This window comes from Miscanthus floridulus, chromosome 7, assembly GCF_019320115.1.
Source record: "Miscanthus floridulus cultivar M001 chromosome 7, ASM1932011v1, whole genome shotgun sequence".
In the NCBI taxonomy this organism is placed as follows: domain Eukaryota; kingdom Viridiplantae; phylum Streptophyta; class Magnoliopsida; order Poales; family Poaceae; genus Miscanthus; species Miscanthus floridulus.
In genome coordinates this window covers 119,480,375-119,552,463 of record NC_089586.1, presented here as the reverse complement: position 1 = coordinate 119,552,463, position 72,089 = coordinate 119,480,375, and the positions used below count along the sequence as shown (strand labels likewise).

The 72,089-nt window shown below is 43.0% G+C and overlaps 1 protein-coding gene and 2 pseudogenes across 1 annotated transcript; 1 reads left to right on the top strand and 2 right to left on the bottom strand.

Annotated features, from left to right (window-relative positions):
* The first annotated feature begins 26,422 nt into the window (after nucleotides 1-26,422).
* On the top strand, nucleotides 26,423-34,816 carry LOC136464477 (kinesin-like protein KIN-4C; annotated as a pseudogene).
* A 154-nt stretch (nucleotides 34,817-34,970) lies between these two features.
* Nucleotides 34,971-38,583, bottom strand: LOC136464476 (uncharacterized; annotated as a pseudogene).
* Nucleotides 38,584-44,084: 5,501 nt separating this feature from the next.
* Nucleotides 44,085-48,469, bottom strand: LOC136464475 (carbamoyl phosphate synthase small chain, chloroplastic-like). The gene is given in 10 exon segments (XM_066463423.1): nucleotides 44,085-44,650; nucleotides 44,750-44,915; nucleotides 45,544-45,728; nucleotides 45,731-45,800; nucleotides 45,872-45,978; nucleotides 46,566-46,694; nucleotides 46,818-46,885; nucleotides 46,976-47,036; nucleotides 47,114-47,202; nucleotides 48,209-48,469. Coding segments are annotated over 10 exon segments (960 nt in total). The 5' UTR covers nucleotides 48,250-48,469; the 3' UTR covers nucleotides 44,085-44,606.
* Nucleotides 48,470-72,089: the final 23,620 nt, after the last annotated feature.

Below are 72,089 nucleotides of genomic sequence, written 5' to 3'. Positions count from 1 at the left end.
GTAAAGAGACACAAGGTTTATACTAGTTCAGGCAATGGGTGCCCTACGTCTAGTCTGAGATATCGATCTTGTATTCCTTGCACCGAAATGCTCGTAGTAGGGGGTTACAAGCAAGGCGAGAGAGGGAGTTAGTCCCAGGTCTTTGCGTGGAGCGGTGTGAGTTGTTTGAGATGCTGATCTCAGGCAGCAGGTAAATGTGCGTGTTACAGAGCGTTGCTTATGCGTAAGTGAGTGAGTTTGTCCGTCTGCCTATTCGTGTCCCCTAAAAATGGCCCTGGTCCCTCCCTTTTATAGTTGAAGGGGGGTCAGGGGTGATACATGCGTTCGCTATGCTGTGTCCTATGAGTGGAGGTGGCATTTCCGAGCCCTGTAGCTTGTTACTGTGGCGGTATGGTCGATAGAGCGGTCCTATCCTTGATGCACTGGAGCAACACGTCGGCCACGTCCGATCCTATGCGACGTGGGAGCTCTAGTGATAGCCTGATGCAGGGCATGGCGGACGACGTGCCGGTTGCTATGTGCTGATAGTGTAAAGAGCCGAGGCTCAGTTGGTGCCGAGGCCGAGCCGTCATGGAGGGCTCGGTGGGCATGAATCCCGAGGTTACCGAGACCCTGAAGTTGACTGCCGAGGCGTGGAGGGAGCAGTTGGTCTTGTACACTGATTCCGAGGCTATAGTAACTCGTACCTGACTCCGCATGCCGTGTTGTCCCTGGAGCAGGAGTGTGGCAGAACCTCCTAAGTTATAGGGCCCACATGCACCTGTCACTGTCCGACGACCTTTGACATTTATGCATATGTTTCCATTAACTTAAAAAGACTGTCGGGTGTCCTCAGGGAACCCCGAATCATCCATGATTTCAGAGCAGGATCACGTTACAGAGTCATTGCAGTATTACAACATTTATTCAAATATCAAAACCAGGGTAAAAATAGCGGAAGTCTTACGATAACATAGCTTACAAACCAGTTGTTTCAAACCTTACAAACTAAGTTCGATGATTATTACAACCCATAGTAGTAGTGGAGTGGCATAATTAATATAGACATATCACCAAAATAAACATCTTGCCCAAGGATCACACATTTACATCTCATCGTCAGAACGAACGATAGTCATGCAGCACGATCCAAAACAGATCTGCTCATGAGGCTCACCTGCAACAAGGGGTCAACGAACCCTGAGTACAAAAGTACTCAACAAGACTTATCCGAAATATTAACTGATAAACTCAGTAATGCAGGCTCAGGGATTCAAGGTATAGCTTTAACAATGATCAAAGTTCTTTTGCGTAAAAGCTCTTTTAACAACATTCTTTATATAGAAAACTTCTCAAGAATTATATACAAAGCTGACACGATCCGCACTGAGATCATGAAACTTCATATCCAACACCTTCACAAGCCTTATTCAAGTTCCGGTTATTAATTCTACGATGATGAACAGTGAGTTGAGTCTCCTTAACCGAGGAGCAACGACGATTCGAACCGATTAAACCCAGCTGGGAATTCCAGACCACACGACATATGCAGGTCCCTGACCTACATATACCAACCTATCCTCGGATCCCCTAAAACAAGAACGGGTTCGCGCCACCCGAGAACACAGTACTCCACCATTCCAGCCCATGGCCACGTGGGTACACGCTATTCCCGCCATCTCTCCACTCCCAGTGCGCGAGTAGCCATTCTCGTAATAGAATTGCCAAGTTCAGGCTTACCGGAGTATGTGGTTAGTACTACAAATTCTCACCTCATGCAATTCAACAACGGACGTGCCTTAATCGACACAGGCGGAAAGAACCCGCTCACAAGACCTCCATGTCTTGTGGCTCACACACACCGAGTCCGCCCGGTCTAGATTTATTACTCCACATTCCCATATCACATGCTAACATAGTTAACCAATGTTCCGTTTAAACTTGCAGGTGGCAGGTAGTCACCCGACTTTCCTCGTTCTACGCATAGCTAAGCAAAGGCTAGGCATATACGAGTTTAAAATTGGTAATATGGTAAATATGGAATAACAAGGGTGGTAATGCACCAATTAGGCTCTTACTTAACTCCTAATCACTTAATGCAGTAACAGAAAGCAAAAGCGAAATTAATTTATAAAACACAAGGTAGGGTTGTATGCATCCGGGGCTTGCCTTCGTTGACGGAAAAGTCCGGTTCCTGCGACGTTACACAAGTATTCGATCCGACCTCAACAGACGGATTAACCTCTTCAACAGCTTGATTAACTACCACGTTTCTCACCTTCGTTCACTACACGTAATAACAATGCCATGTTTAACATGATGCGGAATTCGAAACATGATGCTCGATGATGGATGCAAAATTAATAATTTGAATACAACTTTCCTTCGCGGTACAGTTGCAAGTCAAACAAACTAAATCTTTTTCGTAACACATACATCAACTGCCAAGGATCATTAACAACAAATGACCCAAGGTCATCACTCAATCCAAAATTCCAAACAAAAACCTAAATCATTAAAGGTTACTATTCGCTTTTATGAATTAATTATTTAATTCAAAATTATGAAATAAATCAACTTATTCCAATTGAGCTCAAAATTTTAGTACATGTTCATTACATGTTAACTAAGTGGCAAAACAAATTTCATAATTTTTGGATAAATAAATAAGCCTAGAAAAATCCTGGAAATCCATTTATGAATAAATTGAGCAATTTTTATCACATTTAAAAATTACTGAAAAACACTATTTCATATTTTTCTTAAATACTATACATCTCAGAGAAGTCACACAAAAATTTTCATAATTTTTGGAGCTCTAAATAAATCTACACAAAAATAACAAAAACAGACACTATTCATTCAAATCTGAAAATAGAAAAATCCATTTGAACGCTGAGTCACTGACATCGGACCCCACATGTCATCACCTACCTCCCGCGTGTTGACTACGACGACGACGGCGCTGACCGGCGCAAACTCACCGACGGTGAGTCCAAAGGCGACGGTCAAGGTACCAAAATGACCACATCATCACGGCGCATCGACTGAAGGCACTAGCTAGACGAATTACTACGAGTTACGAGCTTGGCGTCGGCCATGGCGGACGCGGTGGCTCGGCGACGTTACGCCGGCGACAGGAGTACGGTAGCAGTTAATCAAAGGGCACAGGAAGCATTAGGAGCTCACCACGAACACTACAGAGCAGAAAGCAAGGCTGGAGAAGCAGCGTAGACGCGGGTCGACGTGAACAGCAACGGCGGCGGAGCAAGGATCGTCGGTGACGGTGTGCCGGCGACTGCAGTGGATAAAACGGCCAATCAACAGTGAAATGAGCACTACGGCATCGAGACGAAGCTAAAGGTACACCAATCAAGGGCAACGGCTCACCGACGGGCTCTGGCCACGGAGATGCGCATGCGACGGTGAGGTTACCGTCCGCGAGGAAGAAGGCGATGAAACTCGAGTTCCCGGTGAAGACAAGCCAAATTGGTGGGTCAGATGGACGCGCAAGGTTCAGGCGGAGCTGGGACTAGCTTATCAGCGACGGTGGAGCACGACAACGACGGCACGGGCTCGCCGGAGATGGAGCAGCGGCGACGGGAAAAACAGAGAACGAAGAAAGAAGAACGGCGGCGGCTCCAGAGCTTTATAGGGCAGCCAAGGAAGCGCAAGGAAGCCACGACGAAGCCTTCAGCGCGCCAACGCGACGCCCAGACGGCCACGCGCGCGACTGGAAGCAAGCCGAAGCTCGCCGGCGGTGTAGCGCAAGCGGTGAACACTGTTCACAGTAATTACAAGTTTGCCATTCGCCAAATTTCACAAATTACTCTCAAATTTTCATAACAACTCAAAAATCTCCAAAAACAAAAGTTGTTCAAAATCAAAAGTTCTACAACTTTGCTTCTATAACCATCTCCTAATTCGGTCTAGATTTTGAAATGAACTTTTGAACTTGAATAGGGGATATTTAACGAATTACGCCTTTTTGAATTACTCAAAATTTTCCTAAACAACTTGAAAAACTCCAAAGATAAACTTTGCTTAACTAGTCAAGCCCTACACTTTTGCTTTAAGGCTCAACCCCAAAATATGCCTAGATTTAGAAATGGATTTTCAGGGTAGGATCTAAATGTCGAAAAGCGGGGTTTTCTGGAAAAATTCAAAATCCATACAAATATTGAACTTGAGTCAAACAATACAATTAACATTCATTACACAATTGTAAACTTGTTTTAGTAAATATACATCAAAGTTTTCACCAAATGCCAGATGCTTTGCAATGCATATGATGACATGTCAGATTTTAATATTTAAACACCCGAGGTGTTACAATCCTTCCCCCTAAAAGAAATCTCGTCCCGAGATTCAAAGCCATAGGGTAAGTAATGGAAAAGGAAATGTGTCAGTCGAGAACACATACAAACTCTGTCCATAAAACAGCTGAGGTTCCTTTACAAAACACAACTTGTACTACCGAGCTCAACTAACATTACTCTATTCTATATTGACGCTAGAAACTCTGGAAACTTTTCTAACAAGTAATCTTCTGATTCCCAAGTAGCTTCCTCTTCTGAATGTTGATTCCATTGTATTTTATAGAACTTGATTGTCCGTCTTCGAGTAACACGATCTTTCTGATCTAACACTCGGATAGGATATTCGGAATAAGTTAAATCCGGTTCTAGTTCCACTCCTTCAACTTCAACATTCTGTTCAGGCACTCGGAGACATTTCTTCAATTGAGAAACATGGAACACATCATGCACAGCTGTGAGATGTTCAGGTAATTGCAAGCGATATGCCACCTTTCCATACCTTTCCAAAATTTGATATGGTCCAATATATCGAGGTGCCAACTTTCCTTTAACACCAAAACGGGTAACTCCCTTCATTGGTGATACTTTAGATATACAAAATCTCCTTTGTTAAATACCAATGGTCTCCGTCTTCTATCCGCATAACTCTTTTGATCGGGATTGAGCTATCTTCAAATTATTCTGTATTTGCCTAACCTTGTCTTCTGTTTCATTCACAAGGTCAACTCCAAAGAACCTTCTTTCTCCAGGCTCAGACCAACTCAATGATGTTCTGCATCTACGACCATAGAGTGCTTCAAATGGAGCCATTCTAATGCTTTCTTGATAACTATTGTTGTATGAGAACTCGGCCAAAGGTAAGCATTCATCCCACTTATTGGAATAGTTAAGGACACAACACCTTAACATATCTTCAAGCACTTGATTAACTCTTTCAGTCTGTCCATCAGTCTGTGGATGATAAGCTGTACTATACAGAAGTTTGGTACCCAACGAAGAATGCAATTGTTTCCAAAAGTTGGAGACAAACTGTGTACCCCTATCTGACACAATAGTCTTGGGTATTCCATGGAGACTCATGATTCTTGCTAAGTACATTTTGGCATATTGGATCGTAGGATATATTGTCTTGACTGGAAGAAAATGCGCTGACTTAGTGAGTCGATCTACAATAACCCAAACTGAGTCAAATCCCTTTGATGTCTTGGGTAGACCAACAATAAAGTCCATACTTATGTCCTCCCACTTCCAAGATGGAATAGGTAATGGTTGTAATTCACCAGCAGATCTCAAATGTATAGCTTTCACCTTTTGACAAGTGTCACACTTTGCTATGTATCTAGCAATCTCTATTTTCATTTTAGTCCACCAGAATCTTTGCTTCAAGTCATGGTACATCTTGTTACTTCCCGGATGGATTGATAACCTAGTAGCATGTGCCTCATCTAGAATTGACTGCCGCAACTCAGGAACTTTTGGTACCACCAGGCGATCCTTGAACCACAACACATCTTCATTGTCAATACTAAAGCATTCCGCTTTTCCATTCTTGACTCTTTCCTTGATATGGGCTATACCCTTGTTTTCCTTCTGAGCAGCAATAACTTGATCTCGAATAGTGGCTTCAACAATTATGTTGGTCAAACTTCCTTGTTGAACTACTTCTACATTCAACCTTTCCATTTCTTGACATAAATTCAAACCCATTGTTCTCACTGTCAGACAATTACAATAACTTTTGCGACTGAGGGCATCTGCAACCACATTTGCTTTTCTAGGGTGATAATGTACTTCCAAATCATAATCCTTAATCAGTTCTAACCATCTTCTTTGTCGCATGTTCAACTCTGACTGAGTAAAGATATACTTTAGGCTTTTGTGGTCTGTATACATATGACACGTATTACCAAGTAGGTAATGCCGCCAAATCTTTAGAGCATGAACCACAGCTGCTAACTCCAAGTCATGTGTCGGATAATGTTCTTCATGTTGCTTAAGTTGCCTAGATGCATAGGCAATGACTCGGCCTTCTTGCATCAACACACATCCAATACCAATACCTGAAGCATCACAATAAACATCAAACGGCTTCTCGATATCAGGTTGGGCTAATACTGGTGCCGTGGTTAACAGTCTCTTCAAAGTCTGGAAAGCCTCTTCACAATCTGATGACCAGACAAACTTAACTTGGTTCTTCAACAATTCAGTTATGGACTTTGATATCTTTGAGAAATCTGGAATAAACCGACGGTAATATCCCGCCAAACCCAGAAAACTCCGAACTTGATGAACTGTGGTTGGCGGTTTCCAATCAAGCACATCCTTCACTTTGCTTGGATCAACTGCAACTCCTTCGGCTGACAAGACATGTCCAAGAAATTGCACTTCCTTAAGCCAAAAATCACACTTGCTGAACTTGGCATATAGTTGATGTTCTCTTAAACGGGTCAGAACAATTCTGAGATGTTCCGCATGTTCTTTCTTATTCTTGGAATATACTAAAATGTCATCAATAAACACTACTACAAACTTGTCTAGTTCAGGCATGAATACTGAGTTCATTAGATACATGAAATGAGCTGGAGCATTTGTCAAACCAAAAGACATTACCAAGTATTCATATAATCCATATCTTGTGGTAAATGCCGTTTTGGGAATATCCTCAGGTTTTATCTTGATTTGATGATATCCTGATCTCAAATCTATCTTGGAGAAAACTTTGGCTCCGGCCAGTTGATCAAAAAGCAGATCTATCTGAGGTAATGGATACTTATTCTTGATGGTCACTTCATTCAATGGACGATAGTCAACACATAACCTCAGGGTCTCATCTTTCTTTTTCACAAAAATTGCCGGACATCCCCAAGGTGAAGAACTAGGTTGGATAAACCCTTTCTCAATCAATTCTTGTAACTGAGTTTTCAACTCAGGCCAATTCCTTAGGTGGCATCCTATAAGCTCTCTGAGAAATCGGAGCTGTTCCAGGTTGTAATTCTATATTGAACTGTACATCCCTATCAGGTGGTAGACCGGGTAAATCTTCAGGAAACACATCCGGAAATTCACACACTACCGGAATATCTCTAATCTCTTTGACAACAGTTGCACAAATCTTGCTCACTGATCTTCTTAGGGTTGGAAGTTGGATAAGAAGTTGAGAATTACTATCAGGCAATTTCACTCGTAAGGTCCTATTCAAAGCATCTATAACAGCCTTATGCTGATACATCCAATTCATTCCCAAAATTACATCTATATCCTGATCCTTAAGGATAATCATGGTAGTGGGAAAAATATGCCCACCCAGGTTTACGGGTACCTGGTATACCATTTCCTTAGTACACAGACGTCCCCCGGGCGACTGTATAAAGAAACTTTCCTTTGTTGCCCCAATTGAAATTTCATGCTTCACGACAAATGTTCTATTGATGAATGAATGCGATGCGCCGGAATCAAAAAGTATAACTGTAGGGTGATTGGCAACAAGGAAACATACCCATCATCACTGGCTCCCCTTCCGGAATTTCCCCAGCTTGAATATAGAACACCCGTCCTGTCTTCCTCTCATCTTTGCCCTTCTGAGCATTCTGATTGGGGTTCTTGTTTGGTGCCTGACCCTGTTGTTGATTGGCAGGAGCCTTCTGATAATTTTGATTAGCCTGCCTAGGATATGGACATTCCCTGGAGAAATGACCAGTCCTTCCACAATTGTAACACGGATAGTTGTGACCCTAGGATGTTGGAGCATTGCCACCAGGAGCATTGGTTGACTGTGAACTCGGATAGGTTATAGCAGGACGGACATTTGACTGTTGCCCGAGCTTGGAACGGCGGCGGACTGATAAGGAGGACGATTATGATGTACTGGATGATAAATCACCCTCTGCCTCTTCTGATTTCCCCCAAAAGATCCAGACGGTACACTCTTTTTCTTTTTGAGCTCCTTATGCTGCTGATACTTTGATTCTGAAGCAATTGCAATATTTACTGCCTCATGGTAAGTGACATTGGTGCAAGTGGTCATCATAGTCTGCAACTTGGTATTAAGGCCTCTCATAAACCACCTCTTCTTCTTGGCATCAGTATTGACATGTTCGGATGCATATTGGGACAGATGATTAAATCTTCCCACATACTGCATCACGCTTTGATCTCCTTGTTTCAAAGCAAGGAATTCATCTAGCTTCATAGCCATCACTCCTTCGGGAATATAATGGGCTCTGAAGGCTGTACGGAACTCAGCCCAAGTTATTGGAATGCCAGCTGGTTGCATAGCCACTAAGTTTGCCCACCAAGCACTTGCTGCTCCTCTAAGTTGTTGGGCGGCAAACGTAGGTTTCTGATACTCCGTGCATGGGATAAGGTCAAATTTCTGCTCCATGGTTCGAAGCCAGTCATCAGCCTCCAATGGTTCATCTGCCTTGGTGAACACCGGGGGTCTTGTGTCTGTAAAATCAACATATGTAGCCTCCTATCGGTTATGGTGGCGTCCACGGTTTCCGTACATCTGATTCTGATTACTCTGAGCCATCTCATGAAGCAAACGAGAATTTTCAGCCATCACATTGACAAGTGCAGTTATAGCATCAGCTAAATTGGTTGGAACTGGTGGCGGATCTGGAATACCGTCCTCATCTTGTGAAGTTCCCGGAATAAACGAACCCCGTGTACGACGCATCTGCTCATAACAAACCAAACTTTATTCACATGTCTTTATTGAATTGTACCAAAGCTTACTCTAGACACCTTACATAGAGTTTACTAATGTACAAACAAACCCACGAGTATGAAAACAGAACTACATAGCTTAACTAGAGCTACTATTATACAACTCTACTCTTCTCCTCAATTTCTTCAAACTTCAGGCTCGGTATCCATTCCGGAATTATTACCGCCTTCATCATCACTTTCATCGATCATTACTAATTCTTCAGGATCTTCTTCTTCTTCCTCTCCCGATTCATCATCATCGGCAAGGATGACACCGGGGTCTATGGCATCAGCTTGAGGCTCATGATTCGGATTTAATAGATTGCTAAGCCTATGAACTTCCTCATGTAGATATGTATTATGTTCTTCTAAATCTTCTACATAGAATTCTAGCTCATGAGTTCTAGCTCTAGCTACATTTTCCCTGTGCCAAGCTTCATTTCTTCCTTCCACCGTACGAACTAACATACTTTCGCAGTTCCTATGCGCGGTGGTGAGCTGTCCTCAATTGACCCTATAATTCTCCTATTTGTATAACATCCAAAGCCCTATCTCTAGTAGATTGTGCTAACTCCATAGAAACCCTCAGTATCTCTGCCTGGGGATCAGGCCTAGAGCTGCTACTGCTAGCACCATCATTTCTCGGGGCAAGTTGGTGACGAGGAACTCCTTTGGGTCCGGTGGACTTACGGGGCGTCATCTTGGCACGAGCCATACTGTAGGAAGCCAGTTTAATCCAAGTAAGCCCATTTGATCAAAATCCAAAGAGTAGCTAAGATGGATTACATTCCTCCAACCAGACTCACTACTTAATTCCAGACTTAAGAGGTGAAGGAAGTAATAAGTGAATTATTCCTGATGCATGAATCGTTCTTACGAACAAAAACATCAAAGTTTATAATGCACATAAACAACATTTATTTTTATATAGGGCATAGTAAGATTACTACTCCACCACACGAAAACCTTTTAATCAAATATGGAATGGTGAGAAAGAAATAAGATAAGTCAGAAGCAATTTGGACCAAACTATCAAGTTAAATTTAGTCATCCCAAATCATTTTGAAGTTTTTGTAAAACAATACAACAAAAACCTTGTAATGATCGCTCTGATACCATTCTGTGGCAGAACCTCCTAAGTTATAGGGCCCACATGTACCTGTCACTGTCCGACGACCTTTGACATTTATGCATATGTTTCCATTAACTTAAAAAGATTGTCGGGTGTCCTCGGGGAACCCCGAATCATCCACGATTTCCGAGCAGGATCACGTTACAGAGTCATTGCAGTATTACAACATTTATTCAAATATCAAAACCAGAGGTAAAAATAGCGGAAGTCTTACGATAACATAGCTTACAAACCAGTTGTTTCAAACCTTACAAACTAAGTTCGATGATTATTACAACCCATAGTAGTAGTGGAGTGGCATAATTAATATAGACATATCACCAAAATAAACATCTTGCCCAAGGATCACACATTTACATCTCATCCTCAGAACGAACGATAGTCATGCAGCACGATCCAAAACAGATCTGCTCATGAGGCTCACCTGCAACAAGGGGTCAACGAACCCTGAGTACAAAAGTACTCAACAAGACTTATCCGAAATATTAACTGATAAACTCAGTAATGTAGGCTCAGGGATTCAAGGTATAGCTTTAACAATGATCAAAGTTCTTTTGCGTAAAAGCTCTTTTAACAACATTCTTTATATAGAAAACTTCTCAAGAATTATATACAAAGCTGACACGATCTGCACTGAGATCATGAAACTTCATATCCAACACCTTCACAAGCCTTATTCAAGTTTCGGTTATTAATTCTACGATGATGAACAGTGAGTTGAGTCTCCTTAACCGAGGAGCAACGACGATTCGAACCGATTAAACCCAGCTGGGAATTCCAGACCACACGACATATGTAGGTCCCTGACCTACATATACCAACCTATCCTCGGATCCCCTAAAACAAGAACGGGTTCGCACCACCCGAGAACATAGTACTCCACCATTCCAGCCCATGGCCACGTGGGTACACGCTATTCCCGCCATCTCTCCACTCCCAGTGCGCGAGTAGCCATTCTTGTAATAGAATTGCCAAGTTCAGGCTTACCGGAGTATGTGGTTAGTACTACAAATTCTCACCTCATGCAATTCAACAACGGACGTGCCTTAATCGACACAGGCGGAAAGAACCCGCTCACAAGACCTCCATGTCTTGTGGCTCACACACACCGAGTCCGCCCGGTCTAGATTTATTACTCCACATTCCCATATCACATGCTAACATAGTTAACCAATGTTCCGTTTAAACTTGCAGGTGGCAGGTAGTCACCCGACTTTCATCGTTCTACGCATAGCTAAGCAAAACTAGGCATATACGAGTTTAAAACTGGTAATATGGTAAATATGGAATAACTAGGGTGGTAATGCACCAATTAGGCTTTTACTTAACTCCTAATCACTTAATGTAGTAACAGAAAGCAAAAGCGAAATTAATTTATAAAACACAAGGTAGGGTTGTATGCATCCGGGGCTTGCCTTCGTTGACGGAAAAGTCCGGTTCCTGCGACGTTACACAAGTATTCGATCCGACCTCAACAGACGGATTAACCTCTTCAACAGCTTGATTAACTACCACGTTTTCACCTTCGTTCACTACACGTAATAACAATGCCATGTTTAACATGATGCGGAATTCGAAACATGATGCTCGATGATGGATGCAAAATTAATAATTTGAATACAACTTTCCTTCGCGGTACAGTTGCAAGTCAAACAAACTAAATCTTTTTCGTAACACATACATCAACTGCCAAGGATCATTAACAACAAATGACCCAAGGTCATCACTCAATCCAAAATTCCAAACAAAAACCTAAATCATTAAAGGTTACTATTCGCTTTTATGAATTAATTATTTAATTCAAAATTATGAAATAAATCAACTTATTCCAATTGAGCTCAAAATTTTAGTACATGTTCATTACATGTTAACTAAGTGGCAAAACAAATTTCATAATTTTTGGATAAATAAATAAGCCTAGAAAAATCCTGGAAATCCATTTATGAATAAATTGAGTAATTTTTTATCACATTTAAAAACTACTGAAAAACACTATTTCATATTTTTCTTAAATACTATACATCTCAGAGAAGCCACACAAAAATTTTCATAATTTTTTGGAGCTCTAAATAAATCTACACAAAAATAACAAAAACAGACACTATTCATTCAAATCTGAAAATAGAAAAATCCATTTGAACGCTGAGTCACTGACATCGGACCCCACATGTCATCACCTACCTCCCGCGTTTTGACTATGACGACGACGGCGCTGACCGGTGCAAACTCATCGACGGTGAGTCCAAAGGCGACAGTCAAGGTACCAAAATGACCACATCATCATGGCGCATCGACTGAAGGCACTAGCTAGACGAATTACTACGAGTTACGAGCTTGGCGTCGGCCATGGCGGACGCGGTGGCTCGGCGACGTTACGCCGGCGATAGGAGTACGGTAGCAGTTAATCAAAGGGCACAGGAAGCATTAGGAGCTCACCACGAACACTACAGAGCAGAAAGCAAGGCTGGAGAAGCAGCGTAGACACGGGTCGACGTGAACAGCAACGGCGGCGGAGCAAGGATCGTCGGTGACGGTGTGCCGGCGGCTGCAGTGGATAAAACGGCCAATCAACAGTGAAATGAGCACTATGGCATCAAGACGAAGCTAAAGGTACACCAATCAAGGGCAACAGCTCACCGACGGGCTCTAGCCACGGAGATGCGCATGCGACGGTGAGGTTACCATCCGCGAGGAAGAAGGCGATGAAACTTGAGTTCCCGGTGAAGACAAGCCAAATTGGTGGGTCAGATGGACGCGCAAGGTTCAGGCGGAGCTAGGACTAGCTTATCAGCAATGGTGGAGCATGACAACGACGGCACGGGCTCGCCGGAGATGGAGCAGCGGCGACGGGAAAAATAGAGAACGAAGAAAGAAGAACGGCGGCGGCTCCAGAGCTTTATAGGGCAGCCAAGGAAGCGCAAGGAAGCCACGACGAAGCCTTCAGCGCGCCAACGCGACGCCCAGACGGCCACGCGCGTGACTGGAAGCAAGCCGAAGCTCGCCGGCGGTGTAGCGCAAGCGGTGAACACTGTTCACAGTAATTACAAGTTTGCCATTCGCCAAATTTCACAAATTACTCTCAAATTTTCATAACAACTCAAAAATCTCCAAAAACAAAAGTTGTTCAAAATCAAAAGTTCTACAACTTTGCTTCTATAACCATCTCCTAATTCGGTCTAGATTTTGAAATGAACTTTTGAACTTGAATAGGGGATATTTAACGAATTACGCCTTTTTGAATTACTCAAAATTTTCCTAAATAACTTGAAAAACTCCAAAGATAAACTTTGCTTAACTAGTCAAGCCCTACACTTTTGCTTTAAGGCTCAACCCCAAAATATGCCTAGATTTAGAAATGGATTTTCAGGGTAGGATCTAAATGTCGAAAAGCGGGGTTTTCTGGAAAAATTCAAAATCCATACAAATATTGAACTTGAGTCAAACAATACAATTAAGCATTCATTACACAATTGTAAACTTGTTTTAGTAAATATACATCAAAGTTTTCACCAAATGCCAGATGCTTTGCAATGCATATGATGACATGTCAGATTTTAATATTTAAACACCCGAGGTGTTACAAGGAGTTAGGTAGCACGGCGTAGTACGGGCGCCGGTCGTGGGCACAGCACCGAGCACAGTGCCGGTTACCCCCACCCTATCCTATCCTGGATGGCATGGATTCAATGTGACTGGCGTCCAGTCGGCCACGCCACTGTGTCGAGCCGTCGTTCGGCTGATATCGCGGGAGCGGTCGAACATGCTGGGCGGACGTGACATATTGTCCGAGAAGTTGGTCAAGGCGGAGGCGGTGGGGTTGTCTTGCCGAGCCGGCCTTGAGCATGGTGGAGAATCGGCGTCTCATCCGAGGCTGTACGCGCGGGGCCTCGGGCGAGACGGAGAATCGGTTCCCCGGCTGAGGCCTTTCGCGTAAGGCCTCGAGCAAGGCGAAAAATCGGTAGGCCATCCAAGGCCTTCCGTGCGAGGCCTCTAGCGAGGCGAAGAGTAGGTGACTTCGGACATGGCCAGGGTTTAGCCAATAGTTGTCCCTTGGCTTTGATTTTGACGGGGTCTAAGCGATTTTTTCAATTGTTGCTTAGGGGACCCCTTCTCGTGGTACCCGACAAATGTCATCCGAGCATGATCCATCATCATCACCATCAAGGTGCATGGAGTAGCATCATCATCGGCATCACTTGAGGCATCATCATCAATCTTGTCAAGTGAACTTATAGTGGATCGATCATCATCATCACTTGACCATGAGGTGGAGCAATCTTCCACAATCACCAAATTGTGGTCATGCTTGACACACTCATGCACCTTCTCCTTGGGCTCATCCTCCTTGAACTTGCCATCATCCCACGTAGAGGAATCATCGGAGGTGTGCTGGATTGATTCACATATCTCACGAGCGGTTTCCATGTAGTTTATCTTTTTCATCAAATCAAAGCTCAAAGCATCCATTAGATAACAACAAGCATGTGCATCAAGTTCATAGAGAACTCTTTGAGCTTTGGTGAGATTTCTATGGTCCAAGACATGAGTGAGACCACTAGTGACAACCCACCGAAACTTAGGTCCCTTTGCACGAAAATAATCAAGCATGTGATTTTTTCAAAGTACAAAGTTTGTGCCATCAAAAATGTGTGTCTCACAATCAACTATCCCACTAGACGCCATCCTCTTGGGTCGATGAAGACCACAAATGAGAGACCAAGCTCTGATACCACGTGTAGGGTCGAGATGGCGGACTAGAGGTGGGTGAATAGTCATTTCTAAAACTATCGCGCTGGCTAACCGATACAAGTGCAGAATTAAAACTATCAGTCTAGCCAAGACTACACCCCTCTATCTAAGTTATCAAACACCTTGAAAAGATCCTAAACAAGCAACTAAGGTGCCGGGCTAGCTAGAGCTCACCTAACCAATCTAGCTTGCAAGGTCACACAAACCTATGCAACTAGTACTTCACACAACCGAGGGAGCTCCTACACAATCTAGTAAGCAAAAGCACAAAGCCACCTAAGCTTACTAGCAATGCTCAATAACAAGGCTACACAAGCCAAATTAGAGAGCGCAAATTACTTTGCTATACAAACTAAGCAATGTGACTAACAAGGTTACTAAAACCAAATTAGCCACTCAAGGGAGCTACTTCTTAAGCTACACAAGAAGGAAGGCAACTAGCAAGCTACTAAAGCTAAACTAGTCACAAGAGCAACTACACAAGCACAATGTATATGAAAGTAATACACGCTTGTGTTTCGCAGAATGCAAACCACCAAGAAGATAATGAAGACAATGTTGACATGGTGATTTTCTCCTAAGGTTCCCTTGGTTGCCACCAAGCTACGTCCCCATTATGTCAACCACTCACTTGGTGGTTTGGCGGCTAATTGGCATCACCCACCAAGCCCACACGACGGGCACCGCACGAACCTACATCGAAAGTGAGGGTAGCTCAATGACACGCTCAACTAGAGTTGCTCTTTGTGATCCCCGCGGGGTGAGCACAATCCCCCTCACAAATCCTCCTCTAGAGCACCGCACAATCTTGGACATTTTGGAAAGCTTATTCAGAGGGCTACATAACCCACTTGCATATTTGATCCAAAGCATAATGGATCAATGCAGAATTCCAAATCATGAGCCATCCTATAGTTCAGAGTATACCAAAAAATCTCTCTCTTCTCCAAGTTGATCCAATTCAACTCCAACAACTTCTCCTTTGCAAATATGCCAACAGCACCAAGTGTACACCACCAAGTGCAAGTATGTCAGCATTTTCACAAACATTTTTCAAAGGATTAGTCACTCAATTCACCATGCCACTCGATCCTAGCAACATCGCAAAGTTAGATCACTTAAGTGGCACTAGATGACCGATATGCAAACAAGTTTACCCCTCTTGATAGTTCAACCATCCATCCTAAACCCGGTCATCAACTTCTCTACACACCTATGATATGTGAAATGAAATGCTCTAGGTTATACCTTTGCCTTGTGCATTCCATTCTATCTCCTCCATTGTTGATGCAACACATGCACCAACCAATCACCAAATAATATGATCCACTTCATATCATCACATGACCGTATTGGTTCATCAATCTTGACTTCACTTGCTCTTCACTGTTGCTTCGGTCTATCGGCGCCAAGTCATCACTCAACTTGCCCTTCACACTTGCAACCAGTCCATCGAGCCAAGTCTTGTCTTTATCTTCTCCACCTTGATCACATTACTCTATGTCATGTCTCATATGCAATGAGCTCCTTCATCACATGTGTGAACTTTGCAACATCTCCAAGCTAATTTACCTCCATGGCAAAGTTTGCTCACACATGATGTATCTATGGACTAGTCACCTGTGTATCTCACATTAAACACAATTAGTCCACCTAGGTTGTCACTCAATTAACAAAACTAAGTAAGAACCTTTTAGCTCTAGGTGGGCGATATAGCACCTGCTTCCTCCTGCAACATTGCGATAGCACAAGCAGTATCCAAGTCGAGTGGCCGCATAACAAGCACAATGGACTTGATATCTGGGTAGAGACCATCTATGAACTGCATAGTGAAATACATGGGGTCGGGATTGGAAGAATAAGCAGTGAGTTGATCAACCAATTTGGTGAATTGGGTGATATATTCAGCCACTGTGGAAGTTTGGTGAACAGAAAAGAGTTGGTAGATCAGGAGCTCTTTCTGATCGTGGCTAAAGCAGTCATGCAATAGACAACAGAAGGATGGCCAATTGAGGGTAGGGAGCTACGGCGTAAGGGATTGGAACCATAGAGCGGCTGGGCCATCAAGGTGCATCTCGGTGACCAAGAGCCAGAGCGACTCAGCGACTGCAAACATGGTGAAGTACTTCTCACTACGAGATTGCTAGAGGTGTGGGTTCTCACTGTTGAAATGAGGAAAATTGAGTTTAGGCATGTGGCCCGTGGTGGTGGGGTAAGCGGCAATGGCAGCAGGAGCGGGTAATGTGACAACGGTAGTAGGAGTGGGTAGTACGGCGACGACGGCAGTGAGCGGTGGAGGACAACGTTGAAGCATAGGAGGTAGGTGAGGTTGTAGCGTAGGGGGTGGGCGAGGATGGAATGGGTGTGGCATAGGGAAAAACTAAGGTGGTCCAGTGGCTTACCATTGGCCAGGACTAGAACCAAGGGCATGACCGACCCTTGGCCACTATCCCATGTAATCGATGCAGAGTCGTGCCCCATGGGCCCATCAGCGTTGAGCCTGGCAGGTATGCGCATGAGCGCCGATGAAGGAGAACTCATAATGCCGGGTTGGTGTTGCTACATAGTGTCGAACACCGCATGGTCCCGTGTGCGAGTCTAGCTTCTTTACCTTGAGGCGTAGGTCATCGATGACTCCCTCGGTCTCCTGATGCCATGTGGTGAACTCGGGGATGACAGCCTCCCGCTTGGACATGCGCTCGTTGTGCTCGTAGTGGATCTGGTCAAGGTGGAGCAACTCTAGATCAGCTAGGCGTTGCTCGAAGGTGGGGTCGACGATGGTGATGTCGGACTCAAGGGCGCCGAGGCACTAGTCAAGGATGGAGTCGCAAGCCTTGCGCGTAGAGTCTAGGTAAAAGAACCGATTCTCCCACTTCGCATCCTGCTCGTCGAAGCACATACGCATCTCCTCCTTCGAGCACTGGATCTCCTCTAGGATGAGCTTGAAGTTTGGATCCATGACTCCCCAGGCACGTTGGTGTTGAGTGTAGTGCCATAAGGTAGATCCGAGGCTAGAATCGAGGAAGGAAGCTGATACCAATTGTGAAGAAAGGATGCTTGGGAAGGGGGAATGAAGAAGAATAGGAGAAGATACGGTAGGAGGAGTACTTGAATTAAAACTAAATATCCGTTACAATTTTCATCATGCCCTCAACTCACTCTCACTCATAGTACATATAACAGACTAAGCCTTCCAGTCTAGGCCATTGTAGAATGGGTTGGGCCTGCGGACTCTCTTGGGTCGAGTAGGACGAGGAGCAACGGGCAAGCCAGATGGCGAGGCTGATGGAGTCGCTTCTTTAGAGTTAGAGTGGTTTAGGTTACCGACAGGTTTTCCTAGCTCTTTCCTCATATATAAACCATGTTATTGTGTAGATTGTATTATCTAAGGGTCCATTTGGATGTTGACATTGAAATTGGGTCAACAGAATTGGCTTTCCAAATAAATACCATGTTGAAAATGGTATTGGACAGTGATTCTATTTCTAGACGTTTGGATTTAGTAAATTTGTCTAGGAAATGGAATGTCCTCTAGATTCATTTTCCTTATGGCATGTGAGCCATGTCTTTCCACCTACCAACGAACCTGGACACTCCAAACGTCAACATGCCCCACTCTTTCAACACGCACAAATCCATAGGCCGGTGAGCTCAGCCCAAGCATTCATCAGAGCCCCTCCATCTCTACGTGTGGTGAGCTCATGGAGCCTCCACCCACCGATGAGCTCTACCCTTTCACGCCTAGATGAAAGTTCTAGTTTGTTTTGGTGAATTGATGAAACCCTAAGTGCTAACATAGTTTATCAAAGTGATCATGAGATAGGTAGCACTATTCTAAGTGTGGAGCAACGGTGAAGATCATGATGATGGTGATGCCATGGTGATGATCAAGTGCTTGGACTTGGAAAAGAAGAAAGAGAAAAATAAAAAGCTTAAGGCAAAGGTGAAACTTGATAGGAGCTTTTTAGTTTGGTGATCGAGACACTTAGTGAGTGTGATCACATTTAGGATCGATAGTCGTACTATAAAGAGAGGTAAAACTCATATCGAAATGCGGTTATCAAAGTGCCACTAGATGCTCTAACTCATTGCATATGCATTTAGATCTAGTAGAGTGCTAACACCCTTGAAATGTTTGTAAAAATATGCTAACACACGTGTACAAGGTGATACACTTGGTGATTGGCACATTTGAGCAAGGGTGGAGAAGTTAGTGAAGTGAAGGAGGTGTTTTTCACTGTCAAACAGTGACTGGACACTGAGTTCGAAGTGACCGGACTCAGGGTTCCAGCGTCTGGTCAATTATAAAATCGTTGGCGCGCTCGAGCTTGGTCTGGTGGTTGATCGAATGCTGCACAGTCTTTGTGATCGGACGCACAGGGCCTGTGTCTGATCACAGGTGACATACGCTAACATCAGTCGCTCAGTTTGGTGCATAGAGGAGAAGAACTGACCGGACGTTGGGCTGGGTCTGGTCAAGGTGCATCTGACGTGTCCAATCATGTTTGGGTGGCTTTGGATCGTCTCTAGAAATGACCTAACACTAGGTTGTCGTAGGGAACAGTGCGTCTGGTCGTGTCTTGGCCGTGGCGCGCGAGCGCGAGCTCTGCTGCTGATCGGCGCGTTCGGTCATGTGACGAGCGTGTCTGGTCTTGACTTAACCATGTAGGTATTGGAAGATAGCCATTGGAGATCAGTGGTTGAGGTTAAATGTTTGGTGACACATGGCAGCAATCGGGTGACCGGACACTGGTAGCGTGCGTCCAGTCACCCCGAGAAGTGTGCAGTGAGGAGCCCAATACTCTATTTTGAGGGGCATCTATTTAAGCCCCTTGGCCGGCTCTAGCTCACTCTCTTAGCCATTTGCATTGACATAGCAACCTTGTGAGCTTAGCCAAAGCCCTCCCACTCATCTCCATCATAGATTCATCATCTTTGTGAGATTGGGAGTGAATCCAAGTGCATTGCTTGAGTGATTACATCTAGAGGCATTTGGTGTTCATGTTTCGCTATGGGTTTCATTTGTTACTCTTGGTGGTTGCTGCCACCTAGACGGCTTGGCGCAGCGAGGATCGTTGAGCGAAGGTTGGTGATTGTCTCCGGCTTCGATCATGGTGATTGTGAGGGGTTCTTGACCTTTCCCCGGTGGAGAGTCAAAATGTACTCTAGTGGATTGCTCATGGCTTGTATGATCCACATCTTGTGTTGGTTGTGCGGCACCCGATTGCGGGTTTGGCATGTGATGCCAATTAGCGTGTGAACCTCCAAGTGAGTGAATCACCACAACGAGGACTAGCTTGCCGGTAAGCAAGTGAACCTCGGTAAAAAAATCTTGTGTCATCATTGTCCAATGATTTCATTGGTTATCTTGTGATTGATTGATTAGCTCCATCTTGTGATTGGCTCAATTTCTCGACACAGCGGTATAATCATCACCACCCTCTCTTGTGCACTTACATTTCTAGTGTTGCTTCGCTCTTTAGTGTAATTAGTTTTGAGAGCAAGCTTGTGTTGGGTCTAGTGGTTAGTGTGGCTCTTTAGTTAGCCTTTGAGAGTACACTAACTTAGTGTAGTGACTTAGCCTTTGTGTGCTTAGAGATCATAGTCACTAGAATTGTGGTAGGTGGCTTGCATTTTTAGTAGGCTAGCGCAACACTCGCTTCGTCGTTTAATTGTCTAACATATTTGCTAAGTGTTGTTGTAGAAATTTTCAATAGGCTATTCACCTCCCTTTTAGCCATTAAGACCTTTCACCAGATCTATCGTAGCACGCACCAGCGAGCTCGTGGAGTCTCCACCTGCTGGTGAGCCCCAACCCCTCTGCGGCGGTGAGCTCCATGGCCCTCTCCGTAAGCCGAGCTCCGCCTCTCATATTCCAAGCAATACCAAGCTCCATAGGCCTGTATTGGGGATTTTCTTGTTTTGTGTTGTGAAAAATACCATGTGGAATTGTGAGTCAAATTATAGACCCAATTCCAAAACATCCAAACGCGTGGTATTGAAGATATAAAATTCTAATTCCCTAATTCTAAGGTGAATACCAACATCCAAACGGGGTGTAAGTCATTTGTGAAAGTGAAAGTACGGGTGCAAATCCCTTGCTCCTAAAGTGGTATGGTTTTTGGCCAATCTTTCTCACTAGATTAATTATCTTCTCCTATTAATACCACAACAAAGCAAAAGCTCTCCTCTCCGTTCACATAAATGAAATAATATTCCATGGCTTTTCATGAGGGTCAATGGGTTTGTTGAGTGCAAAACCACCTTGGACATAAAAAAGATTGATTGAATGCCATCTAGTTATAGCAAATGCGATCCTTGTTTGGGTATATTGTGTGATTTTTGTGATTAGATTATAATATGATCATTGTGACTAACGTGTTTGACGAGACCAAAAGCCTGAGACATATGAGGATTGAACCAAACAAGTCCTAGCTAAAAGAAAATGTATGTGCTTCATCTGAAGAGGAAGAAAATATACATGCTTAACAAATGATCTAGAAGCAAAGAGTGTTAAATGGTCTGGTAATGAAGTTGATATACCATATGCTTACACGAAAGCAACATCTATAACAGTGTATGAGTTGAAGGCACAAGTGACTTGTACATGCTGTATATTTTTAGGGGCGAATCTTCACGGGCCTTAGGGTGAATGTGACGCTATGAACCATTAAGACTAAATAATTTTCTTTATTTGATCTGTGACATGATAATAAAGCACATAACGACACTACTAAGATCAGTTAACTTGCAAAATTAACTTGATTTTAAAAGACAATGTCGATAATATAATAAAATAGGATAATCTAAGAGCGAAATAAAACCAGTATGATTATTTGAAACAAGAATCAAACTCCAAAGGCAGATGCATTGTAATTCAACAGATTGATACTCTCATTTTCTCCCCCTCTTACCCGACAACCAATAAATGCTCTTAGACAACATTCTAACATCTAAAATTATAAAGCAAACTAATACCTAGAATTAGAATTATGAAACCCTAACAATTAACATGCTCAATAAGTAAGCAATGAAGAATGGGAGATCAATTCACTAATTGCAAACAATCATCCGATTAGGTGTGAGATGGCGACGTCATTTGGTCAACCTAGGAGCCTAGGACCAGAGAAAGACTAGCGACGGAGCAGCCCGGAGACCGAGCACCAGTGAGCGAGTTGACCAAGGCATCAGGCAATTTGTGGGGGTGATAGTGGTCAAATGAGAGACCGCGCATAAAGACCAAATGAGGCATGATGGCGCGATAGGCAATGAATGATTCATCAATTCTTACGAGCGCAATCCTATTTGTGCTTGCCAAGTAGAGGTCCAACTCACTTTGTGCCACCATCGAACTATCCCTCAACTTTGATGTTCCATTCTTTGTGGTGGTTGGATCACTAGGCTTTGAGGCCTTCAATGCCAATGTATACATATATTGATGTATATCTAGGAATCAAGGACGATCTAAGCCCATTCTGACCTGGGCCCTATGTGGTTGCACCTATGTCATAGAGTTAAGCCTAGATATTGAGGTTTATGAATTGTACAAGATGGATGCTCACATGTTATACAGTATAATGGCTAAAATGGGCTTGGGCATCGCATCTCTACATGCAGATGGTCTAACAACGAATATGTGCAACAATATGAAGGACGAGGAAATCCTTGCCTTGGTGGTTCAAATTTGTCAACTAACTTGGTGCTAAGTGAAGGCAAGAAACTTGGGCAAGGATGAGGACATCATTGCTCTGGTGGGTCAAACTCTAAAGTGTACACCATAACAATTATCGAGAGGGAGGTGCCATTTGTGACACTTGCCTTGCAGCTTGTAGGTTGTGCATTGTGCCACATCCGGTTCGAGAAATGTTCAAGAGTCGTGATTTGAAGAGGCTTGTTAGTCAAAAGTAATAATCTTAGTGATTGCTTCCAGGTGGGCTAGGATGGTGTTTTGTCATTGGTACCACTTAATAAATCCTTGTTATGAGTTTGCACTCTCTTCGTCCTCATATTTTTTATTTACCACATTTATATTCTTACATTTATGTAGTTGGTAAGACATTACACAAGGCTGCAAAACCTCTTTTGTGGTAGAAATAGTCACACTAGAATACTAGATAAATCTCAGTGCACCTCTATACAAAAATGTTTTATGTTTATCTTGTGCACGTTTTCAGCTAGAGCAAGGTAGTTTAAAGTGACATAATTCACCTTTGGTCTTCTTAGGGTAGAGGCAACATTTTTTCTTATAGTAACCATGCGTTATTTCTTTAAAAAAACAATGCATGCAAATATGCTTACATACATGAAAAATATTGAGTGCAATCCTCTACTTGTGGAACCGTAAGAACCCTTTAGAAATTGGCCTATGGCGCCCATTAGAAATTGGCCCAGTAGATATTGAGATGGATAGAGACACAAGCAGATCATCACTACTGAGCATAACTCATCTTTTATTACCTACACAATCGCGATACTATTGGATCATGGGATTATTAAAATGTAGGAATAGATAAAACACATGACTTGATAGCCTATATGAAATTGAAATCCAACAAAAATCTGGAATGCATAGAGGTAAAAAAGAAGCATTTGGATGGTATAGAGAGAAAAATATAGGAATCCTAAGACAAAGGAAAGAAAACACATGGACACTGGACCTCATGCTTACTTTCCTCCAAAATTCCTATGATAATACCAATTTCATAAGAATTTGCAGGATTCTAGTTCTTTGTTCTGAAGTATCATAGATTTTTTTATATGAATCGAATCCACTAAAATTCATCTATTTCTCCTATAATCCAAAATAGACAATTTTCAGAAAATACAATCCAAAGTAGACCAATATGAACCTGACCTCTGAATAGCTAAGTAGGAAGTATCAAATAATTTGTGAAACACGGAAAGTTTGAGTGTAGCTAGGCCTAGCTAAGGCACAAGGCTTGAATCATACAGTTACTTAAGAATTTGAAACTAGATCCTATCATGGATCCATTTGGGGTCTGTTTGGCACAGCGTATCAACAGCTTCATGAGCTATTGTGAGTTATTTTTTTTTACCAAACACTCTTTTTCAAAACAGCACGTAGGAATGAGTTGGGATGAAGCTAGAAAAAATCAGCCTGTTCGGTTGGCTGGTTCGTATCGTTACTGGTTCGTGAAGAAGTACTGCTGGCTGGTTTGTGTGAGAGAAAAATACTGTTCCGACTAAAAATTTACGATTGTTTACAACAAGCCACAGCCAAACGAACAGGCTGAATATCTTTTGCCTGCTTCACGTGCCACTGGTGGGACCCAATGTGGAAAAAGGACTGGTATTGCCCACGCAGAGAGAGAGCGCACGCTCGGGGAGGGAGCGCGCATGGCCCGCCGCCGCGGTGTGGCCTGCCGGCACGCAGTTCACCGGGGGCGCGGCCTGGGGCAGCCGCCGGCGATGCCGTCAGGTCGCGGGGCCGGGACACCGGGGATCTTTCGCCGAGGAGTGCGGCGCGGCCGGCCGGGCACACGCAGGTGCAGCCGTGGTCCCACGACTAGCGTGGCCGCCGGGGTGCAGTTGATGCAGCTTCTAGGACGCACGTGGGCACCCGGGCGCAGCTGCCGTGGAGCACCGCCGCCGGGCACAGCTGCAGATGCCGCCGGACGCAGGGGACGCAGGGATGCAGCCTGGATGCGGATGGACGCCAGGACTCGCGAAGAAGACGTACGGAAGAAAAAACAAAGGGCCGTATGGAGGAAAAGGAAAAAGTCTACTTAACCCCCTACCTTTCATACATGGTCTACTTCACCCCCAACTATGAAACCGTCTGTTTTACCTCCTGAATTTTTCAAAACCGTCTATTTTACCCCCCCGGGCGGTTTTTTGACAGCGGTTTTGCCACAATAACAGCATGTTTGCTACAGTAACAGTGGTTTGCTACGGTAATGGTGTGTTTGAATTTTCTTTTTTATTTTCGGTGAATCTTTGAAAAATCACAGTAAATCATAGAAAAATCATAAAATAAAAAATCTAATTTTGTTGGACTCCACATGAGTAGATCTACATAGTGAATATATAATACGGTATGCTTTAGTACAAAATTTTTACTGTAGCCTTAGATTAATTGGAAAATCTAATTTTGTCTGTAATTAATTGGAATAATTCATAGCTGCAGTTTCTATGGTCCAATTGTGGTAAAATTTTTATGGTACGCTAATTATTGTATGCTTGAACTATAGTAAAAATTTCGTACTCATTGGACTATGTATAACTTAGTTATAGATAAATTCTAATTAATTACAGACAAAATTGGATTTTCCAATTAATCTAAAGCTACAAAAAAAATTATACTAAAGCATACCGTATTATATATTCACTGTGTAGATCTACTCATGTGGAGTCCAATAAAATTAGATTTTTCATTTTATGATTTTTCTATGATTTACTATGATTTTTCAAAAATTCACCGAAAATAAATAAAAAAAAAGAAAATTCAAAGCCACCTGCACTGTAGCAAACCCACCGTTGCTGTAGCAGACCCGCTGTTACTGTAGCAAAACCGCCGCTGAAAACCGCCCAGGGGGTAAAATAGATGGTTTTAGAAAGTTCAGGGGGTAAAACAGACGGTTTTATAGTTGGGGGTGAAGTAGACCAAGTATGAAAGGTAGAGGTTAAGTAGACTTTTTCCTGGAGGAAAACCAAGAGAACCATGAGAAAAAATTTAGAAAAAAGAAAAACAGGGGTATTAAAGTCATTTTATTCCTTTTGTCTCTTGGATGAATTTGTTTTGCTAAACAATTTTTCTAAAATAGCTTAGTTTCACCGAAAAAGCTACTTATGAAGCTATTTTCTAAAAAAAACAGCTTTAGTAGTAAAGTTGAGCTATGCCAATAGGGGCCTTATATGTTCCATTCCAGTGGTTCACTGTCACGTGAAAGCTAGGCTCAAACAAACCATAGAAATCTGATGACTAGGCTTTAGACTCCAAATTTAGCATATGAAAACTAGCAATGTATTGCGGCCCAGTTGTGCCCATCTTCAGCAATTAGGGGTTTGACCCTACGGGTAGGCTCAATGTTAAGTTGTCGATCCAATCTCCTTAATAACAAAGATTGTTAATCCAGTTTACGCTTTGAGATCCCCTTCCAACAGAACAGGGCACTGCCCAACAAAAAGAGCCGTTCTCATGGCTAGAATCGTCATTTCCTGTTGTTTGAATTCGAAACCGCATCCGAACGTGGAGTTGTCTGCAGCGCTGCATCTGGGGCCACCAGCCCACCACCACGGTTGATCGAGCAATGGATTTGTAAATCGACGGGGCAGATGCACCATGCGCATAGACCAGGTTCGTCGAGTCCTCACAGCTCGTTGCGGCCCCGTTTCTTGTTACTTGACACAGAACTTCTATACACTTAGTCCATACAGGCATACACCACCGGTCCACCGGATACCGGTCCCGTGTTCACACACACGACCATATAACTCCATTCAGTGATCGGTCCATAGACACGGTCTGCGTTAAGACTTGAGACTTAGATAGAAGAGTATTATAGGCAGCCGCCGCAGCTCACGCGACGCCCTAGTTTTTCGAAATCCTCCGAGCGGGCGCTTCTCGCTCTCACCCGTTCGCCATTTCGCTCTCCTCTCTCTTCCTCCCCTCTCTCTCCTCGACGGGGCGATTGATCCCCAACCCTAGCTAAGCTCGCCGCATCCCTACCCGCAATCCACGTGCAGCTTGCCGTTGTATGTCGCAGGGCGTCGCCAATCCGGCCCGATCCGCCGGTTTGAGGTGAGTTTTTCCCCGCATTTTAATTTTTTTTTTTTGGGGGGGGGGGGGGGGGGGGGGGTGATTTAGGCTATTCGCTGATGATTGTCTGATCAGCCTGGGAATTCGTGGTTAGGGTTCCGATGGAGACCTCGGAGGCGGCGGCCGCGCATCCGCAGAAGGACAGCGTGAAGGTGGCCGTCAACATAAGGCCGCTCATCACGGTCGAGCTGCAGGAGGGCTGCACAGATTGCGTCACCGTCACGCCCGGTGAACCACAGGTACCGATTGTTGTGTCTGATTGGTTTGGTCTGCTGGTGGAAAACTTGATGTTTCCGGGACTTGGAATTTATGCGTTCATCAGCATGGCTTGTATAAAAATTTGGGTGGGCTGATCCACCAGGGGCTTACATAGGTGCTGAAGATCTCCAGTGGAGGATGCTCAGGACCATCGTATTTGCTCATTTCGTGACTCTTCTATAGTATTATATAATTTCGTTGTAGAAATTACAATATACTTGTTGAATCAGATTCTGAACGTATATCGCGCACATGCCTCTTTGCAAGGGTATACATTTTCGAAATGGTTTGTGAGTTCAGACAGATGATCATTTGTTTCTGTGATGTTTCAGGTTCAAATTGGGCCCCATGTCTTCACCTTTGATCATGTCTATGGCAGCTCGGGCCCTTCATCATCATTAATATTTGAGCAATGCGTGCACCCCTTGATTGACGCATTGTTCAGCGGATACAATGCCACTGTTCTAGCGTATGGCCAGGTGCATTTCTTTTGTATGATGAAGTTGCCAGTGTTTTGTTATATGACTGTCATTTTGATGATTATTTGGTGAATTAAGTCGTTTTCCTTTGATTTGACAACTGTAGACTGGTTCTGGCAAGACATACACAATGGGTACTGACTACAGTGGCGAAGGCAACTGTGGAGGGATAATTCCTCAAGTTATGGATACAATATTTAGAAAAGTTGATACCTCAAAGGATGGCTCAGAGATTTTAATTAGAGTGTCTTTTATTGAGGTGAGGTACCTAGTGGCACTCGTCTCTTTCTTATTTGTACCAGTGGCTCTTAGCTTGTTATCATTCTGTGCTGTGCTGCTATGGATTTCAGATATTCAAGGAAGATGTTTTCGATTTGCTCGATGCAAATCAAGCTGCTGTAAGACTTGATGCAGGTTCTATGGCAAAAGCATCAGCGCCTGGCAGAGTGCCGATTCAAATTCGAGAGACTGCAACTGGAGGCATAACCCTTGCTGGTGTCACAGAGGCAGAGGTGAAGTCAAAAGAAGAAATGGCATCATATTTGACACGTGGGTCCTCGTCGCGTGCAACAGCAAGCACAAACATGAATAAGCAGTCGAGGTACGCTGTACATACATCATACATGTGTTTTCTTTCTGCAAGGACCATTAGTGCAGAGTACATTGCTGTTCTGTTTGTTCACTATATTTGTTGTGCATTCTAATAAAGTAATAACGTTCTTATTTGGACGGTGCTGCTTATCTGTAGTCGCTCTCATGCCATCTTTACAATATGCGTTGAACAAAAGAGAATATCTGGTACATCTGACAAGTCAGCCAGCAGTGATTATGATATAATATCATCAAAGTTTCACCTAGTTGATCTTGCTGGTTCTGAAAGGGCTAAACGTACTGGAGCAGATGGACTTAGGCTTAAAGAAGGTGATTGAGGCTCACCGAACGTTTGTACATGTTGGTTTAGTTCATCGGATAATTGTGCAACTGGTTATAAGATTGTTGTCTATTTCATGTCCACAGGGATACACATAAATAAAGGCCTTCTAGCTCTTGGCAATGTTATAAGTGCATTAGGTGACGAAAAGAAAAGGAAAGAAGGGGCATTTGTACCATACCGGGATAGCAAATTAACCCGTCTTCTACAGGTGAGAGCTCTTATGCTCATAGTAATGTAATGTTTCAGCACTTATTCCCATGCCAATTTAGTATTATATGTACACCTCATCATTTGAATTTCCTTATGATAATATTATTTAGTGCCAGATTCATGGACTTATGGGCTTTATTAGGCTTACAAATGCCTTTGTTTGTTGGATATGCATTTGGACTTGTCTCAAAACATAAATCGTTTTTGCAGGATTCTCTAGGAGGAAATAGCAAAACTGTCATGATTGGTGGGTCTATTTTTTTTCCAAGACATATATCCTAGTCCTAGTGTTTGAGGCACTTAAATCATGCTTTGCTACTCTTTTCATGCAGCATGCATTAGCCCTGCTGATATAAATGCAGAAGAAGAAACCATAAATACACTCAAATATGCCAATCGCGCACGGAACATTCAAAACAAAGCAGTGGTAAACCGTGATCCAGCTACAGCAGAGATGCAAAAATTGAGGAGCCAGCTGGAGCAGCTGCAAACTGAACTTTTGTTTTCCCGCAGTGGGAGTGCAGCGTTAGAAGAACTTCAGGTGGGTTTGTCTTGTCTTGACTGGCTGGCCCAACCAGTTGATTTTGTGACCTAATTTTGTTTCCTGTGTCTTTCAGTTGCTGCAGAAAAAAGTCTCTCTTCTTGAGCTAAAGAATTCTGAGCTTAACAATGAACTCAAGGAAAGGGAATTGTCATGTGAGCAGTTGGCAGAGCGGGCACGGGCTGCTCAGGTATCTATGAATCTATAACTTTTTTGTTCTGTTTGAAAGTGCTGGATTTGTGATGTTACATTTTCATTTCTCTTCCTTAAAAAAAAAACATTTTCATTTCTCTTAGCTCGATATATGCCTATGATCTCAGTCTTCTTGTGTAAAATTTCTCTATGGTGATCATATGCAATTAATTTATAGCGCAGGAACCAACCAGTTAGACATGAAAATCGCTTCTGACATATCACCTTAGAATGATAAATTTATTAAGGACTTCCATTTATTCAACTTTGACACAGTTGGAAAGGGATCAGTTGATGCTGAAGATTGAATCCGCGAGGAATGGAAAATCATGGGATGATATTGAAAATGCTGATAACGACCAAGTGAGTGTAACTACATCTATATGCCCTAAAAGGATTTATACTCACCATTTTATAGCATCTCACCACAGCCTCTTTTGTTCTTATCAGGACATGGACCTCTTGAAGGTCTACATATCGAAAATACAGCAGTTGGAGAGTGAACTGATGCGGCAAAACTTCTCCAATGCTTGCAGGCATGGCTTAAATGATCAGCTTGCCATGGAGCGGGACATTTTACTAAATGAATTGGGTTCTGGATGTGAAGTAGGAACACCTGATGCTTCAAGTAAGCCACTGAGACATTTCCTCAAATCACTTATAGTGAGAAGTAGCTTTCTTTTCAACAGTTGACCCTTTTCAGAATTATTTGGCTATGCTTACAATATTTTATTGTTTTTCCACATGATGATTAATTTAGATTTCACTTCTGAAGCTGAACCTTTACTTGGGAATATAGGTTGTGCTGTAGCTTGCTATCAAGATTGATGTTACTACATAAAACACTTGAAAGAAAAACATATTCTAGTTGATTATTTGTTTAATCATTTCCTGGAAAGATGTTAGAAATCAGCAACGAACATTACCTTTTCTGTATCACATTTTTATTCACCAAACTTGTTCCTAAAACTGACGAATATTTTTCCAGCCTAGACCACAACTGTCCTTTCCAAACTGTATATCAATAACTGTACTATCTTCAGGTGAAGTTGATGAAGAAGAAAAGGAGAGAGAACATTCATCCATGCAAGACCAACTTGACAAAGAGCTGCAGGAACTAGATAAACGACTTCAGCAAAAGGAGGTACTAGTCCCCTGTCTCTACTATTTTGACCTCTTTGTTTGTTAAGCCCTACTAACACTAGCCCTACTGATGTAGTAATGTATCCTCAATCTGTTAGTCCATTATTTTGTGCCTTGATTCGCCTTGTAGAGTATAATTATACCTCCTTTTCATGTTTCAAAAGGAAGAGATGAAACAATTTGTCAAGAGTGATACTTCTGTTCTCAAGCAACATTATGAAAAGAAGTTAAATGAGTTGGAGCAAGAAAAGAAAGCTTTTCAGGTTTTTACTAACTTACCTTGCTGACACTATGCTCTCTTTTTTTTCCTGACACGCTAGTAACACTATTCTTGTTTGTAGAAAGAAATAGAGAATCTTCGCCATGCATTAACCAATATATCTTCTTCTACGGATGACAATGCTCAAAAACTGAAAGAAAATTATCTTCAGAAGCTGAATGCACTTGAATCCCAGGTTTGTACATTCAGCTAAATGCTTGTTGCATTGCATTCCTCATCAATACTAACAACACACCATTTGCAGGTCCATGAGCTCAAGAAAAAGCAGGAAGCTCAACAACAGCTTTTAAGGCAGAAGCAGAAAAGTGACGAGGCAGCAAAACGTTTACAAGAAGATATTCAGCGTATAAAATCTCAGAAGGTGTTTTCTCGTCCAAATGTTTCTGAATGTGATTTAAGTTTTTTTCCTGACATATATTCCTTTCATTCTATGTAGGTTCAACTTCAACAAAAGATCAAGCAAGAATCTGAACAATTTAGGTCTTGGAAGGCTGCCCGTGAAAAGGAAGTACTTCAGGTAATTGTTCTTACAGGTTGTTGATCATGTTTACAAACTTTTTTCTCAAAGATCTCGTTCTGATAGTGCTATATCCATTAATTAGCTCAAGAAGGAAGGGAGACGAAATGAATATGAGATGCGCAAGCTCTTGGCCTTAAATCAGAGGCAGAAAATGGTAAGTTTCCTCATTTTTTCCTCTTTCAGCTTTAAAATAACATGATTGTCGCCTACACCATTCTGCTTGAAATTTGTAGGTGTTACAGAGGAAAATTGAGGAAGCAGCAGCTGCTACAAAAAGATTGAAGGAGTTACTGGAAGCAAAGAAGTCATCACGTGAAACATATGGTAGGAAGCCATGGCCAATGGCTTCATATTCTTTACCATTAGGTTTCATGTGTGCTCATTATTTAGCTGACTACTTTTACTACTTGTTTTGGCTTCCTGTTTTTTCAGGAGGTGCAAATGGTTTGGGGATGCAGGTATCCTTCAAGAAACCTTTGTTAGGGAATGAAAAAACTATTCCCCATCTGCATTTTATACTGTGTCTGAAACATTCTTTTTATGTGTCACTAGGCCTTAATGCGAGCTATTGACGATGAACTGGAAGTCACTATAAGAGCACATGAATTACGCTCATATTACGAGCGACAAATGCAAGAGTAAGTCTTTGTTTTGCATTGATAATTTGTAGATCTTGACCTTCTAGTGCTTATGTTATTTTGTGGTGCGCTATATGCATATATGTGTATTATTTTTGGCATTTTTTTTATGATGAGACAGATAGATTTGTAGTTATGCAATGTAAATATGAACTCAAAATAATTTGCTATTGTGCTCCCGTGTGGTTAGACCAGGCCAATCCTTAGGGCAGTGCATATAAATGTTGAAATAGTTTCCTTCTGCCAAGTTGTTTATATTACAATTCTATTGATTTCCTAACACAATTCTGTGAAGAGAAATAATGGGCTAGTAGTAAGATTTTGCACTGACCATAATATGTTAAAATTCCTGCTGAAACTGTGGCATCATTAACTGTCTCCAAAATTCCTTATGACTTGATATACCTATATCGATTATTCACTCCTTTGCTTTCTAACCTCAGCAGCATAATATATGAACTGTAATTCAAATATGGTTAACCTGAGCAACATAATATATGAACTGTAATTGAAATATGGTGGATTCTTTATACATTTTGCACAGCATTACCTTTGGACAACTGCCCCTGTTTGAAATTGCTTTCCCCCCTTAAAACAGGAGAGCAGCAATATCCAAGGAAATAGCAAAGCTAAAGGAGGAATCAAAGCACAAGATGAGGTTTGGTGATTTACATCTCTTTTGTTTTGGAGGGGTTAATTGATCTGTTTCAGTGTCTTTGAATTGTCGCTTACTAGTTGTTATTTTTGTAGTGATTGTCCTCAAGCTATGTCTCCTAGTGCTAGAAGTTCTAGGATATCAGCATTAGAGAACATGTTGTCCTCATCATCTAGTGCCATGGTGTCTATGGCTTCTCAACTGTCAGAAGCAGAGGAGCGGGAGCGTGTACTCAATGGTAAAGGTAGATGGTACCATGTCAGGTCCCTCCCAGAGGCAAAGAACATAATGAACTACCTTTTCCAGTTAGCATCATCTGCAAGGTATGCTGTAGTTTGCATTCTTTCAAAGGATTTATGATGTATGCACATTCCTGATTTGCAGATTCTTATTATCTGTATTTTGCTTTTAGGTGTCAAGTACTGGATAAAGAGGTGATTTATAATGAAAAAGAACACACCATTAGTGAATTGAAGGAAAAGGTGGTTGTGCTTAATAGTGGAATCAGGCAGTTAGAAACACAATTGATGGATCTAAGGAGCCAAAATACGCAGGTAAAGATTCTCCCAGTTTTGTACTGTGCAAATTTGATGACACCAAAGTATAAAATTATTGTGTATTACGATATTGGTTGTGATCGTGCACATGCTAACATTTTCTAGTTTCTACTAATCGGCAGCTTTTCACTGCATTGAACAATGCAAAGAAATCTGCTAGGTCAAATGGCACTGGATTTGCTCAGCATAAGGTATTTTTCTTTGTGAGTGCCTTCAAGTATATCTAGAGCTCATCTAGCGATATTCGTAGTCAGTATGCACTCTTTGCTGTTTTTCATGTTAGATATGTCTGACCATCCCTCCTACATGCAGAGCGTTCGATCTTCCCAGCATTTTGGTTTTAGTAAGGACAACTTCATCAACTGGGTGGACGATATGGACATTTCAGACGGTGAGCACTCAGATGAGTTAGAGAGTATGAGTGATGGATCTGATTCAGACTGGGTACAGTCGAACATGAAAGCGAAAAAAACATCAGAGAAGAGTGTCTAGCAGTTCAAATCCTAAGCTAGATTGTCAAAATACACAAGACAATGCAGAACCAGAGAAGCCCCCAGATGAAAAGTGCATTCGGCCCAAAAATATTCCATCAGACGGCTGTTCATGCTCAAAATCCTCATCATGCAAGACCAACAAGTGTGAGTGCAGAGGCTCAGGTGCACAATGTGGTGCAGGCTGTGGTTGTAAGGACTCCAAATGTTCTAACAGGGATTCTTCTACTAAAGAAAAGGCCAATCAGGGAGCCATGCTTCTTCAGAACGCGTTTTCTGAGAAGGAAGCCCAAGATGCAAAGCCAAGAAAGCCTTTGGCTAACATTGGTAATAATGCGGTAAGTACTGTGCTTTATGTCTTGGTGTTGTGGTTAACCACTGCATCCATCATTCCATCTGCACAACTATAGTTAATAAGGAGTAATTCATAGCAACATCTGGCGTTGTGGCATTGCGGCATTGCCTCACTCTGTGCAACTGTTGTGTTCTCAGGTTAACCAAACTGCCGAGACAAAGAAGCCCAGGAAAAACTGGCGCAAGTCGACAGTTCAACTCGTCCCAGGACCTCTCCTGCCGTCCGAGCCAGAGACCACCGAAGCTGCTCCTCGGGACAGAGCCGATATTCCCCTCAAGCTACCGAGAGCCATGTCCTCGGTGACTCCTGCCGAGAGCAACCCTCCCCCCCTCACGGACCGCAATGCTGCCAGGCCCGACCAATCCGTGAGCACCGGCAACAAGGATAGCACCGGAACTGCCGCCACGAGGCCACCGTCTCAGCTGAGAAAAAACGCAGACACCGAGAAGGAGAACCAGATGCGATAGTCCGATTGCTGACATGCAGTATCCGTGTCGCGGAAGTCTTTTGTCTTAACAGCGGTGGAGGCTGCCTCGGCGTCCTATGGAGAGGCAGGTAGACCCTGGAAGGTCTCGCTCTCTCGGGTTCTGTTGAGGGCGAAGGCAATGACGTGTTCTGTTGCAATGTCGCGCCTTGTACCGTTGTACGCGCCTTAGCTCTGCTTCGGCTGGAACGCAACCTTCTTGTAGTGAAGTAACATGGTGGATTAAGTTATATCAGTCTCGTTAATGGTCTCCGTTCCTTTTGAACGTACTTAGGAAATCAATCTGCCAATCTGTATGCTTCGACAATAGATACTGACAAGTAGAGATGCTGCTGGTAAAGGGTATGCCATCCGATCGGCACACCATCAGTGCACCCGTATCTGATTTCACCAATTCGAGGACTGTCAGAAGGGATCGCTTGGTTTCGAATCCTGGTGTGTCGCAAAGGCATATTTTGTGCATCTCCCGATTTATGTTTGTTATTACTGTATATATAATCATCAGTATTACGCTGTGAAACGGTCAAGAATTCAAGATAATTAATAATGCCATGTTCATGCAACGAGCTCAGAATCACCAATAATCAGTTGGCGAGGCACGTGATCGGAATAGAAAATGGCAATAACCGGTGTTTAAAGTCCATACTGGCCTTCGTTGCACATCACATCATTCAACATAAGTTTTGGTTATAGAGGATAAACTCCAGCCCCAGGCGCATAAGCTGCATTAGCTACCAATAGTGCAATGAATACAAAGCATCCAACCATATACAATGATGGTGGCCTGGTGGGTGACGAATTCTGCCCCTTACAGCCCAATTCCGTTCACCTTCTATGCTGGACAAGCCCATTCTCTTTCAAGTAGTCCACAAATTCATCGATTAGGTACGGCCATGCACCTTCTTCGTCATAGTTTGTTAGCTGAGGATCGATTGTCTGAAGCAACAAGATAAGAGCAGAAATGCATTACACAACAAGCAGATTCAATTACAGTATGGCATGGTCTCCAAATATGATGGATATCCATTTCACATGTGATCGTATTCCTGGGGATAAGTGAGGGTGAGGTTACCTTCACAAACTCCAATAACTGCGCCCATGTATCCCCGGAGATTGCTTTATTGTGCCTTACCTGAAACCAAGAAGTTCGAACAAGTAAACACAAATTCAATAAATTTATCACAGCAGGGAAAAAAACCTTTGCGATTAGCTACTAAAATAAGCTGGTATACACCTGTAGAAACTGGCACCAGTAGTCAATGAGAGGCCAGTTCCTTTCAGCAAATAGCAACCGCCACATGCCACTAGCAGTCTCCAATGCGAGAGATTTCTGGCCCTATAAAATCAAGCACAATATGTCGTCAATATAGTTTTTCAAGATATGAATGAAACAAATGTTCTGATAAAGCTTCATGAATAATGTGCACAGCAAATGCCATACCTTTTCCCTTGCCCAGGCAAATGCAAAGTTGTATATTTCACGGAACTTCTCTGTATGAAGTGAACAGGTATGTGATAGGCAGATGAAACCATTCATTACTAGTCTATCCCTTGGCTGAACAAGCTGCTTATGCAAGCATTTATATTCAAATGACATATGTGCTACGCTAGCAGCAGTCGAACCGAAAAAAGAGAACTTACGATCATCTTTAAGCTCAGCTCGCAATGAAGGTAACTTCTCGCGAAGCTTCTCTATTGAATCCACTCTGAAAATGAGTCAGTTTTTTTGAAACTATTCAATCTATTTATACTTCAGAATCTCAGGTTGTAGCACAACTGATTATAATAATCGCATAGATCAGTCTCACCCTATCGACTGCAGTCCACCAATGAACTCCTGGAGAGTGAATTCACACATGGTGGAAGCTTTCATATGCCACGATATGACAAGCTGTTAACAGGGAAGAGGTAATCAAAATGCATATATGAACAAAATAACACAAATAGCTGTATCCCAGGGTCAACTCTCGCATTTGAACTTGAAGCAAATGCATTTGGTTAGTATTCATATAGAGAAAGTAGATACAAGATAAAATCTGAACATACCATAACAATATCCTGAGGATCCACCTGACAAAGGGAAACACACATGATTTGCGTTTCAGAATCACATAACAGGACACGGAGATGAAGACAAGATAGCCAACCAAAATAAATGATGCGCGGGCCTTATAACGGGAACAAAATACATGCAGCACCTGTAGTATCTACTGTGGGCCAAAAATAATAATAAGTAACAAATGCTGAAGTTAGCAATCATGCCAGTCTACATAGTAAGTACAGCTAAACTTAACCCCCAAAGCCATTGTATACAGGTTGTTTGTAGAAGATATTCTAAATCTATAATTTACTACACTTCACAGACCAAGAGCAAATGTAGATAGGAAGAAAATTGAATAGTTCAAAGATTCCATAGAAAAACACTATGAACAAAACATAGTTCGAGGAAAAAAAACACTATGAAGAAAACACAGAATAAATGAAACAAACATAGTTCATTGCCCACAAATTTCGAACCTGATGCCTGATATACCTATCCATTACAAGTGACTGCAGGCTGATACTTTAGCATAGTAACATACATTCAAAGTAAGAAGAAAAAAAATCCAAAAAAATGACCTGTAAATCATTGCAGAGCTGTGATATGCCTTCCACCATTATCATATCAGCATCCGGTTCTGAGCAATCATGACACAAAATGATGGTACAGGTAAAAAAAATCAGCGAAAAGGCACAAAAAAGATGACGGGCGCAACAGAGAGTAAAATATTTCACCTTTATATCTGTTGTAGACCTCTTCCAGATGTCGAGTATTAGCAACAGCAATTTGTGGTTGGCTGTAGAAAACATCAAAAGCTCCTTCCAAGTGCCAATCACTAGCTTTAAGAGCCCTGAAGCGCAGCCTTCTCACTGTGTGAAATATGCAATGTTTGACAAAATTAAAGTTGAGATAACAGTGTCTAAAGATGTATAGTAGTCCTCGGAGGTTCAGTTGGTCCCATGAATGACTAATGTACAACGCTACTAATTTTTCAGGATAATGACAATGGATCACTCTTGCAGCACAAAAAAGGATAACTTTTGGTAAAAGATGGAAAAGTGGCCCATCCTAAACAAAAGGGGAGGATAATGCCACCAGCCTGTTGGAGAATTCCATCGCAAAATCGCAAATCAAGATCAGGCAGTAACACGTGCTTCCACATAAATAAAAGACAATACAAAAATCCATGTTTTTTTTTCTCGATCGGGTGTTCAGCCCGTTTTTCATTAAGAGGGAAAATAACCAAATGTTACAGAGCAATCCCAGGTGGTGGCGAGAGGCCAACCACGAGCGACTGTAGCCTATCTACTGGATTTCGAAAATAACATTACATTTGACACGATTGTGGCGACCAGGATGCCAAAGGGCCAGCAATCGTTTGAAACCCTGCCGCCACCCAATCTTCTGCCTCCCGCGCGACAGCCAGCCGCAGTGCGAGACAGAGCACAGAAACGCGTTCTTGCAACAAGAGTTCGCGCACGACCGCACGCCGGGCTCGCATATTGAGGCCACGGACGTTCCAGATGAATATGTTAGGACCTAACATGGAGCAACAAGCCCAAAAGAACTTACTAGCATGATATTAGTACAAAATAGCAGAACTCGAATGCTGCACTAAGAACAAGTTCTCCCAATAGCCCGCAAAATAGACATACCACCTCCACTAACCAACCAAACCACAATTTAGCACTAAACACCGATCTCTCCGAACAATTAAAAAGCGTTTAAAAAATGTACCTTGCGCCGGTTATTGCCATGAATTGCTGCACCTTGTCCCGGCTTCCTCTACCTAGCTTATGCTGCGCGCACAACAAACACGCATCCGTCAAAAATCACATAAATTGTGCCATATCAAAACCAGCCGATTGGAGGCAGCACAAAAATGAGAAAAATAATTCCTGAAAATCTGTGGCAAATCGGAGCCTTGCCAAGAGGACGAGGGGAGGGACGGACCATTTTGGATCGGATCGGGCATGGAAGGCCGGAGGGCGAGGGGCCGCGCGGTATAGGGTTTCAACTTTCGAGAAGCTTCAGCGCCCTTGTGCCCTCGCCGCAGCGGCTCAGCCTCTGGCGGTCTGGCCTTCTGCCTCTTGGTTTTTGAGTTTTTTCTGTGTGACTGTGTGCTTGAAATGTCCCCTAGCTCCACACGCAGATGGCGGACTTAGGATCTGCAAAGACCGAAGTGCCACCCGGACCTGGTTGGGAAGTTTTTCGGAACGACCCTTCGAGGTCGGGTAATTCCTTCTCGATACGTGTACGCTCCTCAAATGAGATCGAAGCTAAACCTCCTAATGTTGAATTTTAACTGTTTCGAGCAGTATATAGGTCTCCATAAGAGAATCTACGGGTACTAAATATGAGCAAAACTGCACGTGAAAAGTCAGGCTGGAAAATACTGTTGGCTGATTTGTTATGAGAAAAAAACAATATTACTTTGCTGAAAAAATACGGCTTATGAGACAAGTGAACGTGGCAAAAAAAAAAAAAAAAAAAAAAAAAAAAAGAAGGCAACTGCCCTTACACGACATCTTTTTTCTCTTCGAGTCTCTGTTGGAGTAGGAAGGAGTTGGAGGGGGCATTGAAATTGAAAGAAGAGGATCGAAAGGGATTAGAGCATCACAACCGAACGAGTTGAAATCCTCCTCGTTCCGTCGCTCTTCGCGGATGGAATTATCCCAACGGGCCTGAAATGATTTTTGTTGAGAAAATTTGTTATTTGACATTAGAAAATTTTTGTCTTATTTATCTGATACCAAAACATAAAGTCTTCTCTATCTGTCACATGTTTCATATTTTGTTCCTTATTCGTCACTTTTTGGTTGTAACGGCGTTAAACCCAAAGTAAAAAAAAAAAACATCTTATCTCTTCCGTGTGTTTTTCAGACTTGCTGTGTCTAGACGTACAACAAACAAAATCTGCAAACAAATAATTGAGACAAAAAAAATATACTTAGCAATATGGAGCAGCATGAACACAGCACATGAAAAAACATACAGGCAAGATAAGATGGCCTTTTCTCCTTGGACTTAACACCTTTAAAAGACAAAAAGTAACAAAAATGACAAATAGAAACATAAGATGAAATATATGATATACGAGTATAAGAAAGATTTTAAGTTTTAATATCAAATAGGGAAGAGGAAGTTTTCTCATGCTAAACATGGAATTTTTCTCTTTTTTCTTGAAGGGATAGGATAGCAAGAAAGCACAGGGGTGGAAGCGTGAAGCCGTCAGCTGCCTTCGACCCCTCGATGCAAACGAGAGAGCAGTCGCATGATCACAACGGTTCACGTATTAAAATCTGTTGATATAGCCAAAACTATTTGGGAGAATTGCGTTCTTGCCCTTGTCCAGTACTTCAATTGTGATTTTGCCCCTCTTTTTTTAACTTTGTGATTTTACCCTTGCTTTTTTCAAACGAAGTTTCCGTCTACCCCTGCTTTGTAACCCCGTCTAAAATGCTTGATTAAATGGTAAAAAGAAAAAGAAAAAGAAAAAACACCTATATGAAAAGACAATGATGCCCCTCAGTCCTTTTCTCCTTTCTTACCTGTTCGCTCGACCCGTTCCGACGAGAAGTCGCGGCCCGCAGATGGTTTCGCGGCCTGGCAGAGGCGCAGCTGCCGGCGGCGGCGCAGCTCCTCCTCCCTCCTTCCCCCTCCCCCCGGCGTGGCTCATCCTCCCTCCTTCCCACTCCCCCCGGCGCGTCTCCTCCTCCCTCCGCCACACTCCGGCGCCCGCTCGTCCCGGCGTTGCCGGCTAGGGTTGCGCGAGCTTCCTCCGGCGAGCTCCCCTCCACGCGAGCGCGAGCTTCCTCCGGCGAGCTCCTCTCCAGGCGGCTTCCTCCGGCGAGCGCGAGGCGCTCTCCACCCCAGGCGCTGCCACCCTCCTCCAGGCGCGCCCTCCACCCCAGGCGCCGCCCCTGCTGCTTCCCTCGGCCTTATCCCCTTCTCAGTCCCTGCCGATGGACAGCAAAGCTTCGACTCGGCGCATCGACAACCCCAAAGGGCGGCCGCCTCCGCATTGCTGCACGCGTCCGGGCCGGTGCCGTCGCGGCTGTGCTGCGCAGGCGCATGAGCGGCCAACGCGGCGGCCTCCTCCTCCTCGCGTTGCACGCGGCCGGGCCGGCGGCGTCCCAGCTGTGCGCCTCAGGCGCACGAGCGCCCACCGGCGGTGGCCGCCCCCTCTCCCACCGGCACGGCGACGTGCAGCCGAGCGTGCCGCAGCCGCACCAAGGCCCGGCGGTGGCCGGCTCCCGGCAGCCGCGCTGCAGGCCAGCCCTGCCGGTGGCCGCGGACGTCCCCTCCGTCTCTTCGTCGGGCGTCCCCTCTACCTTTGCCTCTCCTTTCACGCTGCCTTCCAGGTCGGCATGAACGCCAGCCACCATGTGTTCGCTGAAATGCTCTTGAGGTAATATATGATGCAGTCCTGGTTTCTCCTCGATTATTGAGTGTGTTTGCCAAAGATTTGACTGCTGCCTTGCATTTCCTTTAGCAGTGGACAGAGATCTTTGGTTATTAACCATCAGTGAATCATCTGCTGGAGCCAGTCAGTCCTGCAGTGGCAGCGGCAGCGCCTAAGGCCCTCTCGCACGGCAAGTGGAGCACCAGCGTCCCCATCGAGCTTCTTCAGTATATGTGCATTTGTATTTATTTTTTGGTTACTCCTTTACTTTGTGTTAATTTTGGGTACTACCTAGATTATAAACTATGGTGGCTGCTCCTTGATTGGGTGACACTGCAAGGAAAAACACCTACAATGTCGTACTTTTCCATGCCTGCAAATAGTTCATGTCTGTTTATCATACTACCTATGAATATGTGATTTCATTTCAGTCTATTGCCAATAAGAATACAAATTATTGTTTTCTGACAAAAGGAGAAAATGCATAATCTTCTATGCTCATCGACTGCCCATTATTTATTTGGTACCCTTTTCCTGTCATTACTTAACAAACTAATTTTAGCTTTAGCATTAATGAGAAGTGCGTGGAGTTGAACTTAACATCCTGGATTTTTATTCGGTTGATTTAACTGTTTCAAAAATTTGGATGCAGGGATGGCCCTTTTACAGATGACCATTTTCCAAGGTTTAGCAGTGACCATTTTTAGCAGACTGATATAGTATATACATATCCAAGGATTCATCTTCGAGGCCATTCACCACTCAGCCTTTTCTGTTCATTCAAAGATTATCCTGTTGGCGTCACAAAAGGCCGTCATTGGTTTCGTAGACAGCATCAACTCTATGACGAATCTGAAAGAGGTGCCTCCTTTTTATTAATTCCATTCCAGTTGCTGCCTATCACCACACACAGCCTGGACATGCCAAGATCTTTGGCTTCTTTGCAGCCCGGGATAAGATTGAACCTTTACGCAACTATGTCTACAGACGTGGGATTGACAATTATAAAGCAGTGTCTGTGAAACGTAATTTGTTCTTACCTAAATGCTTATTTAACATTTCAAAATACCGTACAAAAGCTATTTTTTGTTGGACATGTGCACATTCAATCGTTATTTGCAAGTTGTGATGTTTGATTCCACGTTACACAAAATTAAAACTGCGTTTAAGAAGCCTAAACCTGCAGGTCACATCATCATTGTACAGGAAACACTTGATTGTAGCTTCACTCATTCTCAAAGTAAGCTGACCTGATCAGCCTTTTGTGATCTCCCGCACTGGCACGCGGCTGTTACATCTGTCATCATTACGAACCTTTTGGTCCCAAAATTTTGAATATTTATCAATATTAAATCTGAGTTCAAATAATTACAAGTTGTGCCAAATATGTTTGACCAAATTTAATCAATTGTCAGCATATAATAAAAAAGTATAATTCCAAATCAGAGTAAAATCACAATTAGGCATAACAAACAAGGGCAAAATCGCATGGGCATTTATGTCATTTTGTACAAAGTTTAACACCGTTAGGGGTGGATGACGGAGCAGGGGCAAACTGATGCTTCGTGAACGGCACAGTAGGGGTAAATTCACAAAGTCAAAAAAATAGGGGCAAAATCACAATTTCGATACAAAACAAGAGTACAAATGCAAGAGCCCCAAACTATTTTTGTTGTGAAAGAAAAATACTATATATTTTAGCTGATAAGTCGACTGATAAGTTCCGACAAACATGCCCCGCCGGTTGATTTCGAGGGATAGCCTGCGCTTTTGCCACGGCACGTGTGTCATGGCCCGGCCGCGCGGAGCTATTCGCAGCCATGCGCACAGGCGCCTGGGACCCCGCGCTCGACAGCCCTGCTGCCGTAGGCCATCGTCCACGGAAAAACACCGGCCGGAGTCTCAGCTCCGCAGCTGCGGATTGCCGAAGTGCCGAGCCACGCCAAACCGCGGCGGCTGCTGGGCTTGGCAGTGGATGTGGATTGCTTGATTGTGATTGATCATGACGGCTTAGCCACTTCACCTTATCGCCTCGTGGTCGAGTTTTGGGTTTTGGCAGCTTTGTTGACTGCGGTGATTGTTTACAGTGCTTGTCGACGCAGCGTGTCCGTGCATCCAGCCGCCGCGGCGTGGAAAAAAGCTTTTGCAGTCTGCACTCTGCAGTGGTGGAATCCAACTGTACGTACAACTGTTCTCGGATGGTTAAGCACCTGCAAGTAGAAAAGTACTTATTTATAATTTTTTAATCAACAATCTCAGCTCAGCAGCCTCAGCCCTCAGCTGGAGGGTCTGGACTCAGGAGCTTGGACCGTGCTACGGAAGCACACCTTTTGTCCTGGCGCTGGTTGGGCCATAGTTGGGCCCAATGTCAACCGGGCTGGTTGCCAGTGCACTTTCCATTCTCAATGCTTCACAGCGACCGATGGATCGAGGCAACAGTGACGCGCCATTATGCAATGCCGATGCCGCAAATCATCTCGTGCCCAACACCCAACTAGTCAAAGCACGGCGCCGCACCGGAACACCTCCCGCGTCCCCTGAACGCCGGCCGGACCCGGGACTCTCGCGACCAATAGTGCATTGTCTTGATTAGTCTCAGGAGTAGTTGCTATGGCTCTATTCTTTAATCTCGTTTTGCTAAGTCGGGTGATATTTGTATTGTTCTTTTTGCTCTTTTTCTTAGAAATTGTATTGTTCTTTTTGCTCTTTTTTTTTCTGAGAAACTGTATGGTTCTTTTTGCTCTTTTTCTTAGAAATCGTATTGTTCTTTTTGCTCTTTTTTCTTACAAAATTTCGTCAGACGAAGAAAAAGAAGGAAAGAACATTGAAGCAGAGGATAAGATAACCGCTCCCTGCAATACCAGGCTGAAAAGCCGTGCGGAGCGCGATTATTCGGTGCTCTATTATCAGATAATACGATGAAACTTGCCTAGTCTAGTCAGACCTCCCAAAAATGCTCGGCAAACCTAGAAGGCAGATTCTCGCACTCTCGCTTACCTTTCCTAGATAGTGATGTGCTTACAACCTCTGACCAAACATCTAGCAAAATGCTGAAAAAGAGAGCACATTCTCAAGTCTTGTGATATTTTCTCCTTTTTTATAAGAGATCTTGTGACTTTGACAACAAATTGCCGAAAACACACGGTAATCGAAAGCAGAACACCTCATTTTCGAACATAGACGTATTGACGACATTAGAAATACCAACAAGGCAATCCAACAAAAAAAAAACCAAACCCCTTTTCTCCTCCTCGTCACACCGTCAATCTGGTCAGACAGAGCATCTACAGGTGCACTACGGATAAACGAGAAAGTTTCCAGATCAGATGCACATCGAAAGATCTTCGCGCAACTTGTCACCACCAAAAGCTGGATGACTTTCCATCAGACATTTAAAAAGCTGACAACAACGTTGTGCACATCTTGATTAGCCTGGAACAACAAAAGTATCCACTGACCAGCCTTCATGGCCATCCTTTATATCTCTACTTAGTCTACTGGTGCTCGTCATGACCACTTTACTTGCCGATCAGAAATTCTGTACCGTTCAATTTGATAACATGTTATTCTCACCAAATTCAACCAGGTCATTTCATGGTACAATGCGCAGAGCACCTCATGCCCTCTCGACCCAAAAATTCAAGCACATGAACATCCAAAAGAAAAACACTACAGATGCAACAAATTCTTTTGAGCTTGGTGCGAGAGAGCACCAATACAATTAGTGGCCTTTTCATTTCAAGTACTTCCCTCCCTCACAATCTGTTGCTCTTCATGAGCTCTATAAACTCACCGACGGCTGTAAAACACAAAAGATGAATCCAGACATCAGCTAAATCACATCAAGATAGCAGTACGTTATACACCATGGTGGAAGATTCTAGAAAAAGAAATGTACCTGTGTCGGAGTCATGCGGACCTGGGGAAGACTCAGGATGGTACTGGAGAGACATAAGCTTCATCTTGGAGTACTGAAGGCCAGCGCAACTATTATCGTTGAGATTGACGTGAGTTACTTTTGCTCCTTCTGGAAGTGATTCTGGGTCAACTGCGTAGTTATGGTTCTACAGGGAAATGAATCATGCTTTAGGACAATACAGATTACAAATACAAGCAAGGAAGCATCACAAGTAAAAAAACAAAGAATAGTGATTTCAGATTCTCAGTAATATGGATTAGAGAAAAGTAACAGCATGGATACTACCATAATTAGGAGGTAAAACATAATCTTCTTGGTGGGAACCCCCACTCATTTCAACCAATAACCGATTTTATATCTCAACTGACTCGTCATATTTACTCTTACTCTAGCAGCCTATACTGCTATCAGTTGTAGCATGATTGCCTAACAAAACAAAATTGCAATTCTATATGAAGACTCTGACAAACTCAAATTTACTTAAGGAACAGATGAAAGACATGCAGCACCTCTCACCAAATAGAGATACAAAACTAGCAATTATTTAAGCCCAACTCCTTTTTTCAGCTGAATGACGACTGAGCTGCCTCAGTTCGTTGTGGGTGTGTATGTATGCCCAGACCACCAAAGTTCAAGAACTCATTAAGTCTAATCTACCAATCTGGGCGCTAATTTCTTTCTTAATTTCAAAGGCGCCTAGTTCCTCCTAGGTTAGTTTTTTTAACACATGGCTCACATCAAGCATAAAGCCTGCGTAAGAGGTAGGAACAAACCTGTGCACTTATGTCTACACGTCCACTACGGAGATCACAGACAGGGTGATTCCCGCCATGATGACCAAATTTCATTTTAAATGTCTTCCCACCAAGAGCCTGCCCAATCAATTGGTGGCCCATACAGATGCCAAAAACAGGAACCCTCCCAATTATTTCTTGTACTGTCTTCACAGCATAGGGACTGCTATTTTGCATCCATATGATGTCAATCGTCTCAAAATATTATGCTTGATGCCAAAGTCATAGGCAACGACCTATAGAAGAAATGAAGTGAATATCAGGTACAATATTTGTTTTGGATGTGTAGGAAAGTGTCAATACTGACATGAAAAGTTTCACTTGACTGATCCCTCTTGAACTCCCATTCTGAATCGGTCTTGTCCGGCCATTCATATGGAGCATCACATGTGACACCACTAATCAAGTCAACTCCTGCGTAATATCAACATGAATATTTCTTTCATTATTAGAGCCAAGAAACTAACAGTTTAAACACCATCCAAAGGTCATTTGCAATAGTAATAATAACTACTAACAATCTACTGAACATGGCAACCGAGGTGCCGAGTAAATATCAAATAACTTAATCACTCCCTTGAAACAGTAGGAAATCAAAGTATTCCAACAGATTCAACCAATTTTAGAAGTGGATATTTTAGCTGCTTCCTATAATCCCATATTTTCTTTTCTTTTCTGAAACCGTTAAATATTTGAAGTGATAATTCACTGATTATATCCAACTGCACCTAGTTCTTTCAAAGGTCAAAACGATTATGATATCAGAACGACAGCTCTACAATCCAATTAACATAATAAATCAAAAGCAAAAGAATAAACAGCTCAATACATATAAAGTTAGTTCTCACTGGAATATGTTGAGAAAAGAAATCTATTATATCTAAGCTGACCACTATGCAGTCATTTAGGTTCATCAGTCGAGATAGATACTGAAGTGTGCATAAAAAAGAAGAAAGTCAGTTCTTTCAAGGACATTGCTGATTGACGAAGTTTTAACATACCAACAATTTTCCACTTTTGGGCCATTTCCAACAACTCATTGTCTGTCTGAGACTGATCAGTACTCAAGACACCAATAAGACTACCATCTTCTCTTAATCTTCGTGTTATAGCACGTGTATCCACGTCATCTGTCAAAAACATAAATCCATGGTGAATTTAAATAATTCTTTTTTGCACATATGTGTCTGAGTCGGTGAGTCCACACATAAGACAGAGAAAGGGAGAGAGAGGTGTTAGCTTCTATCACTTACATATTCCCATGATGTTCCTCTTAATCAGATACTCTTCAAGTGTCTCTTTGCATCGCCAGTTGGAAGTACTACAACAGAAAATATCATTTTATTAAGAGATAAAGAGGGTTCTTTTAAAATGCCAAAAATAACAAAACCAAAAGAAAAAAAAATCTAACCATATGCTTAGATTTCTTATGATTAGGCCACCAAGAAAACATTGGTTTGATTCTTCATCGTCTGCAAGAGCAATACTTCATTCATGCTAAATTGTCAAAAAAGGCATATTAAATCTCTCAAGCAGAGAAGTAACAAACCAGGATTAACACCAGTGTTCCCAATATGAGGATTGGTCATCAGGACAAATTGACCAGCATAGCTTGGATCATTCAAAATCCCCTGATAGCTGCAACCACAAATGTGCCACATTAGTAACAATTCTTAGTCCTTCATAGAATGGTGCATAATCATCAACATAACATTGACAAGTCATGTTCAATAGTACAGAAAGGTTTGTCGAAGAAGTGCAGCACTCTGAATGCCAAAACTAGTACAATCTCTGTGTCAAACAACCAGCCAAAAAAATCTAGCTATTATCACCAGCCTAACTTCTGAATGCCTAAACAATCCTCTGTATCTCCAGGGCCCAATGCCTCCGCTGAATATGATGAATAATATTGTCTCCCCAACTTGTCTCACCACAATGAAGCCCCCCCCCCCCCCCCCCCCCCCCCCCCCTCCTCGTTGCAAGAACCACCAAAACTCATCCATCGACTTCGATGTAAACGGAAGCTTGTGTAACACTGAAATTTCCAAGCACAGTGAACTGACTGGAAGCTGGAACCAAATATACAGTCATTTATGTTCATTTGCTTCATATAACTATATGACTAAGCTAAATCAATATGTGATACAGGTACAGTGAAATCGGAGAGGTTGGTTACGTGACAGGAGTAAGTGTGCCCCCTGTCAAATATCTAAACTCCTAATATGAGAATTGCCTGAGTTTACAGCAACTTGACTGAGAAAACATAACCATCCAAAACATGCCACCACTCAGACAAACAATAACCAACCAAGACACGCAAAACATGGCACCACTCAGGCAAAAGCATAACTCAGTCCAAAATGATTTAGGGCCTGTTTAGTAGGGATTCAGATTCATCAGATTCGGATTCAGGAGCTTGGATCCACTAAAAATTTCCCAAACACTCCAGATCCACTAAATCCAAATTCACCAAAATAGTGGATCTGAAGGCTGGATTCACCATTTTGGTGGATCTCCTCAGGGGGTGCTCCACCAAACTGAGTTTTCTCGGTGGATCTCAGATCCACGGTGGAACTGATACATGGTGAATCCCGGATCCAGATTCACTTTTTCAGTGGTGAATCTCTACCAAACAGGCCCTTACCCTGTCAGTGATGTGTTGAAAACAACTTCACCGACTTGCATTCCTGAAGCACCAAAAGACTTGCCCTCCACACCGAACCATCTTCCAGGACAAGACGAGCATCACTGAGCTTCCATGGCCTTTCCGCTGCATGGAGATTTAAAAAAAATGGTGAAACCAGACATGCTGGCCCACTTAAATTGTAAGGTACATAATCGATGAATCATGCTACAAAATCCCAAGCGCATACTCCGCGTGCCGAATACAAAACTTGATATCTGAACAGCTAGTAAAAGACAACCCACCTCCATGGCTCCATTATCCACAATGCTGGCCCTCTGCACGCCAGTGGCAACCTGCGTGGAAGAACACAGAACAGCTCAATTCCATATATAGGGGTAAAACAATCCGTGGCCTGTAAATATCGGATCCAGACGCTCACCTTGGCACGGACGCTGAGGACGCGGCTCCCACTTTGCCGGAGGCCAATCGCAGGAACCGAGGTGGCAAACGAGCAGGAGCTCCGCTCAGCAGCCCAGCGCGGCTTGGCACCGGACAGACACCCGCACGGGCGGATCTAGTAAAGGGACATGGGTGTACACATGTACACCCATTAATTTTTGCAAAAAGTTAGAAATGAGTAGACATCAAATCAAGGACATATGTGTACGCATATACGTCCAATATTTTTTGCAAAAAGTTAGAAGTTAGACTAGCCATAGCGTTGCTTTTTATCGGTGCCCAAACACTCTCTCTCCTATTTGGAGCACAGATGCCCACGTTATAGCCGGTGCTGAGATGAAAAAAAATTGGCCACCTATGCATGTTCGTTCACTGGTACTTCAAACGTTAAAAAATATTATTCCGCGGCCGCTACGACGGTGTGTCACGGGGTCCACAAGCACAGTGAAGCACCGGTGCCCACGCTATGAGAATTGGAGAGCTAAAGCATCGGTACTCTGTGTCAGACTGAAATTTTTTTCAGCACCGCTCACACTATGGACAGTCTTAGTAGGCATCAAATAGCCAAATACTAGGTTACAGTTTGAGAACTCAACTTTTTTTAAAAAAAATCGAAAACTCGGTTTCGCACAGCAGACAGGAAAGAGAAAAGGGGTGGAAATAGCTGGTGGGCGCTCATCGCCGGCGAAGAGGTAGGCAAAGGCCTCACCACCTGGGGCAGGCCGGCGGCGGCGGTAGTCCACCCAGTCATCGCAGACAGAGAGGGCGGAGAGCCGCAGGGACGGTGGCGGACCGGCGGACGGAGGCGCCTGTGCGGGAGCGGGGTGCGGAGGGCGGGAACAGGATCCGGGTGTGCAGCTGCAGCACGGGAGGGGAAGGGGAGGAGAAGAAGAGTTAGTGGGCCGCGTTTGGTGGGCTTTTGTTACATATACTAGGGTTACAGGTCAATGGGCCGCGCCTGGGGGGCTTTTTTCACTAGATGGCTTACATTTTGGGTTCCCGACGGGCATCCGCGGCAAAGAGTTAAAACCTGCCACCATCATGGCCCGTTTCGGGTACCCAAACCAACAGATCCGCAGGACGAAATCTGGACCTGCCCCTGCTAAGTCTGAAACCCACGGGTTTCGGATCTAGACCTGTCCCGCTGCCATCTTTAGGTGGACGAATGTTGAGATCGAGATGTTTTTTTATTAATTTGCTATATACTTCACCTTAAGTTTTTTTATATACTAGGTAGCGTGCCCGTGCGCTGCTACGGAATAACTAACGATTTATACTAAAAACACACGGATCGTACGATAAGATAACAATACTGTAAAAATTAAATACCAACGTTAAAGTGACATTTAATCCAAAAAGTAAAGTTTATAAATTTAACACAGCCACGGAGTGCGCAACGTCGCAGACTCATAAACTCTACTTTATAGACTTTTCCGTGATGCGGCTAAGATAATATTTTATATTGGTAGAAAGAAATCTTCGATATCAATTTCTTTCATTATAATCAATTTATCTAGACAATGTTTGAGGTGAGGGCATGGTTACAGTTTTTAGCAGCTTTGCGATATTATCCGAAGCTATGAGATGATTGATGTCTTGCAATGATCCTTCCAGAGATTGGGTCAAATCCAACCTAGAGCCTCGGAACCCTGCATCTTTTCCTAGACGGGTTTCACTTCGGATGCGTCGGTAGCAATATCAATGATCTCCAATCGATGGACCAAATCGTATAGATCCCCATACAATGGCTCAGACATGTAGATTTTATTCTCCTTATACTTGGATACACTTGTTTCACTGAAGCTTTCATTGAAATATTTAGACATGAATAATGTCTGATCACCGATGTCCCTTTACCCTAGACTACTCCGGCGTACGGTCGTGGAGGTTGCACTTGTAGATCGCACCATTGTAGGTGAAGCTTTATGTCTCGTGGAACATGCTCACCATAGCACCCATAATGTGTAGCTCATCGTTTAATTCCAGGTAGCTGCGGTGGTAGAGCCCCGCAGGTGGCGACAGCGATGGCAGCAGCGTCAAGGTTGGAGTAGCGTCAGCGGCGTTGCTGCTGTAGATGGAGATTTCTCCAGTGCAGTCGATCGCCGAGAACTTGTTTTGGCAGTGGACGATGGACCCCACGGAGAACTCTAGTTTGGTATCGAGTAGCGTCCATACGCTGTTGACTCCAACCTGGCAGAACACGACCTCAGTGGAGCACCCAAGCATGGCCATGGCCACGCACTCGCGGCCGGCGACGTCAGGCGCCGCCGAGAGCACGATCTCACGGAAGAACACGTCCCTCATGTCTTCTAGCTTGATGGCTCTACCTGCGTTATCCGCGTCCCCGTAGCCGTTGGTGGGATGGAGGACCCACCGGCCGTGGACCCTAGACATGCGTTCCGATGAGGACGCCGCCGTGACGTGTTCGCCTGCTAGCGGGTGCTCAACGCAGGGGGCACGTGCACCGGTGAATGAATTCAGCAACGTCATGGACGCCGCCTCGTCCATGAACGCCAGCCACCCACACGAGGAGCCGCACGCCACCTTGCCGCGCACGTCGGGCAGCGTCTTAGACAAGACCTTCTACTCCGGGACGCAGTAGAAGCTGACGCGGTCCGAGTCGGTATCGAATGGGAGCAGTAGGAGTGGCCCGAAGGTCGCGAACGGGACGGCGACGCGCCATGGGGAGCAAGCGGATCGGAAGGACGCCGCATCGTGGCCTGACACGAGACGCTACCTAATGGACTCAAGGAGATCCTCTGGTAGGCCGGATCTCCAGTCAGGGAGAGGCTCCCAATCCCAAGAGAAGGTCCCTACCTCTCCCTAACTGGAGATCCGGCCTACCAGAGGATCTCCTCGAGTCCATCGGGCAGCGTCTCGCGTCAGGCCACGACGCGGCGTCCTTCCGATCCGCTTGCTCGCCATGGCGCGCCGCCATCCCGTTCGCGACCTTCGGGCCACTCCTGCTACTCCCGTTTGACCCTGACTCGGACCGTGTCGGCTTCTACTGCGTCCCGGAGAAGAAGGTATTGTCCAAGACGCTGCCCGACGTGCGCGGCAAGGTGGCGTGCGGCTCCTCGTGTGGGTGGTTGGCGCTCATGGACGAGGCGGTGTCTGTGACGCTGCTGAATCCATTCGCCGGTGCCCGTGTCCCTCGTGTTGAGCTCTCACCAGCAGGCAAACACATCGCGGCGGTGTCCTCATCAGAACATGTGTCTAGGGTCCACGGCCGGTGGGTCCTCCATCCCACCAACGACTATGGGGACGCGGATGTCGCAGGCAGAGCCATTAAGCTAGAAGACATGAGGGACGGGTTCTTCTGTGAGATCATGCTCTCGGCGCCGCCTGATGCCGTCGGCCACGAGTGCGTGGCCATGGGCATGCTTGGGTGCTCCATGGAGGTCGCGTTCTACTGGGTTGGAGTCGACAACACATAGACGCTGCTCGACACCAAACTGGAGTTCTCCGCGGGGTCCATCGTCCACTGCTAAGACAAGTTCTTGGCGATCGACTGCACTGGAGAAATCTCCGTCTGCAGCAGCAACGCCGCCGGCGCTACTCCAACCGCGACGCTGCTGTCATTGCTGTCGCCACCTGCGGGGCTCTGCCACCATAGCTACCTGGAATCAAACGGTGAGCTGCACATTGTGGGTGCCATGGTGAGCACGTTCCACGAGACATAGAGCTTCATCTACAGCAGCGCGATCTATAAGTGCAACCTCCACGACCGTACGCCGGAGTGGTCCAGGGTGAGGGACATCGGTGATCAGACACTGTTCGTGTCTAAACATTTCAATGAAAGCTTCAGTGGAACAAGTGTATCCAAGTACAAGGAGAACAAAATCTATATGTCTGAGCCATTGTATGGGGATCCATATGACTTGGTCCATCGACTGGAGATCGTTGATATTGTTACCGGCGCATCCGAAATGAGACCCGTCTAGAAAAAGATGTAGGGTTCCGAGGCTCTAGGTTGGATTCGACCCAATCTCTGGAAGCTCTAGAGTTTGAGCCTACGACGCCGCGCGCTCCGTGACTGTTTTAAATTTATAAACTTTGCATTTTTTTATTAAATGTCACTTTAACGTTGGTATTTAACAGTATTGTTATCTTATCGTACGATTCGTATATTTTTAATATAAATTGTTAGTTATCCTATAGCAACGTATGGACACTACCTCTTCAGATAAGAAGAGAAAGAGTCGTCAACGCAGCGTTGTGGGTGCCGGCAAGGGCGGGCTGTGCGGGGCTGCTGGATCGCGTGTAGGTGACTGAAGGCCGGCAAGCACATGTCGGCACCAGTGGCACCCGGAGGCCGGAGCACGGTGGCCGGCTCGCTCGCCACGGCATTGCAAAGGCCGACGAGCGTGCGGAGGCTTTGCGAGGGCGAGTAAGCCTGGAGGCGGACGAGCGTGTGGTGACTCACATACGGTTTCGCTAAGGCCGACGAGCATAGGGCAACAAAGGCGTGCGGAGGGGTGAAGGCCGCCGTGCGTGCGGCGGTGGCGTGAAGCCAGTGCGGAGCGGCCGAGCGAGTGACCATGTGGCACACATCCAGCATGACCGCGCGGTGAGCATCGAGGGCCGGGAACTCATGTGCAGCGCGCGGCAAGGCGAGGTCCTCGATCTGCCACGGCGTAGATAGAAGCTAGCACAGATTTTTTCTCTCTTCATGTACATGCGGATGAAGGTGTTGTTTCATTGTTTGAGTATGCTGTGAACGGCAACCTGTACAAGAGGCTTCACGGCATCAACGGCGGCTACGGCTGCACGAGCTCGCGGGGCCGAGTCTGTGCGGGGGACTGAGCTTGTGTGAGCGTGAGCGCGAGCGCTGGCAGCGGAGCGGGCGAGGAAGCGCGGTGGCCGACGGCGCGGCGAGGCACAACTGCGAGGCTGCTGGTCACAGCGCGGTAGTGCGTGACATCTGTGCGGGGAGGCGAGGCCATGGGGCCTGCATAACGCAGGGAAGAAATATATAAGTCCGCAGAGTTGTGCCTTGCTCGTTTTCGTTCCTTTTTCCCCCATTTCCCGCTGTTTCCATTTCCTTTTTTTTGCACCTTTTTGTTCTTTTTCTCCACGTTAGTAATTCTTTTATGTTTGGTTTTATGTTCCTTTTTTTTGTTCAATTTTTCAATGGCTTTCTGTTGTAACTTCTTCTATTTTTCCATGAATATTAAAATTAAATAAGAAATATAATATTATGGATCTTTGAACTCGAACTTTTCTAGAAAAAGAAAGATTTCCACCACTAAGATGTTAATGCAATTTTTTGATTAGGAACAAAATTTGTTTTATTATAACCAGTTTACCTTTAGTCTAACCAATCAAATTGTGAGCTGAAATTTTGACCAAATTATTGTTGGTCTGGTCTAAATAAATTTGTCTCTAAATTGTACGCATATGTACCACTGTAATCCCCTATGAGAGTTTATTGCTTTCAAATTTTATAGAAATGGTAAAACATAAATAGATGTGTGCCATTTCAATCATGTTTTTCATGAATATGTATAGTTTTTTCTTCCGTTGCAACGCATGGACATATTTGCTAGTCCCAATAAGAAGTTAAACGTCCGATTCAGCTCGTTTGCTACCTCGAGTCAGCTCGTAATCCACGAGAAAGAAAAAACATAGTATAATCAATAACGAAGCATGGTCAAATTATCAACATGATTTCATTGAAGACCGGAAGGAAAGAGCTAATCTGAATCAATATATGCAGCGTTGTGTACATGTTTACTCATTGAAGACTTGGATATGATTGGGAGTCTAGGACAGTGCTAGATTTTAACATCCTGTGGTGGATTGGATCTTAAGAGACGACAAACCGATGTGCGTGCACTATCCATCAGGTTTTGCTAGGCTTGTAGTGGATCTTGGGCGTCCTGGCATCCGATGCGGTAGTATTGTCTGCTAGTGCCCCACAGTAGCAGTGGCATGTTGTTGCTCAGTGGGTAGCCATTGTGAGAGCGTAGAGGAACAAGACAGGGATGACGGTGGACAGAATACATGAATCTTGAGCAACCATGCAACGATATGCGTCTTTGTACTACAAGGGATGATAGGCGATTACCTGTACTACTAGTAGTGGATGCACCCTTAGAAAAAAATCTCATCATGGATCCACTCATTGAGGACACATCACGCTTTTACCATGCCCCGCTCATAGAGCTCAACCTTGATGGATGTGGATACCCACCATGTGCTTCAGTCTCACACCTATTCTACTGACCTACATGTTATAGGCAACGGATTCAGAGGAAGAGAGGCAGCAACGATGGTATATAGATGGGGAAGGAAAAGGGGGAGGAAGAGATGGAGGTGGTGGTGATGATGCTAAGAAAGGGAGTGAGAAAAAAGAGAGATAGCCTATTATATGTTGGTCCACGCTGGTAGGTGGGCCTAAATTATCTGAAACCCATCAAAACCAAGTTGAGAGGCAAAAAATGAATGGACTAAGAATTGAGATGATAAATTTACAAGGTTTTATAGTTTGGGGGTTAAAAAATAGAAAAACACAAGAGTTGGGAAAACAAATGAGCTCAATCCAAATAGCAATAATGGATATATGAAGTTACATGGACCTATGAACACTGTTGCAAAATCTTAACTTCTAAAGTGTATTAGAACTTCTAATGAAAACTTTGGAACATCCAGAACTCCAAAAAAGCAGCACAAGTCATTGTACAAAAAGATGCCATAACTTTTAGCTCCGAACTCTGATTCAATGATCTTGGACTTCTCGAAAAGCTTATTCAAAGGGCTAACCATTGAAAACAAGCTCTAAGACCAACAAGTGAAAGTGTTGTGGCATGTGTTTTTATCTCATGTTAGCACTCGAATTTTGGTTGGTTTGCTTTGAGACTTTCAAATTATTCATATTGCATTCCTCTTAATAGTACAACATACATATACTCAAGATAAAAAAAGATGTATATTTCAATTCCACCACTTCAACCTTGAATATTTTCATATGCCAATTCTTCTCAATATATCTTCATAGTGGTTTGCAACAATCTTTGTCTCACTCTTCTTGAGAAAATCCTCCTTAAACTTGTAACTTGAGCCATTTCAACAAATTTAAGTTAAATCCAATGGCTTCAAGCCACTTCACTTGTGATATAGCAAAGATTTGATGGTTCACCAAGAATGACTTCTTGTACTTGATTAGTCCTTTAGGATTACTGTTGGTATTTATTAACTTGTCACTTGTTTAGTAGCCACCTACTATAAACCTATATCTCCTAACATTACTTTACTAGGTTGTCATCCCTAGTGATGATGCCAGAGATGCTTGTTGGTACTACATAGCATTACTACTAGAATAATACTAAGTAGTTCTTTATTAATTTATGTGACTATGAATGAAAAGGATCTGCAAGCGCACAAATAATTATACCATTGTAGCACTTCACCTGGGAGTATTGCAGGTATCGTTATTTATATTTTTACCATAGAGAAGGTCTAGCATGGACATGTATTGATAACTTATACTATTGATGGAGAAGTAAACCATAACCAATATTCTAGTCATAACAGGGGTAAGTCATAGGATAAGATATATATATGATAAGTATTGATCATCAATAATGATAAATCACTCAGAGTACTCCTTTCTATGGCATTGGCATGGTCAGGTAGAATATTAGAGCAATAATTTCTAAGTCATTCTTAATTACAAGTCAAAGCATACATTGATTAGTGCAATTATACCTAGTAGTCATGGCTAAGGTTATCTTTATATCTACACATAAGGGATATTACTAAGGAAGATTAAGAACAGAGCTTGTTCTTCCTTAGTAACCGGACCCTACTTGCACCTATATTCGGGGAGTGGACTATAAAGGACTCAATGGGAGTGTCACATCCATAATCTACCATATGACCCAGAATATAGGGTGTATCCATAGGTAAACAATGTATATGCACCACGTTTACACAATGTCGACCACCCACCCCGTGTACTTTAGAGTGAGCGCTATACGAACTTATGCATAAACATAATGATAAACTAGCTATACTAAGTATATAATCAAAGTAGACATTGAACATTATAACGAAGAACATGAATAAGATGAATACTAATATTGTCATAACAATTGTAACTAGCATATAAAAATAATGGAGGTACAAAAGAGAGGGGGTATAAAGATTATACCAAACCACTCTCTTGACATGATCGGAAATCCAAGCGAAGCCTGCTTGCCTCCCTCTAGACCTAGCCTAACTAGCTATATCCTAAAATATGGTGGAGCTCTAAGGATGATTAGGGTTTCTATCTTCTCAAATGACTTATGCAATATGCCTCAGGGGGGTGGCAGGGGCTAGTATATATAGGCTAAAGCGTCCAATGTGAGTCATTGGATCAAACCCACTTAAACGATGGCGTAGATACAACTTAGGAGGCGGTGGAGAACTGATATAACAATGGAGGGCTGGCAGGTGGGCTCCAGGGGGTGGCCGACCTGCTGGCCCCACCTGGCGGTGTCTTGCCCTCTACTTCAATGTGGAGTCCTCTCGAGTCTTCTAGAACCTTCTAGTGTCTGTTTCGCTGTGGATAAGCATAATTAAATCTGACATCTTCATCCACCTTGACAGTTTTCTCGATAAACCCTACAGAAAATACAGATTCACCAAAACTTATGGAATTTGTTAGTTTAAACCCCTAGACCTTCGTTGGTGATTATATTTATGCCCTTATGCATGTTATATTGATGGTTTATAATGGTTGTTAACTACCATCAACAAACTCCCCTAAGTTTAACCTTTGCTAGTCCCTTAGCAAAGCTCAACTTAGTAAATGGATCAGGAGTTGCATCGATGCTTTCACTCCTCAAGAGTACACATGCGTTCAAACAAAAATTCTCCTCCAGATTGTAATAAACCAATCTGACTTTCAAACTTACTCATATTACCTTCAACCATGGGGCTTCTTGGCCTTCACTTGGGCCTTAAGCAATTGAAAGATAGAATGATCAAGTCGAGCACTATGTCTCAAGTTCTTTGCTCAACTATTATTCCATAGTTTTTTATAGATTTTTAAAATAAAACTCAGAGCTTCCTTTGTATGACACTCTCAAGTCTCTCAATATATGTGGTATTTGTGGATCCTCACCAAGGCAATAACGGTGTTATGCCTTCCTCTTCCTACAACTAAAGCTTATGTAGAGCTCATAGGAGTGGAAAAAACATGAAAGAACATACTTGCAATACATATATTGTAAAGTCAAACCTCAGATCCAAAAATAGTTGAGTCATACAATCAAATCAAGATGTGTATGTGTATGGATATATGGTGGATATATTTGGTGGCTAACCTAATTCTACTATGCTCCTTGAAAACATATCTCTCTTTTGAAACTTAAAATAACTTTGCAAGAAAACATGAGCTATCTTATTCATCTTTTCTTCTCTTTTTTTTCAAGTGGGCATCTAAGTACCCATTATTTTAAATATCTCGGACACTTGTCCATTTTTTCTCATCTTTCTTTTTTTATCAATAACTTTTGCATAGCCACATGCTTCTTTTCTGCAATAGAACTATTGAGAGATAGCAACAAGAACTTTGGAGCATTTATTTGGTGGATATCCTATCAAGAATATTTTTGGTGTTCACTCCTAGTGTAGGAGTAAAACATTTTTTGGGTGGATCTGAATAGAATGACATGTTTTTGCGCCTACTCCCAGTGTAGGAGTAGTGTATATTTGGGTGGTGTGTACGTGATCTTGATTTTAATAGCATGACAAACCTCTCATAAGGGTCAACAAAGCTTGACTAAACTCAATGAAATGCAAATAGCATATATGAGTGAAAGTTTTCCTAATCTAAATATCATATATGGCTCTTGTAGGAATTAAAGCTTTGTCATACATAAGCTCATCATGTAGGATTTTTATATTTTTGAAAAGATAAATCTCCAGAACTTTAATGTCACTTGGAACAAGAGAAACAACAACTCAAACCTTCTCATATCATATCTGTTAATTACCTAGACTTAGATCAATCATATGCTACCCATGAGTTTTAAGTTTGGAGTAAATTCTTATATCAAAACAGAGCAGAGGAGGTGCTCCGGCCAGCGATATTTCGCCGGCGACGAGATCACCGACGATGACGGTGACACCTACATGTTGCCCACATCAAGCCACGTCAATAGGTGGTGACTAAGCGACCTAGGGTTCACCAGAGATGGCTCACCGGCGGCGATGGCGGCATGACAGAGCTATGCAGTGATGCGCTGACCATCTCCGACCACGACATGCACCGGTGAGGATGGGTACTCCATCCTGGAGACCTATCGTAGCACTACGACGAGGATTAGGCCATGGTGACATAGTGGACAAGCTTGGCCGTGTGCATGGACATGCGGCGGTGCTCAGTGCGCTGTGGCGGGGCTCTTTGCTCTGGCTAGCCAGCGGTGAGAGGGGAGTCTCTGTCTAGCCTACTGGATCTAGGTCACAAGGCCATGCAAAGACAACAACGAGCGGGGATAGGAGTGACCCCAAGATGGCTGGTTGTGGTGAGCTCAAGCTCACGGCCATGGCGACCATGGCAGGAGCGGCGATGTGTTCTCGCATGACCATGAAGTAGCGTCAAACCAAGTTCCTGCCTAAGCGTAAGGACCACAAAGCGACCATAGACCATAGAAAAGGAGGGCAGGAGGTGCGATGGAAAGGCATGACCACGGTGAGCCGAGCACGTGGTGGCACTCCGACGAGCTCAAGGTGACAGCGATGTGAAATGCACCCTTACCAAGGCTCGGCAAGTGGGGCTAGTAGGTTGGGGTGGAAGAGGTGACGATGGTGGAGCTGTAGGCGAGCTGGATTGGGCAGTGGTGTAGCGACAATGGCGTGTGAGCGGGTGGAGCACAGCGGTGGCAATGGTAGGCGCGGCTGCCTCGATGCGTCGTGGAGAGGAGAGCAAAGAGCGAGAGATGAAATGGGAGCAGCAGCAACACGTTGCACGATTCATCTACTTCGGCACGACGTCGTGGGGCCAACGGTGGCATATGGGCGCACTGCGCGCGGTCGGCCACGACCAGCACTGATTTGAATTAGCTTAGCTGATTCAGTCAGCCTAGTGCCCGACTGGCAGCGCAATTTTGCGATCGTTTATCTACAAATTTGTGGCAATTAAGCGAAAGCCGTAATAATCAAAGTTGTAGAGCTACATGTAAACTCCAACTTTGCTTAAGGGAGCAACATCTAATTCGCCATAGTTTTCAAAATACAAAGCTCCAAAGGAGGTCACTTGAAACTATAATGCAATCCTAGATAGAAAAATTTTCAAAGTCAACAATAGTAATTCTATTGCTACTTGTGAGCTATTTTTGAGCATGCTAGGCACCGAATTAGGTCTTGACCAAAAAATAAAAGTTGTTACCCTTGTCAAGTACTACAACTTTGCTTAAGGGTGCACTGCCATGCAAACACTCTAAGCTATAGTTCAACTTAGATCAAATATACAACTTGAAAATGGTAACTTACACTATAACCATGACTTAGAGGCCCAATTGGTCCAAGTCATGAATACCAAAGTTGTTCCATGTGACATTCTAAACATGTTTAAGGTACCCCTAAGGTCCCACAAGCATTTTATACATTGGTCACATGTAAACCCTAGCATATGTAAAGCATTTAGTGACAACAATGTGATATAAGCAATCATAGAGATAAATTTTGAGATGCTCATGCTCATGAATGAACAATGATGCTTGTGCTCATGCCATGCCAATGCCAAATGCATGCTTAACACCAGGGTGTTATAGTTTAAACCTCTAGACCTTCGTTGGTGATTATATTTGTGCCCTTATGCATGTTATATTGACGGTTTATAATGGTTATTAACTATCGTCAACAATTACCAAGTGCTTCTTCACCTTAGCCTTAAACCCTCGACGTCAAGCCATTGTTTTCCCTTCATCTACACTTAGCAACTCAAAGCCCAACTTAGTACATTCCTTCACTTATCTTCTCCACCTTGAATCAATCTTGATTTGCACAATAGGCACACATTGAAATCTCACTTTATTAGCATTGTTGTCGCTTGAACTAGATTGTTTCAATGAACTTACTACTCAACAATGCTTATATTGAATTACTATTGCACAACTTGACCGAGCTTCACATTTGAGACTTCTTTTGATACCTATCAACACACATGTCCTTTTTATGTATCCATATTATGCTTGTCAAGTTGCTTAGTTTAATGATACTCCACAATGTAGATGCAAGCCAACATAATGAGACCATATATATGCATAAGTTCATGTCTCTTCTCCTTTTATGCACTTTTGTTTGCCATTTCTCCACTTATTTGTTTTTTCATTCGTTCTTCGACCTTTATCAATACTAGTCAACTATCAATCTCTTCTTATTCATGTAAGAAAGTCATCGTTGAGATCAAATCATACCATTTCTCTTTATCTAATATTGCTTTATCAATTTGCTTATCTTTTCTTTATTGATATGAGTTTGATATGATGCAATGAAACCTATCCAAAATCCATCAAACTCATTAGTCATTTAATTGTTTTTTAATCCACTAGGGGGCCTAGATGCACTTTCATTGTTCTAACAGAAGGAAAAAATATTATTTGGAGCGGAAAAAATATCCTCATAGAATAAAAAAATTGGGTGTGACCAGTTTGCTTCCACATATGCAATAGGCAACATTCACATAATGAACTTTCTAGATAAATGGCAAGAAAACATACGACATGTTTGTCGTGCTTTAAGGCTGCAGTATTGAATATTTTAGACTTGGATATTTTGCATGATGATAATTATCTAGTAAATGGATAAGGATGAGGGAGATTCTATAAATATAGTCAAGTGTAAGGTTGCCACCGAGTATCATCATATAGCCTATATAAACACATAGAGATTTAAGTGGCCATTCCATGCTTACAGTCATGCATGATGAGTTAGTTACCGTAAAGCATAAAAGCACCCACCAAATATTTTGTGTGACAACCTTGAATTTGTACAAGAGTCTTATATAATCTATAAAGTCATTTTTAGGGGAAATAGGAATTTCTGTTACTTATACAGAGCTGAATCATCAGCAATTACAGACAAATACATAAAGGGATGGAAACAAGAGTTGGTTCAGCATCTAAATAAACAATACTACCAAGAGACATAGTTAAGAGAAGAAAACAAAAGAGATAATATTTTGAGCATCATACTGAAAGGTCATAATATGGCTAGATGCGGGGTGAATAGCTTATTTTAAAATTCTTGCTATGATCACTAGGTACACTCAATGGCTAAGTTGCTACTCACTAAGCTAGTGTGCTCTCAAAGACTAACTAAAGAGCTACACTAACCAAACTAAAAATCTCTCAAAGACTAACTACACTAAAGAGCTTGGCAAATAGTTTGTAAGAAAGTAAAAAAGGGGATATGAAGATTATACTGCCGCGTCGAGGAATGAACCAATCACAATATGTAGTCAGTCTAATCACTAGAAGAAATCCAATCACACAAGAGACACAAGATTTTTCTCCTGAGGTTCACGTGCTTGAAGGCACGCTAGTCCCTGTTGTGTCGACCAACACTTGGTGGTTCGATGGCTAAGAGGTGTTGCACGAACCTCATCCAACAAATGGACACCGCAAGAACCTACCCACAAGTGAGGTAACTCGATGACATGAACAATTTACTAGAGTTATGTAACAGAACCGTCTAATTTATAAGAGCACAAGTACAATAGCAATCACCGAAGCGATCAAACCGTCATACTTGAGCCCATATAAACCCGGTAGTCCGATGAAATCACGAAGGATCTCAAACAAACCAACATACAAACCAAGATCGTACATGATTCAACACAACCAGTCACATGTTATATCATAGTTCACAAATAGTTCATAAGTATCTCATATACATCGGAGTTCACATAGTTATTACAAACCAAGTTCAAATAGCAGAAGCAAAGTAATTTGACATCAACATCACTCTTAGTTTAAATACATGCCAGTACCATAGTCATTTCTAGCAAAAGCAGAACATAGGTGATAACTCAGGAGTACCATGCCCCATGGTTTAGTCCTCATCCACGGCAGGATGAAGGCAGTTCTTACAATACCCATGATATATCATGTCATCTGCAACAAGAGGGAATAAACCCTAAGTACGAGAATGTACTTAGCTAGACTTACCCATCATAAACCAGAAATAATATGACACCAAGGAGTATGCAAGGCTTTATCGGTGGAGTTAGCTTGACAACATTTTGCATAAAAAGCTTAAGTAACATAACTTGGAGATTTAATATCTCTAGCATCAATTTGGATACCTATTCAATTAAGCATCTCTAGATTAGCACCTATACTAGAGCAATCACTTGATTAAGCTAACAAGCATTACTAACCATATCTGGTTATAAGAATAATTTGAGCATCAACATAACCATCTAGGATCCATTAAGTTACTCTACGTTGTCGCTGCTCAGTCAAGTTCAAACTATCCGGAAGAGACGACGATTCGAATCAATTCCTACCTAGCTAGGGAATTATTCCTAATAAAAACCCATACTTCCCCTATCGGGGTCGATCGGGTCACCTATGGTATAACTCAGGAACTAACTTTGTGGGTCTGATCAGCGCCGCACCCTCAGAGATTCTACCAATCTGCCAGGAAGATCAGGACTCGAACCCAGCCTTGGACTTACACCATTGGCTCTCCGCCCATGAAAAAAATTGCGCAGCGGCCACTCTTGGGAGCTATGCGTCGCTATAGCGCCGCTATAGCCGCGCTATAGCACCGCTATAGCGCCGCAGCGTGAGATAGCTGCTCACGCTATATCGCCACTATAGCGCCGCTATAGCGCGCTATTTATATACAGCCAGGCAAAAAAATAATAAACAGTCCAAACAGGCAACATATTCATAGTTTCATACTTCCATACAGTCTAAACATCCATAAGGTTCAAATATTCAGTAGCTAACATGAAACAACAATAACGGAGGGTACTCTAGATTAGGGTTAGAGGGCTCAAGATGGGCCTAAATCTGACTCTGCCTCATTTTTTTTTGTCAGCACATGAAACAGCAATAGCGGCGATTTAGCGCGCTATGGCGCTATAGCGGCAATAGCGGCGCTATAGCGCGCTATAGCGGCAATAGCGCGTATAGCGTGAAAATGCAAGATATCGTCACGGCGAGCTATCTAGGACGCTATTAGCGCGCTATAGCGGCAAAATAGCGCGCTATTTTTTTCGTGGCTCTCCGTACATCCTTACTATCTCTAGTGTATGAACTTTCACTTACCAGGGCCTAGCCTGAACTAAGCTACTCGGCTTTACGGTCGGAACAACTTATCCAATCAACTAAGTGCTAGGCATGCGTTCAACATGACATGAGGACATACAATGAATCAGTCCTTAACCGACGCAGACGGGGATAAATAGGCACCAAGACCTCCATGTCTTGTGCTTCTTTATCATGATCCTATCCGGTCTCCTTTTTATTCATCAACACATGGTTATTTCCATGATAGCAATTATAGCCAGCCGTGATCAGTTATCTACCTATGTGTTTTAGGTGACAGTAAATCACCTGAGTTCTATCGAACTAAGCAAGGCTAAGCATCAATTTGATCCTGGACCTGCCAAAGATTCAAGATATATTTATCTAGACAAGGATAATATATGCAGCAAGTGGTTCCAATCAACTCTTATAACCTAATGCATCAAACATAAAGGATGCAAGTGATATTTGTAAAAACATAGGAGGCTTATAATGCTCTGGGGCTTGCCTTTCAAGAATGAAGAAGGTTGGTGGTCAGGACACTCAGGGAGATCTTCTTTGTTGACTCCTCCTTCTGCCTGAACTTCTTGCTCCTGGGCTGCCTGCTCCTTCTCCTGATGGTCGGGTTTGAACTCGAGAAGCGTCACTCCTTCCAGGGAACCTATTGCATGCATATGCACAAATGAGTACCATGAATGCATAAGAGATTAGATGATATGATAAATTGTGTATGCATGAGCATGGTTATCCGCAAGGTGTATGATAAGTTTAACACTCGTTGACTAAGAAGATGTATAACTTTCTTCTAGTTGATTTTTACTGAGTAGGTGCATGTCTCTCCTATAATACAAGAAACATACACTCACCAAGTTCTAGCAACCTAAGGTAAAGTTGTTCATCATTAGTAAGAGGCCTAGAACCTGTAGCTAACAACTAATCTCAATTAGCCTAAACATCTATACAAGCATCACACAAGACAGACAACTACACTTGACTTAGTCATTTCCTGCTGTAAACAATAGCTATGTAATTTGGTTATATCTGGAGTTCTACTCAACCAAATACTATGATCTTGGACTTTATAGAAAGTTTATAAAACTTCCTACAACTTTTATTTAATCACCAAAAGGTGATTCAACCATTATCCTAGTCAAAATAGGTAAACTTCCTAGGTCTATCTAGAATTTCCAGAGAATAAGCATTTCTGGAGACAAACTTCTAACTGCTATAACTCTGAAACCATTTAGCCTATTGCCCTGACAATTTGACACAAGCAAGATAAGTAAGTTATTTACAACTTTGTTATTGACAATATTCACAGCAAACATCATTTTACCCATGTAATTTACTTCACAACCGAAACTGTCTAAACAGTCACTAAAATTGAATTATTGAGCAATTAATATTTCACTGCATACAAGCAATCAAATTTGGGTACAACCAATGGTACCAATAGTTCATAGGCATCACATACACTCTAAAAAACATGATGGTCAAACTCCAATAATTTCTTTAAATGCATTTATTAATTTATTTAGACACTAAGGTGAAATAAGGAAAATATATCAAAGGTGCACCATAAATTTTAATAAAATTATAGTAGCATATAAATGCCCCTAGTAGGCTACTGTATAAATTTCATAGCATTTGAATAGGTACAACATCCTACACAAAAATGACAAGCCAGTAGGGCTTAAAGTAGCATAAATAGAAAATCCTATTGAAAAGTGTCAAACAACAGAATTTATATTTTTCTTAGCTTCATCATAGCACAAGAACACTGTATAATAAATTTTATGCTCATTGGATACATGTTTTTACCATGAAAAATAGCACAAGAACACTGCACAATAAATTTTATGCTCAATGGATACATGTTTTTACCATGAAAAATAGCACAAGAACACTGTACAAACTCCTATTTCTAGCAAGATCACTGTGCAACCAATATTTTTCACAAGTAGTACACGATAAGACAAGACCAACAAAATTGGAATCACGTTTTTAGCATGTACCAAACTCAAGTTATGCATTTTACAAGATTGAAAACATTCAAAAAACATTTATCTAGCTCTATTTTATTCTCTAAGAAAAATACTAGAAATAGTGTATTTCATATTTTTATCAAATACTATACTTCATGAGGAATCCAACAAAATTTGGGTCACTCAATTTGGACACTCCTAGCTCTAGATATGAATTTTTGAAGTTGGTATTCAAATCTGTGAAAAAAATAAGAAAACCAAACCAATAGACAGACTGACAGATGGGACCCATGGTCAACGGTACCCACCCATCAGTGAACCCGAACAGAGGCGGCATTTGACCGGCCACTGCTCGTCGTCGGCGAGGTCACTAGCGATGAGGTCACCACCGACGGCTTTGCCTCGACCTACCGCATCGATGGGTGTACTTGGTTGGCTCGGAGGTCCACCGGAGCTTGCTCGTCGGTGGTAATGGCGGACAACGAAGGGTGCATGGTGGTACACTGGCGGTCTCTGACCACCATTTGCTCTGGTGACAAGCCCTATGGCTCCACAGTGCTTCAACGGATCTAGTTAGGGTGGTTAGGGATCCGGCGACGCGACGGTGAGCTCTGCCCACGTGCGTGGCCACGCGGCGGCGCACAGAGCATGGTGGCGCTCTTGGCGTTTTGGCTAGACGGCGGCGAGAGGCAAGTCTCCATCATGTCATTATCTAGGGTTAGGTCTACTCTACCTAAGGCACGCTAGAGAGAAGGAAGGTGATAGGCCAGCTCGACAGCGGCGAGCTTGCCTGTCATGGCAGCCATGGCGGTCACGGCGCGAGTGGCGGTGTGTTCCGGCGCAACTCGGTGGTAGCATCTAAAAAGGACGGTGGGTTAAGCTCCTAGGACCTATGGCAAAGACCATAGGAAGGAGAGAAGGAGCAGAGGTGCACATGTTGTGGCTAGCCATGGCAAGCTCGCACTCGGTGGCGCACCGCGGCCATGGTGGGCATGGTGATTGGAAATACGGCCTCACCTTAACTCGAGCGGTCAAATTGGTGGTTTGAGGTGGTAGAGCGGAGCAAGGCGAAGCTACTAGCATGAGAAATTGGACAATGGAGCATTGATGGCTATGCATGAGCCCGGTGAAGTCACCACGGCGATGGCGATGGTGGCGCTGCTACTGGCGGGCGAGAGGAAAGGCACGCGAGAGCGAGAGAGTGGGAAGTGAATTGAGCAGCGGGGTTGCCTCACCCTTAACTGTGAGGTTGCTCGGCCAACTCGACCATCACTGGTGTATGGCCACCACGTGGTGGCCACGGCCTGGTGCGGTCGGCCACTAACGGCGCGCGACGCTGGTTCAAATCTGGCATCAGGCCATCTGACAGCGCCATTTCATCATCATATATATACTAATCTACGATGAGTTAGCAAAAACTCCATTACTAAAAGTTGTAGAGCTATATGTAAACTCCAACTTTGCTTAAATGAGCTTGGTCTAATTCGAGCTAGTTTTCAAATTGTAAAGCACCAAAGTATGGCACATGAAACTATAAACCGGTTTTTGACTTAGAGAAAATTCTAAGTTTGAAAACAATAATTTGTTGATTCTTGTGAGCCCTATTTGACTATGTTAGGCACTAAATTAGCCCTTGACCCAAAAATAAAAGTTGTTACTCTAGTCAAGTACTACAACTTTGCTTAAGGGTGCACTGCCATGCAAACACTCTATGCTATAGTTCAACTTAGGTCAAACATACAACTTGAAAATAGTAACTTACACTATAACCATGACTTAGAGGCCAAATTGATCCAAGTCATGAATACCAAAGTTGTTCCATATGACATTATAAATATGTTTAGGGTACCCCTAAGGTCCCACAAGTATTTTATACATTGGTCACACATAAGTACTTCCTAGGTCAAACTAAGCATGTCATCACTTAGGAGCTTAATTAGGTAAGGTGATCCACATGAACATTGTTCCATTAGGCATCCTAAGTGTAGCTAAGGTGTTTTAGTGACCAAACATCACCACTTGCATTAGCCACTCATGATCATAAAGCAAACATACAATGAAACATAGAAGAACAATAGTATGTTTCACACGTTTCATTGCAATGTTTCATATGAAAATGCTTATGCATGGATGAATGATGCTTATGCTCATGCAATGCAAGTGCAATTATGTAATCCTAACAACTAGGGTGTTACAAGTTACCTTGTGACTCTTCACTGGGGAAGGTGCAAGACCCCTCACAATCATCGGAGCCGACCACCAACAATCACCAACACGTGCCGAAGCTCCTCCGTTGCTCCAAGCCGTCTAGGTGGCGGCAATCACCAAGAGAAATAAGAAATCCACAGCCACAACTATCCCTATTGATGGTCACTAACACCAATTATAAACCATCAACATAACCTGCATTTATATTTAATTCTATCACCAAACATAGGTATCGGGGTTTAAACTAATGAATTCCATGAGCTTTGGTGATTTCATGACTACAGGAGGATTTATCCAGAAAATAGCTCCTAGGACCATTGTCATACACACCAAACAAGTAAACCGATGACAACAAGTGATTCAACCCATGAAAAATGCGAAAGACACCTCTAGAAGATTCCAGAAGACATCACGCCGAAGCTTGGGCCAAACGGCCATGAAAGTGGGCCGACCGGCCTAGACCATAGGCCGGTCGGCCTACCACGGAGCCCGCTTGCCTTCCGTTGCCTCATACTCATTCCTAAGATCTACACCATTGATTTTAAGGTGGTTTTAGGTCGGTTTATCCAACAGTGATCGAGGGAGATGACACAGATCGATGATGTGGCGATTCGTTGTTCCCTACTTCACCGCAATTCCTTGCTCCCTACTCCACCTTGGCTTATATATAGCAGCCCCTACCCCCTCTCTAGAGCCATCCTAAAACCCTAATTCATATTCTCCTCATCAGGATCAGAGCCAGCTATCAAGAAAAGATTAGTCCTCTATAGGATCTAGTCTTATAAATAATAGTGAGATAGAGTGTGAGAGAAGAGTTTAGAGGAAGTGCCATCCTATCAGTGCTCTCTCTATGACTTGTACCCTGGTAGAATTAAGTTCTACTTGAGCTTGCTTTTGAGGATTCTCTGATAATCGTCTTCTAATTCAAGCAAGCATCATGTTTATATTGTTTATCAGGTTCATAACTCTTTGAGTGCTTTAATCTATAGGACGCTCTAGGTTAAAGTAGTAATTGTAGGTGTAAGTGTGGTGCTTAGACCGGGTTACTTGTGGATGTACCATATATTCTAGATTGGTGGTAGCTCATGAGGGCGACTCTTATAGCCTCATTGAATCCTTTGTAGTCCACCTCCTGTTTATAGGCCTAGCAGTATTTAGTTACTACAGGAAACATACTCTGCTTGTGTTTCCCTTAGTAATATCCCCAATTAAATAATAGAAGACATAGCTTACCGAAGTTAGAACTAGAAGACCTTTGTGATCTCCTCTATACTCCTATTATCTTAAGTCTTGTTGCTACTCTGGGTTAAGTTAGACGTAGTTACTCTCACATGTTTCCCTATGGATACGATACTTGTAATACTTTTGGGTGAAAGCTACAACGGTATCCGTGCGCTTCCAGATTTATCTGTGTGCATTAAATATACCAACAAGCTTTCTGGCGCCGTTGTTAGAAAAACGATTGCTGAGTTAACTTTGAACCTAGCTTAACCTTGTATATTATATCTTTTACTTTCTTTTATTCCTTTTTATCATGAATTCCACTCTTATCCCCCTATACGCTACACCTACGAGCACGCACTTAAAGCCACCAAAATCTTCAAAGCCCATCCTAACACCTCCCTATGAGCTGCGCCCATATTTTATAAAATTGATTCAAGATAAATTCTTCTCAGGAGAAGGTGATAAAAACCCATAATCACACCTATGGGAGTTTGCACAAACATGTGCATGCTTGCGTATCGCTGGCATGTCTGATGAGACCTTAAGATAGAAGTTGTTTCTGTTCTCTTTGACAGAAAGAGCTCAATAATGGTACAGTCAAACCGTAGGAAGTATGCAAGGAAATTTGAAAACATTATGCTCTAAATTTTATTTACGTTTTCCCATCTTTAAGGTGGTTAGCCTTCAAAAAGAGGTTCTAAATTTTAGACAACTAAAAGAAGAATCTCTTGCCACATGATGGGATCATTTTAATGACCTCATCATCACTAGCCCTAACCTTGCCATTCAAGACCCTGTGCTTCTTCAATATTTTTACATAGATCTTAGCAAGGATTCCATGGAATCCCTTAATACAGCCTCTATAGGAGCTTTCCTTTATCTGTCTGCTAGTGATGCAAGGTCTATGCTTGATAAGATTAGAGAAAAACTCCCTACACTAGCATTCATAATGAACTCCCCGAGTAAGAGAAGGAATCATCTCCCGATCAAGAAGAGAAAGTTGTGATAGCCAAATCACAACCACTCCAATTCCAAGATTTAGCTGTCAATCCCAAACCATCAACACTCCAAAATCCTCCAAAGGAAAAATAAATTCAACCTTTGAAAATCCCTTTTAAGGATGATCTTTTTATGCTGATTTTGGGAAAACCTTATTGCTACATAAGAGGCCTTCGAGCGAGTATAATTCAAATCCTCTTAATAAGAGATCTCTTAGAAAGCGTCCTTATTCCCATATAGGACATTGGGAAGAACTCAAGGGTGACATGTCAAGTGATGCTATAGAAGGAGAGCTGAGTCATTTGGCCAATCCTATCTTCTCTCCTTCTATGCCCACATTAGATGTCTCATATGAACCCATCTTTAAAACCATCATTGATCCCGATGAGTCCTTTTATGATCTTTCTCCTAAGTCTCATGATGATCTTAGAAATCCATTGACAACTGAAGCATAGGAGTCATGAAGACCACAAGGATGATCAAGAAGAGCAACGACAATGGCTGGAATATATTAAGAATTCATATGCCGTTGCTAAAGAATAGATGGACAAGGATGAAACCTTATGGGTAGAATCCAAACTTAATTCAGATCCAAACAGTGAGCTTAAGTCAATCTCCTTATTAAACATGACTCATCCAAGTTTGGGGAGACCTTAGATAAGATCAACCCGAGAGTCACCAATCCATGTGAAATATTAGACAATAAAACATCCAATCAATGTCATAGGCATGGAATGATGGAGACAATGTTTTTGCCTATGGACATTCATGAAGAATCACCCTTGGAGTTTAAAAAGGAAGATTACATCATCGAGCATGGAAGCCATTTCATTAACACCTCATCAAATCCATGCTTGCATAAGAAATCTCCTGAATCATTTGGTCTCTCTAACATTGCCACACACAAGATCTTCAATCCTCTCATACTCCCTGTTCATAAAGACTTTGAAAGGGTGGTTGTAGATGCATATGTTTATCATAAATATTGCAAATCTCGTTGGCATAAATCTTGAGATAGGCACCCAAAGATTGGTGTTGGAGGACAAACCACTTCACCAAGCACAATTCGAAGGTTTCCCAAGGACAAGCTTCTATCCTAAAACATGCACTTTCAGAAGATAACATGAGCCTTCACCTTTCACTATAATGCCCTTGTGAAATGAGCATAGAAATATAATTGTGAAAAATTTCCTTCGGGTATTTTTGTAACTAACCATTCCAGGTTTGAAGAAAAAGGATGAAGGATGACGACGTAAGGTATATCCAACCAATGATCATGCAACATTGAATCACATTCACACATGAGAGTTCTATCATCCAAACTTGATTTTGATACAAAATTCAAGTGCAGGGGGTGAACTAAAAAATCTTATGCCATGTTGCTAAGTTTTTGTTGTCTCTACCTTTAAGTCATGCTTAATTTGCTAAATAACAATCATGCTCTTTCATGTCCAATTGAATAAATCTCTATAATGTTTTCATGCTACCTTTGTTTACTATAGTATGTTCAAGATTTGGAGTTTGTTCATACATCCCATAAATTAAGCATGGTGCTTAGATTAGGAGTGTTGATCTTACTTTTATAGGCTTTTAAAATTAAGTATAGTGCTTAGGTTAAAATGCTTTCCTAGATTAAATTAGACATGGTGTCTAGTTTGATTTTTGAACCAAGAATATGCTATAGTAGATACTGGTCATTTTGTTAGACTAATCCCATGCAGGAAACTCTTAATTCAATATTGATAAGTCACGAGATGAATTCAAATTGGAGAT